This window comes from Pseudochaenichthys georgianus, chromosome 13, assembly GCF_902827115.2.
Source record: "Pseudochaenichthys georgianus chromosome 13, fPseGeo1.2, whole genome shotgun sequence".
Lineage (NCBI taxonomy): Eukaryota > Metazoa > Chordata > Actinopteri > Perciformes > Channichthyidae > Pseudochaenichthys > Pseudochaenichthys georgianus.
In genome coordinates this window covers 37,291,365-37,363,453 of record NC_047515.1, presented here as the reverse complement: position 1 = coordinate 37,363,453, position 72,089 = coordinate 37,291,365, and the positions used below count along the sequence as shown (strand labels likewise).

Sequence of the window (72,089 nt, the reverse complement as noted above, 5' to 3'; positions counted from 1 at the left end):
ACCAGATGGGCTATGATCAAAATGAGCCCCTCCCTCCCTCTCTCATTCTTTGTTATTGTCTCTCCATCCTTTGCTCTGGTTATCGCATGCCCGTTGTGAAAAATGATAAACAGAAAAACTCAAATGGATGGAGAGATGGATGCCCACACAGAAATCAATAAATAATATGGATTCCCATTTGGGTCTGTTGGCCACGGTGCAGCAGGCAGAAAGAAAGTGTGTGCACACTGTACATCTGTTTGAATGCGACTACCGAGGAGGTTTGTCTGTACATGGCCGTGGAAAGGCCACCCTCACATAATACCAGGGGGTGTATTGTTCACAGCCATCTACTGGCCTCAATGAGACATTCCAGAAATGACTGGAGAGCAACACACAGAGAGAGAGAGAGAGCACAGAGAGCGAGAGAGAGCACAGAGAGAGAGCACACAGAGAGAGAGAGAGAGAGAGAGAGCACAGAGAGAGAGAGAGAGAGAGAGAGAGAGAGAGAGCACAGAGAGAGAGAGAGCACAGAGAGAGAGAGAGAGCACAGAGAGAGAGCACACAGAGAGAGAGAGAGAGCACAGAGAGAGAGAGAGCACAGAAAGAGAGCACACAGAGAGAGAGAGAGGGAGAGAGAGCCCAGAGAGAGAGAGAGAGAGCACACAGAGAGAGAGAGAGAGCACAGAGAGCGAGAGAGAGCACACAGAGAGAGAGAGAGCACAGAGAGAGAGAGAGAGCACACAGAGAGAGAGAGAGAGCACACAGAGAGAGAGAGCGCGCAGACGGAGAGAGAGAGAGAGCGCGCACACAGAGAGAGAGAGCGCAGACGGAGAGAGAGAGCACAGAGAGAGCACAGAGAGAGAGAGAGAGAGAGCGCACACACAGAGAGAGAGAGCGCAGACGGAGAGAGAGAGAGCACAGACGGAGAGAGAGAGAGAGAGAGTGCACAGAGAGAGAGAGAGAGAGAGAGAGAGAGAGCGCACACAGAGAGAGAGAGAGCACAGAGAGAGACAGAGAGAGAGAGAGAGAGTGCACAGAGAGAGAGAGAGAGAGAGCGCAGACGGAGAGAGAGAGAGCACAGAGAGAGACAGAGAGAGAGAGTGCACAGAGAGAGACAGAGAGAGAGAGAGCGCACAGAGAGAGAGAGAGAAAGAGAGAGAGAGTGCACAGAGAGAGAGAGAGAGCACAGAGAGAGAGAGAGAGAGAGAGTGCACAGAGAGAGAGAGAGAGAGAGAGAGAGAGTGCACAGAGAGAGAGAGAGAGAGAGAGCGCAGACGGAGAGAGAGAGAGCGCAGACGGAGAGAGAGAGAGTGCAGACGGAGCCGCCCCATAGAGTGCTTATGAGCTGGTATATTAAATCACTCAGAATAGACGAACGTAACGAGGGAGTAATGGATAACAGGATAACATAATCAGGATATGTAAAAGGAAACTGTATTCGCAAAAAATTGCATAAAAAAGACATAATCAGATTACTGCTATATTTCTAAAGTGTTGGGATCACAATACACACAATAGATTTTAAAATAAAGACATGTACCGGTAACCATCTACTGTATGTTTGAACTCAAACGGAGCATTTTGTTTTGCTAAGATTTTATTTTTGCCCTTTTGAACTTTACTTCCTGACTACTTTGTGAATATGCTGAATGAGAGAGCAGGTTCTCTAAAACACTTAGCAGAACACATTTCGTTGTGCTTGTACTTTGGCCATTCAATTGAACACCAAAGTGGAAAGCCTTTTTAAAAGCACTTTAAGAGTTTAGCTCATGCTGCTATGGTCTGCAGCGAACGCAAACGGAAGTGGGACGATCAAACAGGCTGTAAACAAGCCAACTGTATCATCATGATGAATGTCATAAACGAGTCATATTATGATCTCAATGATTTCGCAACATGGTGACTTATTTACTTATCAGCTGCAATTACTTAGCGTCATCTTGAAAGTAAGAGTCGTTTAACTCTGGAAAGCCTTATGTTTGTAGATAATCATTTCCTTTGATAAACGGAGAACACGCTGCTCGAACTGGTAGAGACTGTGTGCTAAAGGAAGATATTCCCTGCTCATTTATATTCATACCATATGGCATATCATATGGTAATATGTAACTGCCACCTGACATTGACGAGGAAATAAAGCAACACGCCATCATCGCCGTGGTGCTTCCTAAGTGCTTTATGTTAAAACAGATGGAATATTATAGAGGCATTGTTCCATTTCTTATTCTGGTCATATTGATGACTGCAGCATAAGGAGAGAGAGAAGCATTAACATTTACCAGGATGGGTTGTGAAAAAAAGTGGCATATGTTGTGTCAATATGGTGTTTCATTAACATGCAGCTTTGAAAGGTAACATGGTCGCAAGCAGAATGCATACAAAATGATTTGATGTATGTTCCCCTGAGAGGGTGTTCAGATTTAACTTCAAATAGAAAACCTGTAAGGTACCCGCCTGGTTTTCAGGAAGATGATTTCTGAATCACTGCCTACCTTTTTTATCCCTTCAGGCAGCGGGTAGATGGGAGGACAGTGAAGGACCAGCTTCACTTCCTCCTCCCCCCCCTGCTGCTCCGCCTCCGTAGATCTCTCCTCGTCTCCTGGAAACAAGAGAAGAGTAGAAATAGCTATACTGTATGACATCCATTTGGTGCTGCAACTAATCATTAGTTTCAATACTAATTCATCTTTCCAATTAAAGAGGATAGCAGCTTCAAGAAATACAACTTAAGTTTGTTATAATTGTCAAAATTAGGAACAAAAAACAAAGTATTTCAACAAGCCTCCTGGAACATTGTGTTCTACTCAGTGTTACCCAAGAACAAAAAGGTACTGTTTTCAGGATAAAAGTGGGGGGTACTTTTAAACTGGTGAATAGCACTTATCCTCTGAGGTTAATGTAAGGGCAAATCCCTTAGCGTGATGTCCACCATATTAAACCCATTTACGGTACACTCCATTCAATAGATGAATCAGTGAAGCTTATGGCATTAAGCCTTTAGACTACGGCATTTCACGGCTGAGGGTATTTTGACTGCAGCCATACATTAGCCTGTCCTCCACCGCAGGGGCAACATAAAGTTTAACAAGGACTCATTCAACCTTCCCAATTGTGGGTAATATGAGAAAAGAAAAGACGTGGTCTTTGTGTGTGTTCCAATTAGGTGTACCAGAGGCCACAGAGGAACAGGCCGTATTGTGTTCATGAGATCAGGAGAGAAGTGCAAGCCTGACGCTGCCTCTGTCTGTCAGTCAGTGTGTGAAAGCTCTCAGGGCATGTATCTATTAGTCCACCGCTAGTGAGGGGAAACTATCACGCCAACTAAACACTTGACCTCAGATTAAATATCTCTGGGTAACTCAGGGCCATGGGTCACTCCTATCAGATGGTTCCCTGCGCCCGGCTGCATGCCAGACATCAAATGCCCTTGCAGACCATCAGAGGGAAATAGAGTGAGAGGACACGCAGGACAATGCACGGCACAAACACACACGGATTTGGCCACAAGCACAATGAACACATCCAAATACAAACTATCTCATGCAAAGACAGGCAGGTTTCACTCGATACACACACGACAATGTCGAACATGTAAACAAGTAGCGTGTACACAGCCTCGGCCTCTCACACACACAGAAGAGCAAACCCAGTCCAATAGCAGGCTTCATGCTCATGCACGCTAATAGCCTGATTTCCCCCCTACTGTCTCTAGGCTCTGTATTTAGAAGCAGCAGAGGATCCTCAATCACTGGCTTACACAAGGCAGATACATTGACAGCATTAAGCAGGCCTATCCTTGTAATGGCCAACATACAAAGGGCTGATTTTGCATGACAACTGTCCCCCCGTGACATTTTGTCCGTTTTAGCCCTGATTGAACTATTAATCAGTCTAATGTGAGGGAGGCAAGCTGTTCATAAACTCATCTATTCTGCATGGACGCATGCCTAAGTCGTGAGAGGGAACATACACACGAACGTGTCGTGTAAACTCATGAGGGGGGTCAATTCGGAACGGGTAAGAAGACAAGTAAAAGTAAAAAGCATGTGGCTAAGCATGTGGCTAAGACATTTCCCCAACGCATCTTATCCTTTTTAAATATTCCAAAAGTCCAGCCTACCAGGAAAGACTTTATTATTCTTTTTTCATTCTATTTATTCTTTTTTTATTATGTGTTTCTTACTTTTCCTGAGTGTGTTATCTGTTGTGAACTTTTGTATTATTTATTCTCTTCCCTATTTTACCTCCTTGGACTCTGTGATATCATATCATGCACATAATCTGCATTTGTGCTAAAAGTTTTAAGCTAGCTGAAGTGAATTTCTTGCCATATTGTTAAATAACTCTAAACTGCATCCTATGTATGAAAAGTGCCATACAAATAATGCTTTACTATTATTATTTTCTATCATGAAAAAAGCAGATTGATTTGAAATAAACAAATTAATCTGACTATAAGATCATTGTTTATTTAATGAGCAGGACGTTTTATCATAGTGGCAGTTAGTACTTTTGCTCACGGGTACCTCGGCAGTACCAGTACCCAGACAGTGAACTGGCCTCCCTCTAGCCACCAGCCACACTCTACTGGTTCAGTTCTGGACTTCAACCGGCCTAGTTCCCTAACAAAGTCCCATAAGAGTGAGCTACTGCCTCCCACAGCCTCTTCCTGGCCAAAAAGCAGTGGTGGAAGAAGTATTCAGATCCTTTACTGGAGTAAAAGTACTAATACTAGCCTGTAAAAATACAAAATGGCTGCCAATTTATTCTTATTTTAACCCACTGATTGTTTTAGTTACTTAAGTATAATGTTGGATGGTTTAATCTATACCAAAGAATCATATTTTAAACGTTTTACCAAATAATTGTATGTCAAAATCCTCATTAACAAAGTAACCACTAAATAAATCTGTAAAGAAAAAATTGTGGACTAAAAATACAACATTTGCAGCAAAAATGAAAATACTTGAGTAAAGTAGAAGTACCTGTAAAGTGTCCTAAGTACAATACTTGAATGAATGTTCTTGGTTACTTTCCACCACTGCTAATTATTATCAATGACTGATATATTTCTAGGCAAGTCCCAAGATAGTGTCCAAAATGCAGTTTAGTTTAGATGCAAGCAAAGTAACGTTAGACATTATACACTCTACATTGCTGTACGTAATTATTTATAAAAGGAGAGGCCACCACTTTGTGAACAAATGAACAAAAGAGTCGATGAGCCTGTAAGATATGACTTAAAAACGGGTGTTAGGTTAGCTAAATAAGCTAACGTTAACCTGTAAACAAATCAGTGCTGTCTGTCCTCTAACGTTACCGCTGCAGTCTTGCAAGAGTGAAGCTTTTACATTTAAATACACTCGACTTGTAAACGGAAGACGTGTTCACTTACCCATAATCACCAGTCTCTTGTGAATTAAAGTCGAAAATTATCATAAAATGCTAAAAAGTTTGACTGATTTGTTCCTGTCAGCCATGCTCTGGCTGTTGCTATGGCTACGACGTAACGTTGGCACGTAACCACGCAGGAAACGTCCGTTGGTCACGTGCAAGTTAGCCAGAGTTAGTGCAGGAAGCTATATTGCCTATAAAAATAAAAGCATTATAAATATATATGTAATGAGCGTCATTGATAAACAACCTCATGCAATTAAAAAAACATGTGCTATTTAAAGATGCAGATTAATAATACAAAGGAACAAATAAGTGATTATGTATTATTAAAATCAACTTTATTGATCCCTTGGTTACTTGATTACTGAAATGGAGAATTAGTAGTTTTTTTACCAAGATCCTTTAATTAATTAAAAGCAGAAATACTCTGGTCTTAAAATACTCCCAAATAACAGTCCTATTGAAAATGTTAAGAAGTATTATCAGTAAAATGTCATTATCTTAGAAATCCTTTATAGTCCCGTAGCGGGGAAATGTACATTGTTACAGCAAAAGTGACACACCAGATAAAATACAAACAATCCTACAAAGTAAGCTAACATTACAAATAGATAAAAGCACATGTCAGTAGTAGAATACAATCAAACAGAAATAAGTACACATCCATGGCTAAAAATAAGTAGAAGCACTTTAAACAAATAGGTGTTGCACAAAACAGTGAGTATTGCACATTAGATTTACAAAGAAATGTGAATATTGCACATTGCAAATAGCAGGTTTTATGCACAAGATTGTAGCAGTCTGTACTGTGTTGGGGGTCTACCAGGGGCCGTGGGGGTTTTACAGCCTGACCTCTGCAGGAAGGAAGGACCTGCTCCGTGAAACACCGGCCTGAAGCAGCCTGTCGCTATAAGAGCTGCACAGCAGACAGGGTGTCCTGGGGGGGGGGACATGTTGTCCAGCAGGGAGGACAGCTTGTCCATCGTTCTCCTGTCCCCCACCTCCTTCACAGTGTCCAGAAGGCTCCCCAGGACAGAGATGGCCTTCTTTACCAGTCTGTATAGTCGATTCATTTTGACAACAAAGTCATACAAGGTCTGCAGTAGTGCCCCCTGCTCTCCAAAAGACCACAGTCTCTTAATCTGAGAGTCTGCTCTGCTCTGTCCCTTCCCGTACAGAGCATGCAGATATCAGTCCAGTTTAGAGTTGAACACCCAGGCAAAATGTAAGTGCTCACTCACTATGCAGAATGGCTCTTTTTTTATATTGATAGAAAAATATTATTCTGTTTTTACCACTAACAGATTCATTTAAAAGTTGTACGGTATTTCCTCAACGTGGAACTTTTAAAAATACTAACGATGTTTATTTGAAATAACATTACTGCATCCAATCATGTGTTTGTATACAGTAGGTAACAATGAGTGTTAAAGTGGAATAATAAGTACAATATTTGCCTCAAAAAGTTATAGTATGAAAACACTCAAGTAAAGAATGTCAAAATAGTAATACATGAGATAATATACTTAGTGACTATCCACCACTGCTATTTCTTAAGTACAAGATCTGGGTATTTGACCACCTGTGCGTATTTGAATTGAATATAGCTCCTAGTCTGAAATGCCTGGTATTCCCTAACAAGGCCACCTTAACCCCTGGAACGCCTTCTTATTTTAACCTCTCGAGCAAGTTGACCCTTTACCACAACCCATTTAACCACCGTCAGTCTCAGGGGAGGAAACAGGAAGGGCCCTGACTGACTTCATGATTGACACGAACAGGCTAGTGGCATTCCTGTGGCAGCAACAGAGTTAAAGATGAGATTAAATGAGTCGCTAAGATACAGGAAGATGAACCTGATGACACTCTAATGTATTGTAGCGATTAAACTCCCAATAAAATCAAGCTGCTAAGAGGCCAAACGTGGCTTATCTCTGTGATGCGTTACAAAATAAAAGACCATGCAACCTTTCATGATGTTTAGTAAAGGATTCAAACAAAACAAATACTAAAGGAAGACCATACGGTGAACAGAACATATCTGAACCTAGCTCAACCTCTTTGTCTTTCCACAACCCACAACAGGTGCACTAAATACATAGACCGCACCTCCATTGGACTCCTTTGTTTACTTCGTCAACAAAGTGACATCATTATACCACTCACGCTTCTATTGGCTAGTGCTCCATTATATTGAACGTGATAGGCTAGGGGGTGGGACATCTTTAAGCGGTTGACCAATCACAACAGAGCTGGCCAGCTAACCAATCAGAGCAGACTGGGCTCTGGTTTCAGACAGAGGGTGAAAAGAGGTGCTACAGCACAGGCAGTTTGAGAAAAATAAAGAGCCTTTTGAACATTAAAGCATGGAGACATGTCACAGCAGAGGCTGTGACATATAAATATGAACCAAACATTTGCATAATTAGGGTGCCTTTAGAGTCGATTTAGATGAAATCTCCCTGCTTGCATAGGTCGCACCCCATGCTCTGTTTGGGTTGTGTGCGTTTAATTCATTGCCTCAGAAGTAATTTGAAATAACGGCCAGACATTCCCGCAGGGGCTTTTACAGGACCAATCTTTTCATGGTTATATTAGTTTACAAATGTCTTCAGACAGAATTTTTTTAATGTGATATTTCACAACGGCTGACCAAAACAAATTTAGAGTTATTGTGGATTAATGTCCCCCACCGTAATACAGGAGGAGATCGTGCAGACCCAGTCGCTCTGATGCAAATTGCACCCGCCCACTCCAGTCTAGTCTACCTTCCTCTCGTGCTTGTTTATCTGCCTCCACTGCAGAAAGAAAATGATTAACGTGACAAGGGGGGTGGGATCTTGTACTCAGGCAGAGACCATAATCAAACCGTGCACACTATTGTGCCAAAGAGGGGAGAGGTAAAACAAACCATCTCTCTGAGTCTGTGCCTATGTTTAATGAACAATTAATAGCTCCAAATGGTTTATCAGAGCTCCCTTTGGGGTATATGAAATAACAAATGTTTTGAAAAAGTCTAAATACATATTCAACAATAACTCTTTGTTCGTCTTGGTTATCATAATTGTAATGGGTCTCATACATATTTCACTTCAGCTATAGTCTGGTTATTAAACCCAGTCAGGACACCAAAAAAAAGTATCAGTCATAATTGTTTGTGCAACCACTAGACGGTATTTTAGGCAGTCTCCGTGGCAAAGGCAAATTAACCTAATTTGGGAAGGTGCAGTGTTTTAGGGGCATTGAGCCTGCAGGGACCGGGAGCTTGGCCTCTCTTGAGTCTGTTTCCGGCACGCTATGTTGTGTGTATAATGAAGCATGCTGAGTGTGTGCTTGCGTGAGAGGGAGGGTAAGGAGAAGGGGGGAGGGGCGCCAGGCGAAAGTGTGTGCGTGTGTTTGTGAATGTCCAAATTTTAAGAGGGGGAAGAGGAGGAGGGCTGCATATGACCCACTATTCTTTTTTTGGCATGAAATGACTAATATTGTCACGCTTGACATATTTGGGCTAGGCTGTGCGGGACAAATCCGATGGCCAACCATGCAGGTTTAACTCACCACAATCCTGCAGGACCAGCACTCTGCAGAAATGTCTGACAATGACAGAGGAGCTTTATGAAACTGCACTCAGGACACACACACACTTTGAAGTTCTTTATTCTGTAGTAGAATGTTACTTTTTTTACATAAGCTATTCTACATTCACTCACCCAGTTGTCCCAAATAGCCCACCCTTTGTTTTCACTGTGCTCTTCCTATGTTAGCTTAATTTCTTGGTATTTCTTTGAGTTCTCTTGTGCACGAAACGTCCACCTGTTATGTTGTGTGTCACTGGGACTCCTTTGTCAGCAAAAATATTAAAAAACTTTGCATAACACTGATTTGATATAACGTAACAATGGCCGACACGGGCAAACGCACTACAACGGCCCAAAAAAAAGAAGTGGCAAAACACATGAAATGAAGAAACCACTTCACCGACTTTACAACACGTGCGTGGCGTTTACTAAAAGCACTGCTAGAAACAAAACGCTGAAGGAATCATGTGATCACATAACTCATTTACCCGTATCAAGGGTAGAGCTCCTCAGAGCAACACAGAAACTATAACTAACAACAAGAAAAACAAAACTTAAAATCCTAATTATTGCACACCACACAAAGAATAGGAGCCAATGACTGAAAAGTCTCAAAACACGTTCCCATAAAATCAATAATGTTAGTTTGAGTTCACATGAGTTAAGATGATCGGATAAGTATTGTTACAAATGGAAAAATAACTCGCTTTTTCGATGGGACCCTGTAGAGGGCAGTGTGTTAAGGAAATGTTTGCTAAATTGAATGAATGTAGCAACTCTGTAAGTAAGAAACTGTCTGTCTGTCTGTCTGTCTGTCTGTCTGTCTGTCTGTCTGTCTGTCGTCCACTGGTTTCCTTTCCTACTTCTCTCTGCATGTTTCTCTGTCTCTCTCAGTCTTTTTGCTTATCTGCAGGACTATTAGGTGGTGTGTGTGTGTGTGTGTGTGTGTGTGTGTGTGTGTGTGTGTGTGTGTGTGTGTGTGTGTGTGTGTGTGTGTGTGTGTGTGTGTGTGTGTGTGCTGAATGGATTTGCATGAGAGCCAGTGGGGTGACCCTGCACTCTCACGCCAAGGCTTCTGTGGAACAAATAGGACTAGTCGGATGTCGTGACAGCGCTCGCATCAGTTTAAATAAGAGTGCTGTGGTGCAGCCGTGTGTGTACGTCTGTGCGTGAGTGTGTGTGAGTGAGTGTGTGTTTAAGCAAGCAGCCAGGCACGCATTTAGTCAGAAAAGCTTTACGGGGCTTTGTGTGTGTGTGAGTGTTTGTGTGTGCAGTGCTGTGTGTTTCATCTATTGAGCATGCAATATCTTGTGAGGTTTTAGGTTTTTTTCTTGAAGAGGAAGACAGAAATATTAACAGTTTAATGAGCTCAGAGGGGTTCACACACACACACACACACACACACACACACACACACACACACACACACACACACACACACACACACACACACACACACACACACACACACACACACACACACACACACACACACACACACACACACACACACACACACACACACACACACACACACACACACACACACACACACACACACACACACACACACACACACACACACACACACACACACACCAAATGCTCCAAAACGTTCCTCTGAAGAGAAACAGTTTGTCCTGTTTGTCCTGTAAGCCCGACCAGCCTTCTGAATAAATAAATGTTGTCACAGGGTTAAATAGAGTTCACGTCAACATACATCATTGAAACATTAATGAATAACTCTTCATTATGTTGCCTGAGTTTTTAAAGATGAGTTATTTTGGAAGACAATTAATTGTTAGATCACATTATGTTCATTATTTGTAGATGTTTACCTAAAGAAGGGTTTATTTTATGTTTTGTCGTCTGCATGCTCCAATTCTGTCATATTAATGATATCACTTTTCATTTCCTTGTTCAATCATGTCACATAGCTACTGTATATTTCATCTGTGAGAAGAAAACTATACCATGCTCACTGCTGTCAGTTAAAAATATATTTTACAAACTTTCATGTAAAGACAATAACATCAAAAAGGCGACATGTTTTTGTTTTCTGGAGGAGACTTATTTTCTACTTACAATGAGCTTCTATTAGCTTGCACTCCAACACATTGTACGTGATAGGCTAAGGGACAGGACATCTTTAAGCGGTTGACCAATCACAACAGAGCCAGCTAACCAATCAGAGCAGACGAGGCTCTGGTTTCAGACAGAGGGTGAAAAGAGGTGCTGCAGCACAGGCAGTATGATAAAAATAAAGAGCTTTTTGAACATTAAAGCATGGAGACATGTGACAGTATAAAGAAACAAAATACAAATATGACCCTGACAATGAGCAGAATATGGGGTTAATGTGTGCTATAGCTGTTGTTTTCTTTGCCTAGCAACTGTTTGAAAACATTTTAGCTTCGTGTATAATTTGTACTTGTGGTAATGAAACTACATGTTTTAGTTTTAGAGTTATTGCACTATGAAACATGTTTGTTTTTGTAGCAAAACCAAAGATAAACAGTTGGTCAAATGTCCTTTTTTATGCAGAGAGAGATGGAAATTGCCGGCTCAGCTGTAAATGTAGTTTTTCTTTTTTATTATGATGAACATTTTTCACTATGATGCAAATCACTCGAAGATAATGTGACAGTGAAATTAGTGATTCACAGTAGGAAACAGTGAGAAAGAAAGCCAAAGGAAATATACAATAAATACAACATACAGTATTTAACAGTTATTATAAGTTTTACTGACTATTGACAAAAGGAATTAATGAGAGAAGGCAACATTACAAGTTCAACGGGGCAAGAAAGTGATGCAGTTAAACTATTTATATCAAGCCAACAATTGAGCAAGATTACACAAAGATGGATGTTAACAGCTGGACAATAATTCCCAGTCTGCTCTGATTGGTTAGCTGTTGTGATCCAAAACCTATATAACACACTACAGGAAACGGAAACCCCCCCAAAAAACAACATAATAGTGCCTCTTTAAAGTGGACCTATCATGCTATATTTGAATAATATATTGTAGTGCCATACCTATATAAAACATGTCTGTGTAGTTTTATTTTCAAAATACCAAACAGATCATGCATTTTAGCCATGCCTCATTTCGCTCTATTTGCTCTTTTCCAGCCCTGTTTTTACAAGGGCTGATTCTGTGGCAAATGAGCTGCAGCTGACCACGGCCCCTGCAAAGTAGGGGGGCGAGGCACGAGCGTCATGTTACCATGCTGTTACCATGCTGTTACCATGCTGTTACCATGCCACGGCAACTCCCCATTCCCCTGATAGGTGGAGAGTTGCCCATATAGGCGTAGCTCCTTGTTTCTGACGTCAGAGATATTTCAAATCTGTGTCAGTCTGTATCAGATCCGTTGCAGCCCCGTTTTTAGAGATTTGGGTATGGAGGAAAAGAGAGAGGGTTGTGTTTTCTGACACTTGATGAGTTCCCTGACCGGGGACACATATTCATGTATAAAAGACGTACAAAAGTGCATTTTGCATGATAGGTCCCCTTAAAAGTGATTTCTGTACAAACTGTGAACTCCACTGAGACAAATGTAACATTTGTGATATTGACAGAAAGTAATTGTTACTTTTAAATTATGATACTCAGATTAATCAACTGATTATATTTGTTCACAGGTTACATATTTAAAGTAACCCTGCACACACATAAACACACACACACACACACACACACACACACACACACACACACACACACACACACACACACACACACACACACACACACACACACACACACACACACACACACACACACACACACACACACACACACACACACACACACACACACACACACACACACACACACACACACACACACACACCCACACACACACACACACACACACACACACACACACACACACACACACACACACACACACACACACACACACACACACACACACACACACACACACACACACACACACACAGCTATCCATCCTGAGGCAATCACGACTTTGTTCTGAGAAAAAGGGAGGAAATAGAGGGAAAGAGACAGAGTCGATGAATGTGTGTGACTGAGTGAGACATAATTACTGAGTGAGACATAATTACCGCAGATTAGTGAAGCCACACTGAGAACCTGAGTTGGAGCCGTCTGAACCGATAGACAGTGACCTCTGGCACACACTCTCTCACACAACGCCAGGCTGGGGAGTAATGGATTACATGAAACAGGATAACATATGAGGATAGAAGAAAAGGTATTCCCTTACTATTACATTTCATAAAAGCTGTACTGTTCTGTAGGCTAATACTTTATGTATTAAAGGGCCCATGTCATGGCCATTTCCACTGATCATAATTCCATTGTTGAGGTCTACTAAAATAGATTTCTATTGTTTTCCAAACTCACATTGGTTTCTCATACAGCATCTCTGTAACGTATGTGTAGTCACTCTCTGTCCTAAATGGCTTGTTGGAGCTCCTGCCCCCCCTCCCTGTGAGCCCAGTGTGCTCTGATTGGTCGTGACGTTGAGAGGCTCGTTGCTGCGATCTGCTGCGAGGAGCGGACAGGCTTCCGGGTCGGTGATACAGCGAGAACAAGTGAAACTCATCCTGAGCACACACAAACACTCACAGCCGAAGTAAAAACAATAAGTGTGGCTTGATATTGAGTAAGAAAAAGGTTTATAACGCTGTGAGAATGGGTCTGCGGAGAGCATTTCTCCGCGATCCCAACTTAGCAGCCCGAAAAACGTTTACCCATTTAAACAGTCGTGGTAGATACCTTGTTTGTTTTAAACATCAAAAATACACAAACAACAATGAATACTTACAGGTTGTGTACCCGAATCTTCCGCTGGTCCAAACAAAGTAGGAACAGCATCGTTCTTCATTGCCCTACGCTGTACATATGTTTAGTGAAATTCTGACAGAGGGTGTGGCCTCTGGGTATTCTCACTTCACAGTACCCAGGAAGTAAACAATGGAAAATGAGAAATCTCCAACGAGGCGTTTTGGGGCAGCAGAGACTGTGTTCGAGTACAAGGGGATGGGTAATAACCGGAAAAGCATGATATGGGACCTTTAAACTAAAACAGAGCATTTTCTGTCTGCTCAGATTTGATTTCTGCTTTTTTAAACTGTAGTGTGTGCTCATGTGTTTCCTTGTTGGTGTATAGGCTACAGCCTGAATATGCTTCATGAAAGGCATGTTTTCCTTTAAATAAAATAATACACACACACACACACACACACACACACACACACACACACACACACACACACACACACACACACACACACACACACACACACACACACACACACACACACACACACACACACACACACACACACACACCACACACACACACACACACACACACACACACACACACACACACACACACACACACACACACACACACACACACACACACACACACACACACACACACACACACACACACACACACACACACACACACACACACACACAAACAGATCCTCACGGAGAAGAGTTCAGTGGGAACAATTGGACACGTTTATCCCCTGCTCATAATTTTCAATCTGAGCTGTGCTTTTTTTAGTCTGTCAGCAGGATCAGCAGTTCATGAATCCCTGAGGTATCGCAAACATGAATAACATCAGTGAAGCAATAAAGACACATTAGGCCACTGTGATGAATCATCACACATGATCTGTCATCCGCAGACACACATGGGGCAAGGCTTCTTCTCTGCTGTGAGCTGTGGTTTCTGAGACATCAAGGGTAAATGTGGAATGACAGTTGCTTTGCTGATGCAACCTCAAATAAGCCAATTGAAGTTGAGATATGACATCAAGGAGTTGTTATATTTGAACATCTGCAGCATGGTTCACCAAAAAAACTGTCTACACACTGATCGCACAGTTTTTCAATCTTTATCATTTGTTTGGGCTTTACTGTATTCAGACCAATTTATGTCATTGTATCCCAATATCCTTTAATACAGATGCCAGATTTAAAGGGTTCAGATCATCGTGTAAGAATAGAGAATTGAATGTCGTCAGCATAGCAGTCGAAACAGATGCTTTATGAAGTATATGGATGAAAATATGAGAGCCCTTGGGGCCCACAACTAGAAATATACAATACTATACGGTACGACACGATAAGGTACGATACGGTACAATATGACACAGCACAAACAACCCAATATGACAGGAAATTAAACAATCAATACGATACAATACCAAATAACACGATATGACACGATACATCCCAAAATTGGGAAATAATTGTGTTATTAATGTGGTGACATTTCCAGTGTAGAAGATGGTCTATCCTCCAACACTGTAATACTGAAACAAAGTCTCAATCTGTTAGGTAAGAACCAAACCAGTAGCCGCTTTCACACCAAGTACTTTGCCGTACTTAGTGCCCAGCACTTAGTACCCCCATGGAACAACTAAGTACAGATCGCGTTCACACCGGAATAAGTTCCCTGAGGGAAGAAGTGGTACGTTTAAAAATAATTCAAAGTGCCTTACAAAGAACATTAAAAGCATTAGGACATGGTGTAACAGAAACACATTAGGCGCTTTCACGTACTTTTCCCAGGAATAGTTCCTGGACATTTTATTTCCCCGGAACTATCTAGTAAATCGCGTTCACAACGGAATAAATCCCTGAGGGAGGATTACGGTACGTCCACACAGCAGCTTTTGACAAATCTTCCACCGCTTCCAACGCTTCTCTGTCCATTAACTTTGAATGGGGATGACGTCACTTTGCCTCGCTTTTCGCCGAACAGCATTGTGGGGGAGCGAAGCGAAGATTTCCAGGATTTTCAGGATTCAAAAGTTGAGCAATGTTCAACTTTTGAATCTGAGCTGGAAGCGTCAGCCAATCAAACACGTTTATGCAAATCTGCCAGTAGAAGCGCTAGCCAATCAAACCGCGTGTATGCTGGGAGAGCCAGACCGCAGTTCATTTCCTCATATTCCAAACGAGAAATTACGGTAGCAAATCACCCGGTTCTTTAAGACCAGACTATTTACCGGGATACAAACCGGAGGAACCAGGCATGGAGGGAGGTGGCAGAGACAGTGGGTGAAACTGGTAGGTTTTCGCCTGTTTGGGGAGTTTATATATATATATTGCTCGCATAAAATCCCCGGGGTTTTTTGCTTTGTATGTCGGGAGCGGGAGATTCATGTGATTGGTTGTTGGTCGCATTGCTCGCAAAAAAGTTGTCAGACACGCCCAGCTCCAAGATTTTCAAGATTTTTGAAAAGCTGCTGTGTGGACGTACCGTTACGCAAATGAAGCCGCTTACGTCACTTCTTCTTCTTCTGCTTTGGGTTTACTGGCAGGCCGCAAACCACTTCACTGCGTATACTGACACCCGAAGTCCCCGGCCGGAAGTCCCCGGAGTTGGGGACTGGCTTCAGTAGAAGCTGCTGGGACTCCCAGCTTTCAGAGTAAATCGCCAGAATGCCGACACCTCTTCATCACTCCACCGCTCCCATGTTTTTTTTTGTGTTGCCATAAGTTATTCTCTCTCCGTTGGTGCGCGGGGCTAATGCTAATGCTAATAATGCTAATGCCAGCAAATACAATGACGGCTTCAAAAAACGTTTCAGAGTTTTACGGGCGTGGTTTGCAATTCGCCCAGCCAATAGAAATTGGTACTTTTTTCTCCCCAGGATAGTCCCACCTCAGGCAGGCACTAAAAATGGGGGTAAAAGTTCTCGGAACTACTGTAAGCAATCTTTTTGGTGTGAACGCAAAATTCCAGGCACTATCGGAACTAAACGGGAAAAGTACGGGGGAAAGTACGGGTAAAAGTACTCCGGTGTGAACATGCCTTGTGTACCAGCGAGCCCTTTACATAACTGCTCCTATCTACTCTCAGAGGTAAAAACAGCCACCAGTACAACATGAAGAAAAACACGCTTTTGTTTCTTTCTAAGATAAGGGATAAGCAGCTGTAAAAGATACACTGGGGATAAGCAAATGAGATATTTGGGAGCGCAATGAAACGGTATATCCTGTGAGCACTCGTGTTGCAGCTTTACTAGACAGTTCTGGGAAGTTGACGTGTTTGTTTGACAGAACAAAGGACTTCCAGCCTTCTGTTTTCACTCACTTCTTCTTCTCCTCCTCCTGCGAAAGACAAACAACAAAGAATGCTGATTTGTTCTTTTCTTTTTCTTCAGAATGCCTTTTTAATTTCCTCCTCATTACCGTGTGTGTGTGTGTGTGTGTGTGTGTGTGTGTGTGTGTGTGTGTGTGTGTGTGTGTGTGTGTGTGTGTGTGTGTGTGTGTGTGTGTTTCTGGGCAGCTCTCCAGTCTGTCATCTCAATCTGATCTCTATCACCCACGGCTGTCTGGCTGGGGTTATCTACGTGGAGGACCACCCCTGCTGAAGGGAAGAGGAGTGAAACACAGGAGCACCACTTGTCCGATACCAACATAACTACATCCTCTTTCTCACGTCCTTCTTTACTTCTCCTCTTTCACTCTTGGATCACTCACACCTGCCAAATTCTCTTCCTGTATTTATATTCTCACTAGTGCTTTCAATTAGTTGAACTATTGGGTGAGATAAAATCCTCACCTTGACTCCTTTTCTATTCATACCCTTTTTTCTTCCTGACATCTAAATGGTTTCGCTCCATTCAATATATGAGAAAAATAAAGACCTTTTTGAACATTTAAGAATGGAAACATGTCACAGTTGAGGCACCAAATACTAATAAGAAACAGAATATTGGCTAAATAATGTCCTCTTTAATGTTTTTGTTTGTTGCTCAGAAAATTGGTTAGCAGATTCACGACTGCTTTGACTCCATGTCGTATTGCCTAGTGTCAATACAAAAAACAAAACAATTATATCTGGATAGCCAGTGGCGGCTGGTGGAAAATATTTTTGGTGGGGCTGTTGATATAGTGAGTAAAACATTTTTTTTGGGGAGAAATTACCCCTTAAATTAGGACTTCTGGTGATGTAATGGCGCGTTTTCAGTGCAGCGCGGAGCTCGCTTTAAGCGTGCCGAGCCGTGCGGCGCCCGTTTTTGGTTGCGTTTCCACTTGGCCTAGTACCGGCTAGCGGGTCCTAATTCACAGTTTTTCTGGCCCCATAAAATCGTGGTTCTAGGGCCAGGAACAACCAGGCTGAGTCGGGCTGAGTATGCTAAACTAGAGAGAGAACCGCTGGCAAGGGGGCTACAACTACAACAAGATGAACATATTTGACCGTGATTTAATTGTAATGCACGTTTCAAAATGATGCCGAAGTAACAACATACTGATGCCGGTTAGTAAAAACCATGAATTAACGCTTTGACAAGTCTGCAGATAGACGGCAGGCGAAAAACCCTTTTAAAATGTGTGTTTTCTAAATGGAGCTTGGCTAAGCTAACGTTATGCTCCGACCGTCCACACTCACAACAACGGCCTACAGACCTGTTTGCATCCAGCTAGCCATGCCTTTCTGGTGTACCAGCTACGTGAGAAGCCTCGTTGAGACGTTTTGTCTTTTTCACGAGCTTGCAGCGATATATAGAAATCGGGTTGGTCCGGTCCAAGGTCTTTAAGCAGTTTATCTCCCAAACTTCTCCTTTCGAAAGGATTGGAGTGTAGCTCTTGCACGGAATTGTGTGCGGACCGAGGTCCGGCGACTCCACCTGCACACGAAGCCATTCGCATCCAACTACTGCGTCACCATGGTCACTCACGAGTCTAAAAAACAACTCACGTCAACGCACGTAAGCAACGTGGGCGCAAACGTGGGCGCAAACGTGGGCGCAAACGTGAGCGCCCTCGTGACCAAAATATTTGACGGCGCTGATTGGCTGAAATTATGTTTCGGCGGCACAGTTTACTATTGAGACTTTTGCAACGTGCCGGTTGCTGCTGTTTGGCTCGGGGGCTCCTTGCACGGCGCCCGGTAATGATAAACTAATGTCACGGGCAAGGCCAGGCAGGAAACATGTGACTTATCAGTAACTTTAGACATCGTAAACGAGATTTTATTGTAGATTATACATTTTACTGATACCAATTGTATGATATTTATCTTGTTCATTAAAAATAAAAATATAAAATATATATATTTAAAAAAATTAAAAAAATTGTATGTGGGAAGAGGTGGGGCGGCGCCCCTAGCGCCCCTATGGGCCGGCCGCCACTGCGGATAGCCGATGGAATAAGTGCAACTGCAAAAACCAAAACATGACGGACGCAGGCGGCCCACCCTTTGTGTCAGCGTTGATGGTTCCTTCCTCACTTCCTCGCTGCGAGATAAGGAGTTGGTCCGACCCTTTGGAGAGGTGTGTGTCTTGATCAAGATGTCTCTCTGCAGAAACACAAGCAGAATGAACTAATTAGACTTGGCCAGTGGCCAGTGGGGAGTTTATTAGGATTGGGATCTTGGACGGCATACATGGAATTGGCTGCCTTCTTGTATACAAAGTTATCGGTTTTAATTTCATATTGTTTTGTCTGTTGTTGACTCTGGTGGGGCTGCCAACATTCAGGCGTAGCATTTCCTTTGTTCAGGCAGTAACAGAGAAGAGGGGGGAGGAAGAAGACAAATGGCTTTCCTTATGAGCAAATGGGCTCATTTCATCCTTCAGTTTCTCCGTATTTGCCTTTTACCAGCCTAATCCATTCTTAGTAGTTCAATCTAACAAATGAATCCTTAATTCATCACAGGCTGTGATCCAACATCAGATTAAGGTCCTTTGATCATTACATTTTCCGGCAAAAGCTGAACTTGACAGTGTCAGTCTGATCTTTTGCCTGGTTGAACAAGGTGTTTGCATTTGAGCGGTTCCAGATCCGTTTTCCCCTCCGGTAATGCTGGCTGCATATCATACTTATTAAACATATACCGCTATAGACACACATAAGAAAAAGAGCCGACATGCGCACACAACACAGATGTGCGCACGCCGCACTAACTTTCACACCAGTGGAGTAAAGTACATTCACTAAAGTACTTTACTTAGTTTGAGGTATTTGTAATTGACTTGAGCACTTTCATTTAATGCTTTATACTTTTACTCCACTACTTTACTCTGACAACAAGTTACTAGTCACGGGTTGCTTTGCAGGTTAATACAAGTGATAACAATATAAATCAATAAATAGATTATTATGTGCTGTTATGAATTAATATACCCAGCATTAGTTGATTTACACATTAATGAATCACTAATTATAAGCCATTCATATAATGTATTATTTTGAAAATGGCCTTTCTGCAATAAGGAGTACTTTAAAGAGGCCCTAGTCTGCTAATTTTCAGGTTCATATTTGTATTTTGTGTCTCTACTGGGACATGTCCATCCATCCATCCATCCATCCATCTTCTCCCGCTTATCCGTGGTCGGGTCGCGGGGGTAGCAGTTCCAGCAGAGAGCCCCAAACTTTCTTTTCCCTGGCGACATCAACCAGCTCTGACTGGGGGATCCCAAGGCGCTCCCAGGCCAGCGAAGAGATATAATCCCTCCACCTGGTCCTAGGTCTACCCCTTGGTCTCTTCCCAGCTGGACGTGCCTGGAACACCTCCCTAGGGAGGCGCCCAGGTGGCATCCTAACTAGGTGCCCGAACCACCTCAACTGGCTTCTTTCGACGCGAAGGAGGAGCGGCTCAACTCCGAGTCCCTCCCTGATGACCGAACTTCTCACCTTATTTCTAAGGGAGACACCAGCCACCCGGCGGAGGAAACCCATCTCGGCCGCTTGTATCCGCGATCTCGTTCTTTCGGTCATGACCCATCCTTCATGACCATAGGTGAGGGTAGGAACGAAAATGGCCCGGTAGACAGAGAGCTTTGCCTTCCGGCTCAGCTCCCTTTTCGTCACAACGGTGCGGTAAAGCGACTGCAATACCGCTCCCGCTGCTCCGATTCTCCGGCCCATCTCACGCTCCATTGATCCCTCACTCGAGAACAAGACCCCGAGATACTTGAACTCCTTCACTTGGGGTAAGGACTCATTCCCTACTTGGAGTGGACAGTCCATCGGTTTCCTGCTGAGAACCATGGCCTCAGATTTGGAGGTGCTGATCCTCATCCCAGCCGCTTCACACTCGGTTGCGAACCGATCCAGTGAGTGCTGAAGGTCGCAGACCGATGAAGCCATCAGAACCACATCATCTGCAAAAAGCAGTGGTGCAATCCTTAGTCCACCGAACTGCAGACCCCCCCCCCCACGACTACGCCTCGAAATCCGATCCATGTATATTACAAACAGGATTGGTGACAAAGCGCAGCCCTGGCGGAGGCCAACCCTCACCGGAAATGGGTCCGACTTACTGCCGAGGACCCGGACACAGCTCTCGCTTTGGGAGTACAGAGATTGGATGGCCCTGAGTAGAGACCCCCTCACCCCATACTCCCGCAGCACCTCCCACAGTAACTCCCTGGGAACCCGGTCATACGCCTTCTCCAAGTCTACAAAACACATGTAGACCGGATAAGCGTACTCCCAGGCCCCCTCCAGGATCCTTGCGAGAGTAAAAAGCTGATCCGTCGTTCCACGACCAGGACGGAATCCGCATTGTTCCTCCTCAATCTGAGGTTCGACAATCGGCCTGACCCTCCTTTCGAGTACCTTGGAGTAAACTTTCCCGGGGAGGCTAAGTAGTGTGATGCCTCTGTAATTGGCACACACCCTCTGATCCCCCTTTTTGAAAAGGGGGACCACCACCCTGGTCTGCCACTCCTTCGGTACCGTTTCCGACTTCCACGCAACGTTGATGAGACGTGTCAACCATGACAGTCCCTCAACACCCAGAGCCTTCAGCATTTCCGGGCGGATCTCATCCACCCCCGGGGCTTTGCCACTGTGGAGTTGTTTGACGACCTCAGTGACCTCCCCCCGGGAGATTGGCGTTGATCCCCCGTCATACTCCAGCTCTGCCTCTAACATAGAGGGCGGAGTTGTCGGGTTCAGGAGTTCCTCAAAGTGTTCCTTCCAACGTCCCAACACTCCATCAGTTGAGGTCAACAACGTCCCATCCTTACTGTACACAGCTTGGATGGTTCCCTGCTTCCCCCTCCTGAGGTGTCGGACAGTTTTCCAGAACAACTTTGGTGCCGCCCGAAAGTCCTTCTCCATGTCTTCTCCGAACTTCTCCCACACCCGCTGCTTTGCCTCGGCCACGGATGAGGCTGCTGCCCTTCGGGCCTGTCGGTACCTTGCAACTGCTTCGGGAGTCCCCCGGGATAACAAATCCCTGAAGGCCTCCTTCTTCAGTCGGACGGCTTCCCTGACCACCGGTGTCCACCAGGAGGTTCGAGGGTTACCGCCCCTTGAGGCACCTAGGACCTTGAGACCACAGCTCCCCGCCGCGGCTTCGGCAATAGAGGCTTTGAACACCGACCACTCTGGTTCAATGTCCCCAACCTCCACAGGAAAGCCCGAAAAGCTCCGCCGGAGGTGTGAGTTGAAGGCCTCCTGAACTTGGGCCTCCTCCAGACGTTCCCAGTTCACCCGAACTACACGTTTGGGCTTACCAGGTCTATCCAGAGGCTTCCCCCGCCACTCGACCCAACTCACCACCAGATGGTGATCAGTTGACAACTCCGCCCCTCTCTTTACCCGAGTGTCCAAAACATACGGCCTCAGGTCCGATGATACGATAACGAAATCGATCATGGACCTTCTGCCTAGGGTGCTCTGGTACCACGTACACTTATGAGCATCCTTATGTTCGAACATGGTGTTTGTTATGGCCAATCCATGACTAGCACAGAAGTCCAGTAACAAACCACCACTCCGGTTCAGATCAGGGGGGCCGTTCCTCCCATGGGACATGTCTCCATGCTTTAATGTTCAAAAGGTTCTTTATTTTTCTCATACTGCCTGTGCTGCAGCACCTCTTTTCACCCTCTGTCTGAAACCAGAGCCCAGTCAGCTCTGATTGGTTAGCTGGTCGGCTCTGTTGTGATTGGTCAACCGCTTAGATGTTGTCCCACCCTTTAGCCTATCATGTACAATGTGTTGGAGTGCTAGCCAATAGAAAAGTGAATGTTACATATTGATGTCACTTTGTGCCAGAACTTAGGGATGTTAGCCTTTTCAGACCATTTACATGCACAAAAGCCTATATAACACACCCCAAAAGCATCATAGGGCCTCTTTAAGTAATTCTTCCAACACTGTCTCACACACACAACCCCCCCCCCCCTTACCCAGCCATGAATGCTTTCTCAGTAAGTTCACATTAAAACAGCTTTAAAAAATTGAAATTGATATCCCTCTCCCCAGTCCGCTTCTCAAAACTGATTGCTATATTGGCTGTGGCTCTATTTAAATCCCAAGCTACTAATTAGCTATTTGTTTTGAATCTGTCTCGTTGATTTTGCCTGGTTGTTACATTTTTCCCACATTTCCATGTAGAGCGTGGGCACGCCCAGCCATTAAAACTATCTCAGGCTCTCGGCGGGAAAGAGATGAATGACAAAAAAATGTGAGGTTAAGAGGGGGAGCAACACCATGACAGATCTTGGGTAGTGTAAGCATAGTCAGTCAGTATCATATACACCAACAATGAAACACATGAGCACATACAGTAAACATCTCAGATCTAGCAACAACTGAAAATGCTTATTTTTAGTTTAATACATACAGCTAAGCTCACACACACTAATGTATGAACATATAAGCTCACATACTGAATTAAAAAAGAACAAATGTAACAGTAATCTGTCTTTTTCATGTAACTGTAAGGAAATACAGTTTCCTTTCTTTTGTATCCTGATTGTGTTACATGCAGTTTGTTTCTCCCCAAGCCGGATGGCAACAAGCCACATCAATATGATCTCAATATAACTTCAAGGGTGTTCTGGTACATCATTTCCAAAGTCTTTGTTAAAGTAGGACACTAGCTGTGAGGCTAAAGATCTGTTTAAATAAAGATTGTGACATGCTGCCAACTTCAGAATCCCACTCATCCCACTATGAAGTCGTGAAAGGTTCCTCAGCTCCAGCCTACAAACACTCACGCTGCAAACGGTGACGTATTCCTTACAAACTACATACATCACCTTGTGTGTAGGTGTGTGTGCGTGTCTCCCGTGTTGCCTTGACAACCTGTTTCTTTTTTTGTTTGCCCTTGGAGCCGGTAGCAGACTCACACCAACGCAGGAACAGAAAATGGGAACAGAGGATGGAGGATCTCACCGCTCGAGTGAACGACACCCACGACTCTCCCACCTGCTTCCACCTGTCCAGCAGCGGATGGAGGCTGATCGTGCCGACATATCAGCAGGGAGGAAAGAGAGAATGTGTATCATACGTCAGCTTTAAGTTCCAATAGCTTGTTAGTCCAACATATAAGGAGGGATGTGTCACTGAAGATTGCAACTCTGGTTCATATCTTTTTGACACATTCGGATAAACCTACGCAAGGGCCTTCTTCCTTTTAATCGGCATTCAACACAATACAAGCGGACATCTTGGTGTCAGAAATAGTCAAGAGGGAACTGAGTACCTAATTTATTGGTACGCCGCTTTTCTCACCAACACGAGTCCAGCTAGTGAAGGTGAACAAAACCCAGTCATCTGCCATCACAACTAATGTAGGCTCTGCTTTTGACTTTCTACCGACACACCAAATCAATAAATACTGAATAGTTATTCTGAAGATAAAGTGCTAATATCCATTTTAAACATGTCCTATTATGCTTCTTTCCTGTAGTGTGTTATGTAGGTAAATTGTGTGCAAAGGCTAAAATTCCAAAGTTCCGGAACATAGTGACATAACTATGACACACTCACGCTCCTATTGGCTAGGAGTCCAACACATTTGACATGATAGACATCTCTAAGCGGTTGACCAATCACAACAGAGCCGACCAGCCATCCAATCAGAGCAGACTGGGCTCTGGTTTCAGACAGAGGGTGAAAAGAGGTGCTGCAGCACAGGCAGTATGAGGAACATAAAGAGCTTTTTGAACATTAAAGCATGGAGACGTGTCACAATAAAGGCACATGTTCCCTAGCAGCTGTGTTTGGCAGTAAACATCAGTTAGCTTACAGTCAGTACAAACAGCTCAAGACTGAGTCAGTGAAAGTGACCTGTAACAAACACACACACACACACACACACACACACACACACACACACACACACACACACACACACACACACACACACACACACACACACACACACACACACACACACACACACACACACACACACACACACACACACACACACACACACACACACACACACACACACACACACACACACACACACACACACACACACACACACACACACACACACACACCACACACACACACACACACACACACACACACACACACACACACACACACAACACACACACACACACACACACACACACACACACACACAGGAAATGCTCAGAGTTTGGAATAGAAACAGAGCAGGTAACATTGTCCCCTGAGAAAACACGGATCTGTTCCTCCAGGTCTGGACTTTCTCTCTCTCCATCCCCCTTGTTTTAGGGTGTGTGTGGGATACTTCCCAGAGAACCAGACCCTGGAGTCCTGACCCACCAATATCCTGGAACCCCCCTTCAGCACCTTTTCAAACTACAGTGTTCGTGTGTGTGCGTATGCGTGTTTTAAACCTTGACAGTAAGGCAAGGCCATTTTATTAATGTGGTACGTTTAAAAATCATTCAAAGTGCCTTACAAAGAACATTAAAAGCATTAGGACATGGTGTAACAGAAACACATTAGGCGCTTTCACGTACTGTTCCCAGGAATAGTTCCCGGAACTCTTATTTCCCCGGAACTATCTAGTAAACCGCGCTCACAACGGAATAAATCCCTGAGGGAGGATTACGCAAATGAAGCCGCTGACGCTGACGCTTCTTCTTCTTCTTCTTCTTCTTCTTCTTCTTCTTCTTCTTCTTCTTCTTCTTCTTCTTCTTCTTCTTCTTCTTCTTCTTCTTCTTCTTCTTCTTCTTCTTCTTCTTCTTCTTCTTCTTCTTCTTGTCTACTGGCAGGCCGCAAACAACTTCACGGCGTATACTGCCACCCAAAGTCCCGGAGCCCCCCGGAGTCCGGGACTTTGGGTGGTAGTAAATCGCCAGAAGCGCCGAAACCTCCTCATCACTCCACCGATCCCACGTTTTATTTTGTGTTGCCATAAGTAGTCTATCTACATTGGTGCGCTGGGCTAATGCTAATGGTAATAATGCTAATGCGAGGAAATAAAATGGTGGCTTCACAAAAACTTTTCAGAGTTTTACGTGGCGTGGTTTGCAATTCGCCCAGCCAATCAGAAATTGGAACCTTTTTCTCCCCAGGAAAGTCCCTGCTCTGGGGACTCAGGGACTAAAAAGGGGTGAAAAGGTTCCCGAACAAAAATATATTTTTGGTGTGAACGCAACATCCCAGGAACTATCGGAACTATTTCTGGGAAAAGTACTCCGGTGTGAAAGCGCCTATTGTAAAATGATATTTGAACATTTCCCAGAGAGCCTCGTGTGTGTGTGTGTGACATTGTGACTGCCAAAACAATATTAGATGATTAGGGACCATGACGCCCCGAAGGCTTGTTGTCAAGGTATTGCAAGAAAAGAAAAAACAACATTTACTCAACGACAGCTTAGAGACATGCCAGAAACAGACTGGAGGAGCATTACTAGAATAATTCTGGTAACAGTAACAATCTCTTGTTTTCAGATCAAATTGTATTATGCTAGATATTAAAGGGGCCCTATTCTGCTCATTTCAGGTTAAAATGTGTAATCTGTGCTTCTACTGACATGTTGCTTTATTGTTCAAAAAGGTCTTTGTTTTTCTCATACTGCCTGTGCTGCAGAACCTCTTTTCACCCTCTGTCTAAAACCTGAGCCCAGTCTGAACACAGGGAACAGAGGGATTTTAGCCTTTGCAGACCATTAACACGGAAAAGGGAAAACCCCAAAAACATAATAATCTCATTACTGATTCATCTGTTGATCATTTTCTCAATGAATCCATTGTTTGGTCTATTAATGCCATACAAAGAAACTCAATTGTGTGTCAGACTAACTGTCCAAAACCTAAAAATACTCAGTTTATTGTCTTAGTGTCATATCACAGGGATAGAGAGCATGTTTTTTTTAGCTCAACCCAAGAAGTTGGCATCGCACTGGCTCCCCAGACAAAAAGCCAATCGGATTTTTACATGTGTTTTTCTGTGGATAAAATAAGCTGACATGTACAGAAAGGCATTTACCAGACGCAATAAAAAAAAGAGGTATGAATAGCAAAAACCGAGCTCTATTAAAATAAAGCTGGTTAAAAAAAAAAATGAATTTAAGGGGGGCAGGCAAGGTGTAACATAACTAAAGAAGACTGCAAAACAAAACGGGAAACCAAGAACTACGACAAGCCAAATTACATGGGGAAACATTGACGACAAAGCGACAGAGAACACAAGGGAAGATAGGCATATATACTCACAGGACTAATTACACTGATAGGACACAGCTGGAGTAAATGTCCCCTCTGTGGGACTAATAAAGGTATTTTGATTCTGAGAGAGAAGGCAAAACACAAGGGCGGCAGGTGATTACACACAGGTGGATCAGGGTGGGGCACCCAACCACTAACCGTGGGAAAGCACAGGAAGTAAAACAATACAAGACACAAGGAGAAAATACATTTCAAAATAAAACAGGAAACAGAATAACACCAGGATCATGACACACACATTGATGCCTTTTTTGTTAATATAGAGAAAAAACCCACACTTTTATCCTATTTTCTAGCTATTACATACAAGAGAGTAGGAGAACTCTACGAACATAATGTTGATATTTTTAGACCTCTTTTGATTCATGTCTGAGGTCTGACATGAATCATGCAGTTTAAAAAAATCAGCCATCTGTGCAGATTCTTTCCTCCTGTCTGCATGTGAACAACGAGGGACACCCTTCACACTGCGTCTGAGGAACAAGCCTTTCATGAGTCACAGTGAGTCACAATGGAGACGCAGTCATTGTTTACAGAAGCCGACATTTCCACAACTTTTATCTTCTTCTCTGGGTAAATATATATTAATATGGATTTTAAATCTCAGTAAACTACTTTTCTTTGTCTTCTATACATGATAGCAACCAATCCAGGTTCCCTATATGTCAAGGTCCCGCCTGTTATTGGGTGAAAATATACCAGTCATTTGACTGGAAGTAAATACAGATTCGGAGGTCTTCACCAAATCAGATGACAAATGTATAACACTGTGCATTTTGTATACATGGAGCCATCCAATGATAACGCTGTCCGTCCTCTCTGTGGATGTCCTGAAGACACACATATTTTCTTTGACATGATGAAACTATTATTTTCCCATGTAGCGCAAATTCTATTTTTTCAGCGGAAAGGAAGTGGGGCTTTTATACAAGGCAGTGCTGTTCTCATCTAGACATTGCTGGCTGCTGCATCGTACAGTAATGGAGGGAGTAAGCTTCCAATGATGCCTGATTATGACTAAAATAGCTATTTTCAAGAATGTTCTGCTATTCATGTGTTTACAGGGTATCAATATGTATTTTTCAGACAACACTCAAAGCTATTACAAACATAAAACAATGATCGCTTAACCCTTGAATCATCTCCTTTTTCTATTCTGATGTTCTGTATGTCAGTGTCATTGAGCTAAGAATGCAACGATTCGTCTCATTACACCGTTGGAGGGATCCATGAAAGGTGAGTCACTTTAGCTTAAAATGGCAAAGTATGGTACATGGTTTGCACGCTGACTGCAGAAGGCAGGAATGCAGGCCTGCTGTGGCTAGTTAGCCAGCAGGAGCTAAGCAGCATGCAGTGCAGTAAATAAAGTGCAGTCTGTGCTGATCTGCTACACGGGCTGTTCTGTTCTGGTCTCTGCGTAATCAGGACGAATGGAGAGCAGCTGTTTTTGGGGGGCATTGAGGAAAGAGGGGAGGGGGAGGGGTGCGAGAGGGAGAGAGAAATGGAAAAAGAAGAGCTACATGGGAAAAGAATGTGGGTGAAATGAATAGGAAGGGAACATGCCCAAGGCTAATTGTAAAAGGAAAAAAAAAGTTAAGATCTATCCTGATGCATAACAGGGAGGTATAGGAAGTGGGAACACAAGTGCAAGGTAAACGTGAGTTTTCCAATTTGCGGAGATTCTGCGGTGTATGCAGGAAGGAAAGGAAAAGGTCACCACGACAACCCTATAAGTCGTGATCAGCAGGCTGTAGTCGCCCGCAGGACTCCCCTGAGCTCCCTGTGACTCATACAGCAACGATGTGACGTAGCCTATAGCACGAAACTTTAAGCCTTGAGTCACTGCAGGGGGGTTCGAGGGCACGTAGTGATAATGGGATCGTGTCCTGTTCACTCTCCACCTCTATCCATCACCCCCCTTCAAAGACAATCTCTCTATGACCTTTTCTTTTTTTTAAATGCCCCAGATCTCAAAAGCTTTTTCTTTCCCCTGTGCCCAGAGGTGGGAGAAGTACTCAGATCTTACAGCTAAGTACAAGTAGAAATACAACAGTGTAGGAATAGGGTACATTTCCTGTCTTCAAAATGTTACTTAATTAAAAGTAAAAAAGTATTAGCATCAAAATATACTTAAAGTACCAAAAGTAAAAGTACTCCTTGTGCAAATTGCCCCATTTTAGAATGATATATATTATATGTTTTTATTATAATTATTGGAAGTGTTGTCAAAGCTGCAGCTAGTTTGAACAACTTTGTATACTGAAGGGTAGTTTGTAGATTTTACTCTAGGGGGGCAGAAAGTGGTGCAGAGGAGGGAGGGATGAGTTTCACAGACGTGCCACCAGGCTGTACAAATTCCTGAAGGGCTGTGCATCCTGTCCCCACCTCTCGCACACCGCAGCACGTACGCATGCCTAACACACTCTCAAACACAATCCCCCCCCCCCCCAGTGGGAGGCTGCCACAATGGTGCCCACTCTTCCTCCAGCATACTCCCTATACGACAGGAAATGTGACTTTTTCTTTCTTTCTTTCCATTATTATTTTCCTCTGCACACTGCTTCCTGCACCAACAGTATTTTTCTCTGACAGGGAGAGCTAATACCACGCCGGCCTGGATGATGAGGAACAAGATGTTTTGGAGAATAAGAGTTTGCTCTGACCCTCCTGCTTGATTAGTGAATTATCATCAAAACCACCTCCAGCCTTCTACCAGTCATACTACCCCATTGACACACACAATCTTTATTTATATAGAGATCGACAACAACATCTAGCACTTGAGGGTTTGCAAGTTATGTAGTTCAGAATTTAAGAATTTCTAGTTATTATGCTTTTCTTGTTCAACACCACAACTAAATAAGCACCTAAATAACTGACTAACTAACAAGCTTAGTGTGTATGTAAGTAACTAAATAACTAACAGAATAACTAAATGACGAAGAAACAATTCACTAATTGTCTGACCAACCAAACGACTGACCGACCGACATACTAGCTAACTTACTTACTTAAGTAACTAACTAAAGGGCTAAGTAAATAACTAAATGACTAATAATAACTCCATAAATGAATAACTGAACAACTAAATTACTAACTAACTAAGTAACTGTGTTAACTACTAATGAACTAACTGACTAACCAACTGAATAATCGACCGACCAACTTATTAACTAACCAATCAACTAATTCACTAACTAATCAATAACTAACTAAATAACCAACCAACTGACTAACTATATTCTTCTCAATGTAAAAGGTGCCAATAAGTGCTCTCTCAAACATTTAAATACTTTAATTAAACTGTAATTTTAATATGATTATTGACAGTAACCAGCAGTTGAACCGTTTCTTGGTTGGTGAATTGAGACCATAGATTGAGACATAACAACTTGACACCATTTCAAACCAAAGAATACTGGGTGACGTAATAATTGTATGAATAAAATAGCCGGTGTGGACACGATGGTTCGCAGCAGAGCAGCTTCTGTTCACCGGGGACCAGAATAGGCTCCGACACATTTAGCCTCACAGCAGACTGGGATGGATGAACACGACAGGAAAGTTCATTTATCACGTCGGAGCAGCCGGACGCATTCTGACTCCCAGCCCATCATATTAAGAAGCACTGCAGTGCGGAGCGGGAAAATAGGATGATTCATAGCCAGCCCTTATTTTGCAAGAATTGAGTCACCCCCTAAAGTCTAATTGTTTAATAACGCCCGAGTGAACAAGGAGTGGTGAGGATTTATAATGCTCTGGGTGTGAGAGATGCAAAACCAAGTGTCTGTGCAAACTAGATTGCCCATGTATGAGCATCTGAGAGCGACTGAGTAACGATAAGACGTGCAAGACCGAGCGAGTATTTGTGAAAAGCCTGTGTGTGCTCGAGCTATAATCCTCCAGGCCTTAGGGAGGTGTACACACATTCAGTCTTTTCCTGTTGCTTCCCATTAATTCCACCTGTATACACTGGGAATGAGCCCCTGCTGGCCCTCACCCTTCCTGCCTGACTCTAAATCCCCAGATGTAGGCTTACCGAACACCCAGAGAGACCGCGCTGCTCTCTGCTCTGTTGCATGCTGGTCCTCTCTGCACACGGTGTTCTCAGACACAGCTCCACACATTACAATTTAAATGGATGGGATGAGCTTTTTCATTAAATCCCCATTTGAATGGCCATTTTGCTGGAACACGTAGGACAGCTGCCACATGGCTGCTGAACTTTTGATAATGTTGCCATGGGAATGAGCCCTGGCACTGAGGTGTTGCCAGCTGTGCTGAACATTTGCATTGTGTGTGTGTGTGTGTGTGTGTGTGTGTGTGTGGCCTAGCATTACCATCCTTGTGGGGACCTACATCTTTTTACACAGTCATGTGTGGGGACTCACCTCCCTTATGGGGACATAATGGAGGTCCCCATAAGGGGGATCATTAATTTTAGGGTGAAGACTTGGTTAGGGTAAGGGTTAGGCATGTGTTGGTTATGGTTATGGTTAAGGTTAGGATAAGTATGGTATGTGTGTGTGTGTGTGTGTGTGTGTGTGTGTGTGTGTGTGTGTGTGTGTGTGTGTGTGTGTGTGTGTGTGTGTGTGTGTGTGTGTGTGTGTGTGTGTGTGTGTGTGTGTGTTACAGGTCACTTTCACTGACTCAGTCTTAAGCTGTTTGTACTATAAGCTAACTGATGTTGTTTACACTGCACACACAACAACACTTAGGGGAACAGCAGAACATGATGCTCTTTTTAAATGACAACTAAGGTTGGGTAGGTCCCTTTAAAAATACTTACAGTCTCAGTTACATAATTATAATTAGTGACACAATCCAACTTGCCCTGGAGTCATATCTATGCAAAAATGTAATGGCATATTGAAACTGTATTTCGAAGGCTTTACTTGTCCTATGCACAAAGCTACAGAAAAAAATCTGAAAGTCTCTTGGCGGCGGTCGCCTTTTCAAAATGATTAGTTTATTTGCACACATTTTAGCACAGGTATTTGTTTACATAAATACTTTTCTGTGAGTTACCGTGGTCGTTGGGGGAGCCGTGTTCTTCCATGTGAAAGGGGGGATTTGGGTTTAGTGTCCTTTTGTATTCTGTTCATCTTGATTACCCCTTGTTGTCTATTTGCTTTGGCCAAGCCACTATATATGTTCCATTGAGTTATTGTCTGTTGACCTCTTTTATAGGCCTTGATATTTAAGATTCTTGGTTTATATTGTCTTTTTTAATTTAGGGCAAATAAAGAACCCAGTTTCTTTTGTCCTGTTGCCTCACTGCTTGGTCCCTAACATATGATATTTTCTGATATATTGTATATGATTTTCTTTATTGCTTCTCTTGACCTATTTTGTATCTCATTATCTAAGGTTCACTTGATGGCAATTAAGCACAAAGTGAATCTGAGAAAGCAACATGTGAATCACATTTCTTGTTTTTAAATGTAATGAATTTATTCTAAAGCGTATTCCTTCACAGGAAAGACGGTGAGTATCTTCCACTTTCAAATGGGGCGTGACACAAAATGCCTGATAAATTCAGCCTCGACCCTTCTAAGTAATGTCAATCCGTGAGTACAAAACACCCAATACCTGCACATTGTGTTCTCCGACATATAAAGCGGATACTGCTGCCTAATATGGTCGTGCCCCTAAAAGAACAGGTAGGGAATTAAAATAATAACTTTGGCATTTCTTGTAATAATCCTCTTGAATCTCAGGCTCGCTCTGCAGGTTTACTGTTTAATAGACAGCACGGGAATGAGTGTTGGGTTTATATTGCAGATAATAAAAGTTGTGATTTGAAAGTGATATCAGTTGGCCTCGAGAAATATCACACCTTCCCTGTGAGAGATGTGGGGTGGATTGATGGTCTTTTCTTCACCAGTGACTAATACATGAGTGGGCAGGTGTGTTTATACTACTGTGCTTTACAACCTTCTAATGTTTTTTTTTACCCAGAAACCCCAGTACTTCACCTTATGTAGCCCCACGCCTTTTCCCACTTCCTGTTCAAAAGATTTGTCTTTGTTCTTTTGATTTAGCACTAACAGCGTTGGAAACAGTGAATATTATTCAAGATCAGTCACATCTGATTGGATGGTTTTATTTCACCACATCCATCCTCTGTTAGTGACTGCAGCGACGTGTGACAATGACCCAAATGTTACATGAGGACATATCTTTTATAACTCTGTGGTGTCTTGTTGTGTAGATGGCTCTGCTAGGAGGAGCTACGAAAATTGCCAAAACACATCAGACGGTCTGACTGCACACTAAAGCTCATGTGGAAAGTTCCTGATCATTCTAACTGCCAGAAGGGTGGATACAGGTTCAGAGTGACATTTATAAAAAACAAGCTAACCTAGAGACCAAACTCAATCAACCTGTGGGTATGCTATTAAGCTAGCAAACGTTAGATATCTATCTGTAAATCAAGCTAAGTAACGTTCACTATTTACCTATTAAACTAGCTTACCTTAACTACCCAGCTAACAAGCTAGCTGCCAAACATAACCTACCTAGCTATTGCCAAATTGTAATTTAAATAAGAGTTTATATTTAACACCCTATGGTTAGACTTCCAGTGTCGCCCTGTGTCTATCGTTCAGGCAGTGAGAGTAAAAACATTGTTGACAAGTATTTTTTAAAGCTGACCGGGGACACTCATACAGCAGCTCCTCACAGCTGTTGTACATTTTCAAATGTAAAAAAATTACATTTACATTTAAGGTAATCACATCGAAATATTTACTTTATCGCCTGAAAAGCTGATAATTGAAAATCTTTAAAACGGTTTCTTTGGCTATTAAAGGTGGATAAAGCTGGTGACATTTGAAAGTATTAGCAATTATGCTTTAACCGGAAGTACCAAGACATTAAACAGCAATTTGGAAGTGCCCTAGAGCAGGCAAAGCATAAGGTGAATAACGGCTAAATGAAAGCCTGAAGGTGAAGGGGATTGGGTTCACATTGGGCACATTAACCGGTGAATAATTGCTTTTGGACGACCGAGCTATTTATGCTGCTTTCATGTCAGACTGCAAGAAGGGATCATGATGTTTTAACATGTGCTTGTAAAGCCTCAATTATTAAGACAGCCCTGTGGCACGACTAACCTTTTGAACCCAGCGCAGACAAGCTGGGTTTGCATGCATGCTGGCATACATGCGCCTGCACGCACGCACGCACGCACGCACGCACGCACGCACGCACGCTCCATATGGCACAATTCACCTTTTGAACTCCAAACAGACACACAGTCAGATGGATGCACATGAACATTCATAGATGCACACATACAAATGTGAATCCTGAGACTCTAACACGCAACCCTGTGTGCGTTGAAGGATCCTGAATAAGTCCTTGATTAGAAGCCATCCTTTCTGTCTTTCCTTGAAAGGCCACATTATGCACGGGTCGACTGGTGTGAGCAGCAGCCACCTGACTCTCATGCATTTGAATGTTTTGCTAGAGAGAGTAAGGAATGCTGATTTTTTTGGGGAGTGGCTATATTTTCTATGCATTTAATTGCCTTTTCAAATATATGTCAAATAGGATGAGGATTCAGACCCTTTCATCGCATATGTGAGTTAAACATCACGGCAGATTTAAGACCTTCCTTTTTGATAAAGCTTATAGTTAGGGCTGATTAGATTCAGCCCGTAGTTTTGCTGATAGAGGCTTAGTTTGTCGGGGGACATCTTACTTCTTCCTTCTCTCTGTCTGTCTATACCTGTGTACTCTCATGTTCCGATTAACCCAGCTTCCCCAAATGTCTTTCTTTTTGGTGTCTATATACGCTGGGATCCGGAGTCATGGATGATCCTGCGGTCCTGTGTCCTGGATCGCGAGCCCTGGATCTTGAGTCGTGGCTGTGGTCCTGGATCATCGGTCCTGGATGGATATCCTCGTGGATTCATCTTCCTATTATACACACATGCATTTCCAAACATCTGGACTACCTATGCTGTAAAATGTATTATCTCTTCGATTTACACACGGCATCTATTGCACGTCTGTCCGTCCTGGGAGAGGGATCCCTCCTCTGTTGCTCTCCCTGAGGTTTCTCCCATGTTCCCTTTAAACTGTGGGTTTTCTCCGGAAGTTTTTCCTTGTCCGATGTGAGGGTCTAAGGACAGAGGGTGTCGTATTGTCATACTGATACTCTGTACAAACTGTGAAGTCCACTGAGACAAATGTAACATTTGTGATATTGGGCTATATAAATAAACATTGATTGATTGAATGAAATAAGGTCTATGATTAACAGAAGCTGAAGAGATTTTAACCTGTTGTTCTACGACATAAACGTGGTGTTAATATGTGGAGATTATCTTGCTGAACAAAACGTGTAAGTATCATAAACGTTTGTCTGCCATAGATTTTATTTTCTGCAATAATGATCCAATCCAAAATCCAATTAAATAATACCATGGCTTTTTGTCGAGGTAGCCCTTTGAGATGCTAACTACAAAAACACATAATCCCTGCACCACCAGGAAACATAAAGATATCAATATTATCAGTTAGATGCAGGTTGCAGCTGGAGGGAATTTATTTCCATTTACAGTTCTGTTTCCTAAATCGTTTACAGCATTAAGGGGAAGCAATAAAATGTCAGAGCGAAAAGGAGAACACAAAAACATATGCTGGAGATAATTATTACGCCATAAACCAAGGTCGCAGTGAAAGGAGCAACTAAACGATCAGGAATATTCCGTGAAGTCACAGGTCATGAACTCTTTCTCTCGGACTGCGTGCACACACACATCTTTCTGTGGGCATGCAAAACGGAGCCTAAAGCCCAGCCTCAGGCAGGGTCTTAAAGGTCACGATCTCCACGCCACTTTAGAAGGTCACGCAAAGTTCATGACACAAGCCTGACCATATTTGGCTGCTGGCTCTCTTAAAGGCTCAGAGCTGAAATTTGAAATGATGGAGAGGGAGGGAGGGAGAAAAAACAGTAACTGGAATGTTCATTGGTTGCAGCTGTGCATCGTTGGAGCAATATGGAACTGGGCTTAATGCAGGAAGTGTGTGTGTGTCTGTGTGCATACACATGTGCATGCATGTCAGTGTGTTTATCCGTGCATGCGTGTGAGGGAAGAGGAACGAGATATTGTGTTAATATGGACCAAAAGCGCAGACTTTTCCAGATACATGTGTCTGTGCAGAGTGTGAGTCTGAAAAATAAACACCTGCATGCATGCCGGCATGTGTGTGACTGACGGAGATATTAGAGCAATATGAAAAAGCTTAAGCCGGAAGCATGGGGCTAGAGGATGAAACCAGTGTGTGCGGACCAGAGAGGCGTTTCAAACTACAGAAGGGATCACAACTTTTAAAAATGAACCTAGAAATAGTTAAGAAATAGATTCTGAAAAGCATATAGCGTCACTTTCTGTGGAAAGTTAAGTGTCACTAACTCAGACAAAGTGACATTTAAGATGATATCCTTTGCAGTTTTTAAATACTTAATGATTCACTTCAGGTTGTTTAAAATACTGACATGTAGAGGCACATCGCAACCCAGTAACACAACCGTTTCTCATGTGCAAAAATAATGTTTCCACAGTGTGAAAGAGATTGTAAGAAGTGAAAATAACACAGACGTCTGTTAGAAACCTTGATTGAAAAATGATCAGAAAAAGGCAATTTTGTAGATCATTGCAAAGCTGCGTGTTCCTCAGTTTGGGAGTGTTTTGACTACCTAATTTATCTACAAAGAAAATCCCCTTTTGGCAGAAGGAACAATTCAGATTGGGAAGATTTAATTGAGGTGTGTTTGTGTGAGTGGGTGCACATTTGGACTTTAAGAGACCCAAATGAATAATACATTATGTTGAATCTGTTTGAGAAGCCTCATATTCATTCCAAGTCTTTTTTCTTCATGTGTTTTGGCACATTTGTGTTTTTATATTTGCATCGTTTCTAAAACTGCAGCACGTTTCTCATAATGGAAGTGTTTTGGGCCGTTGTTGCGCGTTTGCACCTGTCGGCTACCGTAACTTTAGCTTAAAAACGCACATACACACAAATAGTCTTTTTGTGAATGCAACGAACATCACACATAATAATCTTATCCTTCGATTATAATTCAAAGTTCTGTTGTCGCTCGTTTTGACGCTATACCTCTGTCTGTATCTATATATCTAGCGCACATCCTTATCTCTGCAACCTCCTCCCCTTGTCTTTCTCCCCTCTCCTCCATCCTTCTCCTGCTCTCCTAACCCCTAACCCTCCTCCTCATCGAACCCCAGCCAGCAGGTCTACAGAGTAAAGCTTCGCTGTGTGCCAGCAGCCATTCCTGGAGGGCAGTCAGGCAAACGGACCCAGCCAGTGCCCGCTGCTTGACTCACAGACAGAGAGGGGGAGGGGGTAGAAACATTAAGATGAGAGGGCAAAATATTTTTAAGCTGCTAAGAGCTGATGAGAGGGGGCAGGTTGGAAAAAGTGGAGAGGCTGTAAGAAAGATTAAGAGGGGGATAGAAGAGAGAGAGTGGGAGATAGAGAGGGATGGGGGCAAATGGAGGGCAACCTGCGCGATGTTTGCATGCACACAGAGGAGCAGACAGGCACACGGCTCAGAGCAGAGGCACGAAGAGAGCAAAATAACTCCCCCTCCTCCTCCCTCTATCTCCCTGTTAAAAACTCAGCAGGCCAGTCCTGCAAGACACAACGACCGAGCAGAGAGCAACGAGAGGCGGGATACAGAACGGAGTTGGGAGTAAAGGGAGAGATGAGTGGTCACACACACGTACACAGCACACACAGTGAAGCTTAAAGAGGACACGTTCAAATCATCTTTCAGGTTCATATTTTGTATCGTGTGCCTCTACTGGGACATGGTGCCATGCTTTAATGTTGGAAAAGGTCTTATTTTCTCATTCTAAATATTTGAGGTACTACTTTATACAGGGTTCATACACTTTTTCACAAATGCTTCTCCATGACAGTTACCTAATTTTCCATGACCAAAACATGACTCTTTCTCAGCGGTACCACTGAAAATGGTTTATTTGAACATGGAACAGGAAAATAAGGTCTGCATATGAAACATGTTGTGCCTATCTACAACAAATCAAATGATAGGCTTACTAGCTTCGACAGACTAAAGCAACTAAAATCTCTCACCAGCAAAATACCTCGACAGTTAAATGCCATTTTACGTTTAATTACTATACAGTATTTATTATTATAGTATTATTATTTCGGCGATTAGATACAATATAAATTATATTTGATGCAACTTTAGTTACATTTCCATGACTTTTCCAAAACTTTACACCACTACACTTTGTAGTCACATGTACTTTTTACTCCACTTATTTTACAGCTTAGGTTAAGCTACCGTTAAGTATATAAGGTTGTTCAAATAAACACCATCTTTTCAAATTCCCAACAAAAATTCACACAATGAATACTTTTACTTTTGGTACTTCAAGTATAATTTGATGCTAAACCTATTTTTTTGTATAATAGTATTTGTACTAAGTGAGTGAGGGTTTGAATACTCCACGATGAGCACTGTTTTACAAAATGTATTTTTTTCCCCCATAGAATTATTAAATATATATATAACCATTACTAAATAAATAAATTAGAGAAACATTGAGGGATAATAGTCCGGGTTTCATCACCTAATAATGCCACCCAAGCCAGTCTTGTTGTTACACTCAAGTTAAGCTCCTTTTATGATCAGAGCACTTCTTCAACTTGTGGACAGGAGGGAGAAATGTATGTGAGGAATGAGAAGTGAATGAGCTTCAGAGGAAGGAGGAGGAAGGAGGAGGAAGGAGGGAGGGGTGAGGAGGAAGGAGGGGTGAGGAGTGAGTCTGCTGTGCCCCATGTGTGAGTCTCTGGGCAGGGTAACACTGCTCCCTCGGCCTCCGTCCCTCTGGACCGCATTAGACATGGCGCTCAGATAATACACTGCTGGGGATGTGTGGGGGGGGGCAGACTGCGGAGGGGGGGGGGGCAGGGGGCTGAGCACGGGAAAATTCTTCCCCAACTTTAATACCACTGGACCAAGACAAGAACAAATAATCAGACTCTAAACCGCTGACTGCAAAACATCACGTAGCTCACATCCAGAGCAGCATGTGGCTCAGCCTCACAGTTATGGAACACACACACACACACACACACACACACACACACACACACACACACACACACACACACACACACACACACACACACACACACACACACACACACACACACACACACACACACACACACACACACACACACACACACACACACACACACACACACACACACACACACACACACACACACACACACACACACACACACACACACACACACATTTACTACTTCATATCAACTCTCAACGGTTGTCGTATCGGCCAGGAGTTCTTTGACATAAGTATCCCATATTTCGGTAAATACACTCATGACAAGGCTTATTCAATTTGGACCTTCTGTGGTTTGATATTTTTTGCTAGCGGACCGTTGCTAAGCAGGACGCTCTGGTCAATGTGCTGTCATATCAAGTAAACACTAAAGGAAACAGCAGAAGAAGACAGACAGACAGAAAGTAAAAACAGAAGGGAACAGCAGAAGAAGACAGATAGGACGTAAACACTAACAGGGGACAGCAGAAGAAGACAGACAGAAAGTAAACACTAAAGGGAACAGCAGAAGAAGACAGATAGGACGTAAACACTAACAGGGGACAGCAGAAGAAGACAGATAGGACGTAAACACTAACAGGGGACAGCAGAAGAAGACAGACAGGAAGTAAACACTAAAGGGAACAGCAGAAGAAGACAGATAGGACGTAAACACTAACAGGGGACAGCAGAAGAAGACAGACAGGAAGTAAACACTAAAGGGAACAGCAGAAGAAGACAGACAGGAAGTAAACACTAAAGGAAACAGCAGAAGAAGACAGACAGGAAGTAAACACTGAAGGGATTTTAAGTTGAGTTGCTGTTGGCAGAGGAACGGACTATTATTTCTTAGCGGAAGCAATACGAAAAATGTTAAATAAATATTGTGAATCATATCGTTGGTTTATTTATGTATAAAAAATATAGATGTGTAGCGTATTGTCCTTTCTGTTACTTAGACATTAGCCCCCCCAAAAATCTAATTGTTCCATCTAACTCTAAACAAACTTACAAATATAGCCGCGTTTATACATTAAATGTGATTGGACATGATCTGAAAAAAGCACAAAAACATTAAATCTTTTTTTCCTTTTAGATTCTTTATTAAATCAATGTTACATTAAACTAACATAAATAATTTTTTTATGAACAAAAGGCACACAGTTCAAATATAAACAAAGAGGACGTCTGTGCAGTTTCAATAAAACATGTCTACTGTCTCTGAGAGAGAGAGCGGTCCAAGAGAGATGAGTTCCGGGGGGGGGGGGGGGGGAACGGGTCACTCTTCAGCCCCCCCCGCCAGGAGCTGAAACGGAGGGCACAAAGGCATAAACGCTGACCAGGCACAGCACTGGTGTGGAACCTCTGCCGGGAGGTTTTCTTTTTCTACGGATGTGTAAAAGTCCCGCCGAAACTCACGTTCAATGTCCGACTGAAGAGGCCACGAGATCCGTTTCCACTAAATAAAAAAACACGCAGCACAAGAAAAGAAATGGTCCGGAGGCTGGGTTAACACTCACGATGATTTGTTGTAAGAGAATGACGGGGGGTTAATGTTGTGTTGCTGCTTCCTGGGGATAATACCGCCGGCTTCACAGTACTGGCAGGACGCTCCCTGTCCTGATGGGAGTTCAGTTACAGCCATACGACTTGCAGTCACATCACGGTACGACGACTCCGTTTGGTTTTTCCTGCTTCTGCACCGAAATAAGGAGGGAGATCAAATCCTGTGGTGATCACCGCTAAAATCCTGTAAAGCAAAGTCCAGTCCGGCGTGGTCGCCCACCTCTGAACACTGGATGGTGTCGTCCGTTTGTAGGTCCAGTTTTGTCCAGTCTGATCCGCTTCCTTACAGTCCAGTCTGATACAGATGTCATTTCCTCGACTGTCGGAGCGGCAGATGTTTGAAGCTCAGTCCGACAAAGAGATTCCAATAGAGTCCGTTTCAGCGACAGCTAAAAGTACTCTACTAAATATCACCTTGTTGAAAACGGTTCCTTTTGCATCTGAGGCGGGGAAACTCCGCCCGCCTGGCACCGTGACAGACTGCAAGGTGAGGGGTTTCCAGATTCAGACAGTCCCAGGTCTGACGCTCACACAGCGACGGTGCCCGGCACCTCCTCGTAGTGGATGATGAAGTACGGGTAGCTCTGGTCGTCGTTGAAGATGACGTAGATCTGCGGGTCCACCCAGTTGTCCACGCAGGAGTCGTAGAGGTCACTGGAGGGGTCGCGGAGGTTGATGGGTGGGGGTCGTCGCATGGAGGGATTTCCTACAGTAAACCTGCATAACATAGAAGAAGAGGAGAGTAAGTTCTCTTGTTTCCGTATGAGAAAAATAAAAGAGCTTTTTGAGCATGAAAGCATGGAGACATGTCACAGTAGAGACACTCACCACTAATATGAACCTGAAGACGAGCACAAAACGTCCCATTTAAATGATAACTGGTCAGCAATGGCTTTGGTATTTTAATGATATAACTACAAGTCTGAGAGTTACGTTACCTTATAAAAGGACTGGAATACATTTGCTGATTACAAGGCTGCTGCTCGTCTGTGAGCTTTAGGGCACCTTAAATAATATAAGCATAAGCCGTAAGTGCACGAAACAAATGTAGTATATGAACTGAGCCAGCGCATTGTAAACCAGATTGTTTTTCCCTCTCTTAAATATTAATGACAAACCCTAAAGACTTCCATAAATCTCTATCTTTGTTCCACTTTCCATGGGTCATACATAAATCATATTAGAATAAGAACATTCTAAGCTACAGACAGAGGAGGAGGAGGAGGGGGGGGGGGGGTTCAGTGCCAGATAGTGTTCCAGTTAACCCTCGCTGTGCAGATAACTTCTTGGTCTGGAGGGGGGGGGGGGGGGGGGGGCACTGCAGACTGAGCTGGGGGAGGTCTGATGGGTGCATCCAAATCAGCTGTTTTACATGTGTGGAGGAGATTTGACTTGCTTTAAGGGAGTAGCGTGGCCCATAGCGTGACTGAATGATGGTTTATGGAAAAGTAGCTCTGGATTTCCATGATCCAAATTAATAGCCATGTGTTCTGGACATGAATCCTGATAGCACATGTGTTAAAGGGAACTTATTTACATCAATACATAGAATTAGGGACACTAAAACACGTAACCCCTAATAAAAAGAAAATAAACTGTCAATAAATAATCTTTTACGGATTCTAATAAAATATCACTAATAATAAAAAAGCAGCGCATTTTCTAACTTAAGGGGCTAAAAAACAGCACTTTCTGCTATTGTTGTCTGAAAAATTACTCAAATATTTGAAATTTAAAATAAACTACTTGTTACAGTTATTATTTATTTTCATATAGATTCAAATAAAATGTCCATCCTTGTTTCTCAAAGATAAGCCGTTGTGTCCTTGGGCAAGACACTTCACCTGAACTTGCTTCTGTGGGTATTGTCCACAGTGACCATTGCATGTATAAAAATAAATATATGTGTAATGTGTAAAGCGCTTTGAGCACTGGAAAATAAATGCAAGGAATTATTATTATTATATGTCTTTAAAGGTCTTGTTTTCTCAGTCTGTAAAGTGAAAATAAAATAGAAAGTGGAAAATGTTCCTAATGTAGGGTACATTTTGCAAGAATAATAACCTCAAAAATACTGAACATATATTTTCCTCTTGCCAATTAAACTTATCTAAATAGGGATATGAAATTACTAATACAGTGATAAAACATTAATACCCTATCATCAACACCTTTTTTTGCAGTGACTAACGTGCAAAAGAGAAAAGAAAAATCCATAATCAGAGACTTCCTCCCCCCCTTTTAACTTGTCACACACACACACACACACACACACACACACACACACACACACACACACACACACACACACACACACACACACACACACACACACACACACACACACACACACACACACACACACACACACACACACACACACACCACACACACACACACACACACACACACACACACACACACACACACACACACACACACACACACACACACACACACACACACACACACACACACACACACACACCTTCCAGTGAGGACTTTGGCCAGGAACATGCAGTGGACTCCTTTGGGCGAGCGCTTGGAGAAGTTGTGAGAGTAGACAGCTTTGCGGGCGAAGTAGGACCCCTGCCCGAACATGGTGGCGTGTTTGCCGCACACCCGGGGGTCGAAGTTGTGTTTGCAGATCCCCTCCACCACGTCGGCCGAGGTGCCGTGGAATAGGTGCCGCTCGCTCAGCAGCCGGTCCATCTCAGACAGGCGCCGGGACATGTACTCCTTCTTCCTGTGGGCAGAGAGGGAGGATTGTTAAATATTATTATTATTCATTTTAACAAGACAACATTAGGGCCGTGTATCTGGCCATAAAACATGTATCATGACACCAGGGTTACGATATATCTTGAATTACATTGTATTTAATTTTTATAAATCACCCTTTTTTAGTCATTCACCTTATTTCACAAAATTCCCTTTTTCATGCAATTAAAAAAATCTGTATTTGCAATCGTTTAACTCTGTGCATGTAAAAAAACATTTTAATTCCACACAAATGTAATCACATTCATTCATCACAATGTTTTAAAAAGCAGAACATCTTCCTTATTGAAGAGACAAACAAATGTCCTGCGATTTTTGCTTGGAAGATTCTTTAGAAAAATAATCTCCAGTGTTTGGATATTAGACTCCGCCCCTTGACAATAAACATTAAAATGTCAAAACGTTCTGTACTCTTCTTCTTGATGAGACTCGGCTCACAGACAGACCGTCGCTCAGGTGATGAACTGCAGCTGCAGCCGTCAAACCCACAGCCTCGTTTACTATCGACTGGCTAAGAACATATGGCCTAATCTGTTTCTTAAGCCACACACACACCAACGGATCAATCCGCCATGTGGAGGTGAACGCGTGTCAGAGCAGAGAGGCTGTGACCCCGGCATGACCTCTTGTGACCCTGGAGGCTTTTTACCTGACACAGACACACACTGCAAATCATTAACACACACTTTCAATATCATATGATCCATTTTTGCATTGAAGCGGTTCAACTTCCTTTCTTTAAAAAAGCAAACACACTAGCAGTTACAGCTTCCCTTTCATGAGTGTGGGAAGAGGAAATCAACTGCACACACACACACACACACACACACACACACACACACACACACACACACACACACACACACACACACACACACACACACACACACACACACACACACACACACACACACACACACACACACACACACACACACACACACACACACACACACACACACACACACACACACACACACACACACACACACACACACAACACACACACACACACACACACACACACACACACACACACACACACACACACACACACACACACACACACACACACACACACACACACACACACACACACACACACACACACACACACACACACACACACAGAAAGCCTGTCACAGCTGATGGTGGCAGATCATTGTGACATCCTCATCAGGCACATCCTGTCCAAACATCTCCCTCTCTTCATGTGTTCCTTCACCACGGCCAACTCTTTCTCACACAGACACACACAGGCTCTCATTCGCCACATTCCTCTGCCCCCCCTCCTCAGTGTTCCTCATGCACCCCGTGTGTGTCGGCCACAGATGACGTTTCTTTCTGCGAGTCAATATGCAGCTGTGTTGGAAGTGTTTTGAGATCAACAGAAATCTGGATCAAAAGCTTAACAATCAAACCTAAATGTAACCACACCGCTCCGACATCTCGCTACAACTTTAGCACCACTTCGGGCAACAACAACAACATCCCATAAACATCAACATGACAAACATCTCTCTGTGCTGGCCCACCACTTATAATCATAGCATGCTCATAAGAGCTCCAGCAGTTAAGCAGAGTAACCTTTAATAAAACAGCCACAGATGCGTCAAAGGTCACACGCCACAGCTGCACGTACACATTGTAGAAGTGTGCACGCAAAAGCATTGACGGCACTAAGACCACAGTGAACTTTAAAGTGTTTTGAGATGCGGCCCCATCGGTTACGATTGATGGAAACGCTGCGTGACTCTGAGTTTAGATTAAGAGGCGATCAGTCAAATCTCCCGCCTCCAGCTCGATCAAAGCGCTGCTGCTAAGAATAACCACATCACAACAGTTCACGCTTCCTCACGCTGGCTACCTGAGAGGCCTTCCTCCGAGCTATTCATCAAACCTTTTTATTGCTTTATGTCCCTTGCCGCTACTGTCAGGGCTCTTAAACTTTAAGAAGACCTGCCTGAGGAGACCAGGGCTGCAAACACTCCAATAAAATAACACTTACAAAGAATTGCTTTCATGTGATTTTTATTTATCTTTTATTACTTATGTTTGTTTTACTCTCTGTGCTCTGAAGAGTGGGGCAGGAACGAGTCCTCAACACTCGGGAATTACTTAGCGTTGTGTTGCTAATAACAAGTGTCTGAATAAGACTAAACGCCAAACATTAGCCGCCTTTAGCTTAACGGACGTGAAGTCATGTGACCGTGCTGCAGTTCCTTTATGGCCTGATGTTGGCTTTTTACTTCAAAAACCATAAAGTGGTAATATGTGAAAAGTATCCTCCTGAACAATACTTCGTTTAAAATGTGTATTAATATAATGATAATTAAAAAAACATGGTAAGTATAAAAAGGTGCAAGGCTCCTGGACTCACCTCTTGTATTTCTCCCAGAGGAAGGGGTTCTGTACTCGCTGGATCTTGAGGATCCTGAACTTGGTCTCTGACACCGTTTTGTGGAACAGGCTGTAAACCGTCCGGTAGCTCCGGTCCTCGCGGGACACCGGCACCTGCAGGAAGTCCTGGCTCATCGTCATGGGCAACCACGTCTCCGGGAAAAGGCTAGGGGGGTTGGCGGTGGTCGGCGAGAGGGGGTGCGACACGGAGAGTTCCATTGACGAGGACGAGGAGGTGAGGGGAGATGAAGGGAGGGCACCCAAAGTCCTAAAGAGGCAGAGAGAGAAAGGGTGTTCAAATTAAACAATTGACACACTTTTTAAAAGCGATATATTGTCTTGCTTTTTTCCCTTAAAAGTGGAAACGTTTATTTTATTTCTCATTACATTTTGTTGCAATATAAAAAAATATATAAATGCCGTGCTAATGATGGGAAATGGAGACCCTTAAATGTTGAGTGCACGTACCATTATTTCATTTAAATAACAATCAAAAAGTCAACAGCTTGGTTTTACAATTTTTTTATATTTAATGTCAAGCAGTTCATTCCCGAGGATATTCTACCTCAAAATAACTACATAAGCCGCGGCGCAGGCAGTATGAGAACACATACAAACCTGTTTGAACATTAAGGCACGTAAACATGTCACAGGAGAGACACAACACACATCTGAACATGTGCACGGAACAGCACGTCCTCTTTAATCTCAATCTCTAAACGAGTCGTCAGTCTCATCCCAACACTCCTCTCTCCATTCCCACATGTTTCCAATCAGAGCTGCATTGCAACGTCAAACTAAACCGCCGTCTGCCGCAACACGTCCAAAATCGTGTTGCTCCAACTCTCAACAATGACATCACCGCTCCACAGCAGCCGCCACCGACCGCACGAAACGGCAGGGAATGAAACGAGACAGAACAGAATCAAAAAGCTAATTGCGGAGCCGTCATGAAAGTGACGAAAAAGCTGTTGTGGCAGTCGATAACAGTAGCCGTCACGTTATCGCTAAGTGTAGATGCTGTTGGCCCTTTCAGCCGTGTGTGTGTGTGTGTGTGTGTGTGTGTGTGTGTCGTCAGGAGACAGTCATCAGCGAATCTCCGAGACAGTTTTCTCATCTCTCTTTTATCTCATCTGTCCGACCTCGATCTCTCCCCCGAAATCGATGTCTCTATTCCCCCGTGAGAGAGATCACAGCACAGACTGCGGCAGAAAACAAGTGTGAAATGAGAAAGGGACAGATAACAAGAGACTGATGGAGAGAAAGGGAAAGAGTGAGAAAGTACGGTGCGGTGACCGGGGGAGGGAGAGATGGCTGAAAATAACATCGTCGGGGGGGGGGGGGGGGGGGAGAGATGACAGAAGGAGAGGGAGAGAGGTGGGGAGGGTGCCAATCAAGCTAATGACCTCAACGTCTAGCACACACTGTTCCTGATGCACACACACTTATTTTGGTCACTTGCGAGGACAGGACACCGCACTGGGAAACAACTTGAGCCGTCATTGCATGTTGTTGCTGAAGTGTTTGTGATCAGTTGAAAGCTAAATGATTAACACACTAAAACAACTAATGAAAGGTCCGGGAACAAACCGCTCGACATGTCACCGCTTCTCTCAGCAGCTCTCCACCCAGTCTGGAACCCATTTACCCCCCCTCTCTCCCTCCCTCCCTCTCTCTCTCTTTTCCTCTCGCTGTGCTCTCTATCCAACCGTCTCCATCTCCCGTTTCCACCGTGTCATTCTCTGCCTGCTTCTCTCCTGCTCTCCATTTTGTTCCTCTTCTCTCGCCCGTCACCGGCCCTGCGGGAACAGATCGCGCTCGGCCTGCAGCTGCCAGCTCGGACACACGGGAAGTGAAACACAAACGGGGTGAGGTGACGCCACTGGTTTCCAATCTGGTGTTTCAGGAATAAAGCAGCAGCTGAAAGAGGAAACTCGCAGAAACGTCCTCAAAGAAAGTGATCTGATCTTATTCGCAGACTTTCTGACTAGTTACGAGACAAAGGAGATGAAATATGAATCGGACATTAACTACTCTCCTCTCTCTGTGTAGCTCTGGTATTGCCTCATCATGTCAGTATTCAGGGTCAGCCTTCGCCCTGCACAGGACAGGTCTGCTCAATGCCCCAAACCTTTGTATAGCCGCATGAGAACAGATTAAAGGTGAACGCGGTGTTCAGACGGTGTATTCAGCCCTGAATGCGACATTAGCAATGTGTACCGACCAGAGTGTGCCTGCGTGTCTCCAAACAGCGAGTCGCAGGACACAGAGAGCCCCAGGGAGACAGTGTATCGCAAACTGAAGAGCTCACTGTGTGTGTGTGTGTGTGTGTGTGTGAGGCCAGTAACTAGATTCAAAGTCGAGGACTTTGTTGTAATGGGCGACTGTGGCTGCGAGGGAGTGCGGTCGTCTTTCAACCAGAAGGTTGTGGGTTCGATCCCAGCCCGTGCAGTCAACATGTCGATGGATCCTTGAGTTGCTCCCGATGGCACGGTGTGTGAATGTTAGGTCCTCGAGTAAGGCACACTGCTCTGTATGAATGCATGTAGTATGTAAAGCGCTTTGAGGGTCTTAGAGACTGGATAAAGCGCTATACAAGTACAGTCCATTTACCATTTAATGCTAAATGGGTTTCAAATCCAAAATACGGAACGTTCTCTTCCAAGGTGAACATCAGAGTGCTGAACGGCACTCTGCGAGGTTTGAACAGGAAATAATAGTTTCAAGTTCAATTTCTATGCTTCGTTTACTTGGAACAGATCCGCTGAAACCGTTTTAAATCCAGACTAAAGAGTTTTATTGTCGCCGCTGCTTTCGATGAAATCAACTCATATCTCACCCTGCTCTGTAACTTTAATTAGTTCATTTACCCCCGTCTTATTCTACATTAGCTTGTTTTAGATTTATTTTAGTCTATTGGCTTTTTATTGATTGTTTTTAATGTCATTTTATAATTTGTGCAGATGATTCTGATCGATCACAACTATAAAGAAAAAGGCAAAAAAACAACAACTCGGTAGCATCCAGGCTCGGCTGTTTATATAACCATGTCTTCTTATTTGAGGCAGTGGCTACAGCGATTAAATGTCTTCACTTACTGTAGGTGTGGCGTCAGCATCACAGAGGACATGAACATGGGCCTCTTCTTGATCTGCCGCCGGAACCCGAACACGGCGTTCTGCTGGAAGCCCTCCCTGATGTTGAGGATGTACTGGTTCTGTAGCGTAATGAAGCGCACCTCCTTGAGTCCCCTCGTACTCGCCTCCTCGATGAGCTTCACCACCGGCTGAAGAAGAGGAAGAAGAGATTAGACTCTTTTGTTCATCATGTTGACCATTGTGCATTTTCATTCAACCGTGGAAGGAGCGAGAGAGAGAAATGTCGTGTGATGCGTGGCGTGGCGATGTTCAGATAACAAAAAAGCTGATCTGATAACAACGTCGTCATGGGACATACCTAACTGATGGAAAACAGTCAATCTTTGCTTTGGTGAAATAAATATCTTCCAGGCCATAATGACATCACTATGTAACACTCTCTCTTTTATCGGCCAGCAAATTAATGTAGCTTAATTGTATCATGTAGAAGTGGTTCAATCTAAAGTGAGTTGGCAACATCTACGGTGTATATGCATGCGTATCTAAATCAATCCCATCACAGTGGCTAGACAATCAATCGGTGTCTGCCCTTGTGTTCATAAAGCGTACATATGAACACACACATCATTGCTTACCTCGGAGTATTCCCTCCAGCCAAAGTTGTCCCTGCAGTAGTACTTCCACACTGTGTGACAGCTGGGGGTGGGGTTGGGGTTTGTTGTGGGCGCGGCGTGAGGGCTGGCGGGAGTGGTGAGTCGTCGTACACGGTCAAATTCCAGGTCACACACACGCATCGCGCTAAAGTCTAGGGAAAACACACGACCCCTGGAACACACAAGTAAAAAAAAAAAGCATGGTTAAAAATTAAACAGAAAAGAACTCCTGCAGCCGGTCAGTGGGGAAAGCACGATGTACAATGACACTGTGGGCTCACATGTGGCCGTGTCATGGTGACCTTGTACTTGAATTCCACGAAACCTTAAATTTGACCCGAGTGCCCTGGAGCAAGACGACCAAAACCTCTAATTGCTCACTCGCTGTGAGTCACAAAGCATGACTGTATCAACCGCATGACTAACTCAAATGCAGAAAGTAGACGGAAGCACACGCACTAAAAAGGCATTAACATAATAATCTTAGTTTAATCTTACAGTAAGATAAGATACGAACATAAGAGATTCCGTCATTATTTATATCAGAAGGAAAACTGCCAAGTAATATGTCATTTCTGATGTTTTACTGTGAAGCATGATGGCTATAGGAATAGTTAAACATCTGTAGAAATATGTGAGAGGAGGAATGTCAGCAACACTTTAAAGGAATAGACTGACATTGGATATGCTCATTTAAGCTAAGAATTAGACGACAAGAGTCACAAGACTGATACTTTCCCCATGTAGTCTAAATATGAAGCAACCAGATATGAGCAAAGCTAACCGGCTGCTTATGGTAGCAGCCGGTTAGCTTATATTTTAACAATATAACATGTTTATATAAGAGAGATTTTTTAATTAGGGGAAGAGGGATCTTGCTGTTCCCTTGTGTTCGGCCTTTATGCTAAAGAAGCTAACATGCTGCTAACTGTAGCTTCACATTAGCTTGCAGACATGAGAGTGGTATCGTTCTTCTCATCCATCTCAGCAAAAAGAGCATTTTTCCAAACATGTCGTGATATGCCTTCACATGTTTCCCTCTTATTTTGTGATACTGACAGTGGTTTTCCTGAGAGCCATGATAAGCTAAAGAGCAATGTGTTTGCCAAATGCTAAAGTGTTAGCATCCCTCTTAGCAAGTATATAAATGGTGGAAACAAAAATATGTTATCATGTGGGTACAACCTCCCTTAACCCCTCTCCGTCTCAAAAAGCATGAGTCATAGCCCCGTTGGGTCTGTATGTTCTGCATGTGTGTGCATCAGTCTCTCTACATTAGCTCACCATAGGGCCTGTGGCAAATCCTTTCTGGGTCAGACGTACCACTCACGTAAATGTGGGCATCTCAGACTGGCACGCTATGCCATAGACATCAGCCAGACAGCGAGGCAGACACAAACACACACACCTTAAAACACACATGCATCCACACCACATAGCCACAGACACATGCAAACTTTACCACACACACACACACACACACACACACACACACACACACACACACACACACACACACACACACACACACACACACACACACACACACACACACACACACACACACACACACACACACACACACACACACACACACACACACACACACACACACACACACACACACACACACACACACACACACACACACACACACACACACACACACACACACACACACACACACACACACACACACACACACACACACACACACACACACACACACACACACACACACACACACACACAGTGTTAATGGGCTCATTGATCTTTGCTGGGAAACTAATTGGATGTAAGTCAAAGGTTAGACATTGGGGAGTGTGGGTCCGTCTGGAAATGTGTGTGTGGGAGTTTCGTTCCCGTGGTGTGTGTGTGCCGTTCGGTTTGTTCCAGAAAAAGCATGTAAATGAAGTGAACGATAATACTCAAAAAAGCTGAGTGCGTGTGTGTGGACTTGCTGAGTAATATATTTCAATGGCCTGAAGAAGTGAAACCTCATATCATAATGGAACAGTGATATAAATATTCAGTTTCATCTCCTGCAAGTGCAATTACTGGTCCCCGAGGTCCCATCAGTTTCGGTCCCTTTTCTGATAATGAGGCGTGCCGAGTCCAAAAACTGATATGAATACTAATTATATACAAAGTTTTACGACTCAGTGTTTCTGCCAAGTTACACTGTGGCTGCGTCTCGTGAAGAGGAAGTGAAATGAGATTTTCTCCACCAAGCAAATGAAGAAACAAAACAGTAACTGCATGGGGAGTGAGTCAGAGGACCAGAAAGACCAGGCAGATGCAGAACGCAGATATCCTGGAGATATCTTTCTAAACTGCACTCAAGCATTTAAAAAAAATAAGAATCCATGTTTTCGGTTTCATGCGGAGCGAGAACGGAGACATAGAAGAGAAAGAGCCGTGGAAAGGGTCACCAAGAAACTGAAAATGTGGCAGGAACAAATAAAGTGTGAAAAAAGAACATCCTTTTCAGCACGCCTGGTCAGCCTGTTCTCGGCTGCTCACTTTGTTCTCTCTTTGCCATCGGTTTGCCCTGTTCCCCGGTTCACAGCGTCTCTGTGTACTCTGTGCTGAAAAGGAAAAATGCACCTGCTTCTCTCTTTTCCTCCGTCTCACAGGATAGAACAGTTTGTGACTGGGACGCTGTGTTATGTGTGTGTGTGTGTGTGTGTGTAAAACCTAGTCACTGTCTCACAGACAGAGACAGACGAAGACAGGTCTCTACAGAGGTCAGTCAAGCCTTTCACAGCGTCCTTTCCCCCCCGCTCGCTCCCAGACTAGTTTCTAAAAATAAAATTCCGGCGGTTAAATTAAGTGCACTGAGATTCGGTGTTTTCAAAGCCGAAGGCCAATCACACACTTGGATAGGGACACGGAGAGGCACTCCCACTCTGGCATGGCTGACACTTTCAAGACCACGCTTGAAAAAAAGTCGGCCATTTGAATTGTGTGCACACACACGAAAGTCAACAGAAAAGGCGACTCGTCCGAGGAGGTTTACAGGTGAGCGCCGTGCGAATGGAAAACCCTGACTAGGGAGCGGTGCTTGTGTGCTAAAGGAGAAAGAAAAAGGCCACGAAGGCTAACTTGTTCTAATCATACTGCCTGTGTTGGAGCACCTCTTTTCACCATCTTTCTGAAAACTCGCTCTGGGGGGGAACACCAGGGATTTTAGCCTTTGCCGACCATTTACATGCACACAAACCTGTATAGCACACAACAGGAAAGGGACGATTCCAAAACGCATAATAGGGCCTCTTTAAAATAACTCACTGGCTGTTGATTCCCCCACACACACACACTTGAACTTTCTCACGGCTACACACACACGGACCCGCATACCAGCATCAGTCATGCTATTGTGAACGTCTCAGGCTAGGGAAAAAAAAATAACACGAGAACTCAGTCACTCGCACATTCTTTCGACAGATTCATGTACACACGCGCAAACTTCACCCCGTCACGCCTTGATCAGTCAACCCAATCTGCTGACGACGGCTTGCTTCTCTCACACACACACACACACACACACACACACACACACACACACACACACACACACACACACACACACACACACACACACACACACACACACACACACACACACACACACACACACACACACACACACACACACACACACACACACACACACACACACACACACACACACACACAGCTTGATGCCGTGGCTTGGTGTTACTTCCTCATGTCAGAGCCATCTCAGTTATCTGTTCAAATATGGCTCATTTGATTTTGTTCACACAAAGAGAACAGGAATAAATGTCTCCTGCGTGGCCCGGGTCGTCTCGTTTGTAATGTGTGTGTGTTTCTTTTTAGACCCAAAGTTCACAGTGTCCTTCCCATTTCAAACCTCCCATTAAATGTTCCGTTCACGGTGCAAATCGTGAAAAAATGTGCCGTCAGATCGGAAGATAACCGAGTTTGACCTTAAAAATAACACTTCGTGACACTTGAAAAAGAGATGAGTGCTGAGGCAAATCACACACACACACACACACACACACACACACACACACACACACACACACACACACACACACACACACACACACACACACACACACACACACACACACACACACACACACACACACACACACACACACACACACACACACACACACACACACACACACACACACACACACACACACACCTCTCGAGGCCCGCGAGGGATCAAAAAAGGGAGATACAAAGACGGAGAGGGGAGTAAAAGAGGGGGAGGAGATGTGCAGGAGGAAATATCCATAAAGGAGGAAAAATGAAGGCAGACTGAGTAATAGGAGCAGAGCGACCCAGACCTCGCCCGACTGATTCATGACATGGGCTGTCTGACACGACACACACACACACACACACACACACACACACACACACACACACACACTGTCTGATTATCTTGCCACCGCCCCTTTCACACACGCACAATCACCACCGGCACACAAGCTTCTCGTAGACACAACCATCCTTGATTTTCTTTGAATCGTTATACAATGAGGTGACATGGAATCCCCCTGCGATATAAACACACACACCCACGCAATCACACACACCTTGGTGTCAGGTCGCTCTGCCCTTGGTACTCGGTGACTCTTTATGTCAGTTAATGACAAGCAAGGCTTTTTATCACCCAGCCGACAAAAGAGGCTCTCAATTGCTCACATGTAAAAAAAACGGGTACAAATCATTTTTTCAAATCCTCCTTACAAATATATTACACAAGATTGCTGTGATTATAGGAGATTTGGTGCTGAATGTGTTTTCCTGTAACAGCGGCGCGGATCACACACACACACACACACACACACACACACACACACACACACACACACACACACACACACACACACACACACACTGGAAGACTATCAAGGTACAACTTTAAGAAGCGATGACTGCGACATTCCCCCTAACGGCTGAGTTCATGACGAAGGAGGATTAGCCGGACCTGCTCATCATATGGATGGGATTAACCTGCGCTATGGATCACACACACATGGGAACAGCTCAGCGCAGAACACACACACACACACACACTGAGCCGGACAGGACATATAATCAGATGCAGACACATACACTAAAAACCACTCGCTCTGAACCGAACACAAACACACGGGGCAGATGGCAAAACAGGTCTGTGTTGCCATACCGACAGTAGGGCTTGTTAAGTAATCTGCTGCTCTTTAGATCGCTAACGATGTTATCATTTGGCTGTGGTAACCACGGTGATATTCACCCTGTGTGTGTGTGCAGTTGCCTGCATGAGAAGATAGGCTGGGTTGCGTTTCTAAAGAGCTCGCACACACACACCCAGGAAAACACAAAGCACAGAGGAAATGTGTGTGTGCCGCACATTTTACCAGACCTTTAACCAATACTGACTTCACTCAAAGAACTTGCTTTAGAGATTTTAGCCGTGGCAAACTATTCACATACACAAAAACCTATAGTACACACGACAGGAAAGAGAAAACGCCAACAAGTATAATAGAGCCTCTTTAAGATTGCAACAAAAGGAAGCACCGGCCCTTAAAACACGTGTGTGTGTTGGTGTGAGTCGTTGGGTGGGAGGTAGAGCGGTGTGTTATGACGACAACTGTTTCCATCAACTGAATTCGTTTAAAAAAAATTCTGTGTTATATAATACATCACCCCAACACACCATTTAAATAACACTCACGTCCACCCGAGGCAGCACCTATTTAAAGTCCTAGCCTGTGGTGTGAATATACACAGGTCACGAGGAGTTCAACACTTTGAAACAAACACTACCCAGTCAGGGACTAGCTAGTGTACACACACACACACACACACACACACACACACACACACACACACACACACACACACACACACACGGATTAACACCACCAGGTGCTTATCCTGTTTGTGAAGCAAACTGCACTTTGCATCGAGTTTCAGTTAAAAAAAAAAAAGGGAGTCAACAAATCAGACATACAAATCTTACGCAAACGTGTGTGTGTGTGTGTGTGTGTGTGTGTGTGTAGTGTCAACACCGGCATAACCAGAAGACAAACGCACACTCAAAGGGCTTGGTTCATAAGGCCAGGCGACACCTGGACGATTGTTCCCATGCACTTTGATCCATTTCCTTTTCAAGAGAAATATATTTTCTAACACTTGGACTGAATATGATGTGAAAGTATTATATTTTGTAGGTTTCTTCAATTTTTTCGCATTCATTTTGTAGTTTATTTGGGACTTCTCCTGCGAGGGTCTAAGGACAGATGTTGATGAATGCTGTACACCGTATAAGGCAACCTGAAACAAATGTGCGATGTGTGATTCCGGGTTATATCAATTCCATTTATTGATTTGATCGTTGAAAGACGTGTATGATAGTTTGAGGGAATAGCGGGATAACGCCGTGTCATTGTTACTTTACACGACTCGGAGGATAATGTCACTATGACGGGGTTACATCTGTTCTGGCCTACAGGTGCAAACGTGCTGCAACGACGAAAAACACTTCCATTAGGATGCATTTAGAAAAACGATCTAAATAAAGTACATTCGAGATCATACTTGAAATCATCAAGATGGACAACTTAAAGCCGTGCCTGCTACACTTTAATCAAACAACACGTAACTGCCTGAAGCAGACAACTCAAGTTGATCATGGGTTACCTCAAAGTCCTTTTTTCAAAACAAAACATGCTCTCGTTTGTGGGATAGGGAACTGATGTTTTTTTTGTTTTGTTTAAACTACAAAAACTAATTCTTATTATGTATGTATGTATTTATAGAAGGACCATGCATACAAATACACTAATCTCAGCAAAGAGAAGAGATGCCAGATTATAGCCAATGGCTCATTTCCAGCTGTGGTCCTCCTCACAGAGCTAAGCCCAACGATATCTGTATGTTCAACCTCTTTCCGTAATAACTATTGAAACAGGAAACACTACGAACAACAGCCTGAAACAGTGAGATGATTCGTTTTTAAAAGGATTCATCAAAATAATATTTTTAAAAACATGCCCATGCTCTGTGGAGGACTTTCTTGTTTTGAATGAGATAGTACAGTGCCATGTTTCTGAGTTGGTTGCACTACTTTCACCGAGAAGATTGTGAATAAACCAAAAGCTACAACCTAAAAAATAAATCCAGAAAATATTCAGAATATTAATTGTTAATGAAAGTGATCCTTGATGTCCATGGAAATAGTCACATGACATCATGGTTAACGATTTATTACAGTAACATTTATTATAAGCAGAATAAACGATGAAGCAGCCAGGGTTCATAACAAGGTGCTCCATGTTGTGCGAGTGTGTGAATGTGCCCGCCTGCAGTACAGTGTCACAGGAAGTGGTGCATGCTCCTTTATGTCACCCCACGGAGGCTTTCAATCGCATGCGTGTGTGTGTGTCTATGTGGGTGTGTGTGAGAGTGAAAGAGAGTTTTATCTCTGTCTGCTAAAAGGCGTGCGTGTGAGCACTGCAAGCCACTGAGCTCCACTTCGTGTGAGCTTCTGCGTGACAAGCAGTGTGTGTGTGTGTGTGTGTGTGTGTGTGTGTGTGTGTACACATTGGCGTGCATGTCTATGACCGAGGGAAGGGGAGAAGCTGCCAACTGCGTCTGTGTCAGTGACCGCACAAGGCAACAAGGGGGTCATGGAAGTTCACAGCTTCTCTGCCATGAGTGGCGCAAAGTCTCGGCCAATCACAGGGGGAGCAGGGAGATACAGGAAGTAGATAAGTGTTGGACCGAGTACTCAGATCCTTTGCTGAAGTAAAAGTACAAAAACACTAAGGTTTTTAAAATAGGACATTCCAGGTAAAAGTACGGATTTTAAAATGTTACTTGAAGAGGCAATATTGTGCTTTTTGGGGTATGCACATGATAAAGCGTGTAAACGTCACGGTAGACACAAAACTAAACGTACTACAAGCATCAAAAGTAAGAGTACTCATGCAGAATTGATCTTTTCATAGTATTATATGATTATTTAATATAATTTAAGAGCCCTTTAGCATCGTAGTTTCTCAGTGTGGACACATTTAGATACTTTTAATAGTGTGGTTATTAGTAGTACAGTACTGCATTATACCGTATCATCATAGCATATGCAAAAAGTAAAATGTTTGCCTCTTAAATGTAGTTGACAAGTATAAAGTAGCTTTAAATGGAAGTACTCAAGTAAAGTACAAAAATGTCAAGAAAGAACTTGAATAAATGTACATAAGTTACTTTTCACCACTGGTAAATATGCAGAGATGGAGTGGCGTGACAACACAGTAAAAATGTATGTCAGTTAAACATTAACTACAAGAAAGCCAAAAAACACACACGCAAGGGAGATTAATAGACCAACACACACATTTACGGCAAGTGTGACACGAGACACAGGTTTGCAGAACAGCTGGGAGGTTAGTGGCGTTGGTGAAACCAAAGAGGAAGCCGGCCGAGGTCTACTGTTTCCAACAACCAGAAGTGCTTATCACTCAGCTTACTGCTCCATTGTTGCCGTGTCACAAGTGTCAAATATTTGTTAATTTATGGGTACTTGTGACACGGCAACAATGTCCCTATATCAATTTACAACACCGTAGCCTTCTCAGTGGGATTTACCATTGATGGAAAGTATATTCACTTCACATATTCATTTGACATATTTGTACTTTAGAATATAATTTTAAACTGCAAATATTGTACTTTTTACTCCACTACATTTATCTTAAGGTCCGTTTGTAAATCTAAAAGCACATGCTGACAAACAACTATACTAAAAGGCTATTGCATGTATAAAAAAAACGAGTAAATACACGATTTTGTAAGATATCGGAAAGCTATTCTGTTTTGTACACAAAATGAAACAACCTTTACCAGCTGTGATGAACGCAATCCAGTCATTTCGTAAATATGACTCTGAAATAGGGCTGCTCTATAAGTACTTTCTATTTTTGTACTTCAAGCATATTGTGATGCCAAAACGTTTGTGCTAGTAATATGTAGAAACACTACTTTGATTTAAGTGAAATGACTGAGTAGTTCTTCCACCTCTGATTTCAGTTCCCATTTTGAGATGATTGAATTGAAAGTGAATGAACCCCGTGCCCACAGGTACAGACAGCAAAGATCTGATATCTAAACATAGATAACCACAATGGAGTGAGGGATACAGGTTTCAATGAAGCGGGGCACTTACTGAAACTTGAGCCTGACTTGCTCATTGTCCGGGTTGCAGTACAGCCTCTCCAGCTGTTCCTGGGACTCGTCCGCCATGCTCTGCCACGTCTGGGTGCAGGTCCTGCGGATCTGCCAGTAGTACGGCAGCACGGTGTGGTGGTGGGCACAGTCATTACCGTACACACACAGTCCTTGGAGGAAATCCACACAGATGTCCACAGAGTCCGACTGGTGTGTGTGATACTGGAGCTGAGTGAGCAGCTCGAACACCAGGTCCAGGGAGGCCTCTTCACTCTTATCCTCAAATAGGATGCCTTTGTCAGGCAGCAGAAGGAGGGCCCGGGGGCCCTGGGTGCAGGCTTTGACCGAAACGGTTTTCGGCCCAGAGGTTAAGAGGTCATTGCTTTTGATGCTCCCCTCCTGGTGGGAAACCTGGGCTGCAACTGAGGGGCGTATATCCCTGCCGGGGGACGGTATTGTCACTGAGCTCCCCGCTGCCCTGAGCCCAAGTTTTGGCTGAAAGCAGGGGCTGGGGGGGATGGGATCCGGGATCTTGGGTCGCTCCGCCCGCCGCTCTGTCTCCTCCAGCTCTGCAGTAGTATCGGCTATTTCCACATCACCGTCCCGGGTCAATAACCCAGCCCCAGAGGTGGCGTCCACAGCGGCTCCGGGGGACTTGAGACATACCTGGGCCATGCAGGTCTGCTTCACCACGGCCGCTGCACACAGGCTTCCGGGAGTCCGACTCGGATGGTTCCGGGGAACAAAGACCCCGTCCCCGGAGACCAGCACGTCCGTGCTCAGTAATGTGGTCAGGATGGGATCCTCCAGGGCACGGTGGAGGCATTTGGCGTCCAATTTCCTCTGCTTCTTCTTGAAATAAGGTTTCACCAGAGGTATTTTGTCCGGGAGCCCCACGATCTGCTGTTCCGTAAAGCCTTCCCCTGTGTCCATGTTTAAACTCATATCCAGGGAGATCCCAGCCGGTAGTACACCGTCTGCAGATTTCTGGAGAATGTGCAAAGTTGTATCCATGTTGCCCTCTTTAAACCCTGACCGTCCTGAAGGAAAGAGAAAGAAAAGGAGAGGTGGTCATAAAAAGACACATCTTAGTTTCCAAGGTGAAATCACCTCAGTGCATAAAGCGGTGATTAATAGCTTGTTGGTCTGCTGTAAAAATAAATGTGAACACTCATCTTTCCTTTCCTGGAAAGGAAAACAGTATCTATGTTGAAACGAAACCAGTTCCACCCCTCAGAGCACAACACACACTCATCGCCAGTGGTGGGAAGTGACTAAGTACATTAACACCAAGTATTTTTTTTTGACATATTTGTACTTTTGAGTATTTCTATTTCATATACTTTTACTCCACTAGATTTCAGAGGCGAATATGGTAATTTTTACTCCACTAGATTTCAGAGGCGAATATAGTATTTTTTACTCCACCTCATTTATTTAACACTCACAGTTACTATATATTAAAAACACATGATATGCTGATCTAATATAATGCAGTAGTAGTCTACACAGTCTATCAAGTGTCTTGGTCCACAGCGAGAAAACCATCATGCTATTACATGTATAAAAACAGAGTAAAATAATACTATTATAAAAAGATCAATGTTGCATAACGAGTAAACTAGATGATAATATGTATGTCCTTTTAATTATTCTGAAATGGGACATTGTGGACGATGAGTAGGCCTACTATTGTACTTTAAGTCCATTTTGTTGCCGATACATTTTTACTTTAACAGGAGTATCATTTTGAAATCAGGACTTTTACTCGTAGTGGAGTATTTTAATAGCATAGTATTTTTAGTTTTACTAAAGTGAAGGATCTGAATACTTCTCCATCAGGCTTAGCCCGTAATGACCCGCGATTCATTAATATCAGCCACATTAAAGACACATCAGGATATCCTAGTGTATCAGAGTCCTGGAGAGGAGCGGGTTCATGAAGCTACTTGCAGCCGGTAATTGAAGCGGAATAAATATGACCTAATCCTGCTGTAGGGAATTTGAGACCAGAGTCACCAGTTTCAGATTAAAAAAATTGGAATATTTGATGGGACCGAGTCTTTCGCTGCTACTCTCTCTGGTGTGTGTTTGGTCTCTCTAACGTCATGCCTGTAATTACAGCTGCGCCTCCGAGCGAGCGATAAAATCATCGCTGTAACAAACCCCCCCCCCTCTCCGGGGACCATATATTTTGATCACGGGAGTCCGATACGCGGGCCCTGCCGTCTACGTGCCGCTTACAAAGCGCTGCCCGAGCAAGTTTGCACGTAGGCTACAGTCTTCCCCCCCCCCCCACACACACAGACACCAGGCACTGCGGCGGAGCAGCGACAAAAGATAAACGGGGCACCCCGGAGCTTTATTTCAATACAATAGCTAACAAACACTTCTTTAGCCAATCTGTACGGAGTTTAAACGCATTAAAACCCGCATAGAGAAGCCCCGCAGTACGCAGAGCGATTTTTTTAAAGCGCAGTTCTTCCACCGGACCCCTTTTCGACATTTCTCAGACACAACGAGACGAAAAATAACCTACCTGCGCAACAAAGTCCGCCCCTCTCCCCCTGCTCTCGACACTCTTCTCTGCGTTAAATCCAGTGCGTACATCGGCGGAGCTCCGTATCCAGTCTGGAGATTAAAGTATCCGTGTCTGGACTCTGCTAGTCCGGTAATGCTTCCTCGTGTTGCTCGCTCACATGTCCCTCTCTTTGTATCCTTGTCCCGGATAGAAAGGCGCAGGAGAGGAGCGCAGACCGACAAAGAGCGAGGCACAGCTGTGTGGAGAGTCGCTCCGCTTCCCCGGCTCCGCAGCGCCAGGCCCCGCCCCGTAACCTGCTCTCAGGCGGGGCTTCAGAGCGAGGGAGGCGGCTTGGGAGAGGAAGAGCCGCTGGGGGGATGGGGTGGAGACTTATTATACATCCATGGGTGGAGATCCCATGGTGGAGATCCTCGGAGTATAAAAACCGAACTGAACGAGAGGACAACACCATTTATTAAACAGATGATAATATAAAATCAAATGGAGAACATCAACAACACTGAATTAAAAATAATTATTTGATTAGGCCTATATTGGCAAAAATCACATTCACATATTTATTTTTCTCAAAATCTCTCCCGTATTTATTGGATTCTTTAATTAAATGACTTTGGCAAACCATTTACATACACTATTAACGGCACTAATGAAAAGTGAATTACATTTTTTTAAAATCAATTTTATTTGTTAAACTTTGTAAAGCGTCTTTAAGCATAATCCTTTGTGACCACTTGTGTTTTTTAATTCAATGTATTTATTTTTATTTATGTACATATATTTTTGTTATTGCATTTTCATTTATTTAATTATTTATCTGTTATATTTATTTATTTAATTACTTATTTTTATTTTTTATATAATACGCCTCAGTACATGGATGGGATCTTTTTCTGATGTTGTTGTGGACACTGTTGTTAAATTAAGTAAAAACACACATGTTTACATGCAACAAAGTAGATGGAATATATACAGATGTTGTATTTTTGGGGGAAATTTCAAAGTCACACCCCCACATATGTCATATGTTTGAAAAGCCCAGGATGTCCTCTGTGGAATACACTTGGACTTAATGCTGTGGCATGTATAACCTCAAAGTAATGGACCAAAACCTAATGTGCTCCACAGAGGACAACAATGAATGGGTGGGTCTCTGGAGGTTATAGAGATGAGTTAGGCACAATTTGACCTAGAATCAAAGCAATATGGCCTCATTATTAAAAAAATAAGTACTGAGAATCCAACCAAAACCACATTTGTATTTGACAAATATTTCTATTTTAATATTACCTTGTGTTTTTTGTTTTTAACTTGGAGCTAATTGGAGTTGCCTTATGTGCATCTTTTTTTAATCAAGTACATCTTAATCTAACAGCTGTCAGATACATGTGGAGAAAATAGTACAATATGTATCTCTTAACTGTAGTGAACAAATAAAGCAGCATACAAGTAAATACTCATCTGAAGTAAAAGGACTTGACCCTGTAGATATGTAATGCAAATGAGGACATTTTACTGTGAAACATTGTGTAATAATCTGTCTCAAACATTGCACAATCTTTACATTTTAATATGTGTTGACTAAGTTCTTGTAAAAGGGTGAAACTACTTTGGAAACACTCTGATATCTTATCAGCAAATTGTTTCACGTGAGAACAGGAAAAACAAAAAGCAGAAATAAAAGAGAATGAGTCATCTATTTGATGCTGAATGTATTGCTCTCTAAATGCATGTACTCCATGAAAGCTATGCTGCTGATCAGTCACATTTTCCATAGAGGAGTGAGGTGTTTACCGACAGTGGGTACTGAGTCAGCTTTGTGCTCCCTATTTTACCAGAAGCAGTTTTTCAGCAAACTGGCTGCGCTGCACTGCCTTCGGCGTCAGTTTCGCTGTGTGCAGACAAGCCTGCTCAACCTAACAGTTTCTAAAGAGAGGATCTCTCTTAAGGGCTGGGACGATATGCAAACCTGCCACATAGTTACATACGTCAGAATATAAGTGAAACAATACAGGGATTCTTTATTACCTCCTAATGCTTCATAACCTTTTTACGCTGCTACGTATTTCTTACTACCTCTGTGTTAAATGTTTTATTTTTGCCTTTTATCTGCACTGTAAGACTCTAGATATGAGGGTCCGTTAGGGACATTATTCAGAAACACCACTCTCCTATTAGCATGTAGCATGTGAATAGCGAAATGGGAAAAATTCAAAGAGATTCTCACAAATGTTTGTAAATTATTTTGGTTTCAGTTGTGTTTGTGAGAGTGTTTCATACGATATTTACTAACGGCCACTCCTAGTAAATGTCTCCACTTTAGGTAGGACAAAGGGTTTTCTGATTTTTTCTACAGTATATTAAGTAGTTTTAAAGGGGTCCTATGTTGTGCCTCTATTGTGACATGTCTCCATGCTTTAATGTTCTTTTTTTCTCACACTGCCTGTGCTGCCTGGCCTCTGTTTGAAACTAGAGCCCAGTCTGCTCTCATTGGTTAGCTGGCTGGCTCTGTTGTGATTGGTTAACTGTTAAGAGACGTTTGCCCCTAAGCCAATCACGTGCAATGTATTGGAGCGCTAGCAAGTGTTACGATGTGATGTCACTATTTTCCAGAACAGGGATTTTAGCCTTTGCAAACCATTTACATTCACAAAAAACACTACACTACAGGAAAGGGAAAACCCCAAAAAGCACAATAGGGCCTCTTTAATCAATCTGTGTCCATCTGTGACATCAAAAGAGCCTGCTATAGTTATACTAGTTTACGCTATAATTCCTATCATAGAGACAGACTTTCTAGAACTAGTTAAGGGAACTTGTAGTTTGAGGAAGTTAAATACCAGGACATTAAAGTCCCCCTCATTTCCCACGCAGGATCCCTGTGGGAGCCACTATGGATGACACACCAAATTTAACATTTTATTCATGACATCAATTATCCATTAATCACCCGCTTAATGTTTTGTTAGCATCTTTTAACCATCATTAACCCCCCAAGCTTTTTGCATTAAAATAGATCTCTGAAAAGTTTCTAAATCATTATTTTTTTTCTTGTTAAGAGGTTTGTGGTTCAAGAGGCCAGAGATGAACAGAAATGTGTTACCAATGCCATCAAAGCAGTTTCAATGAGGGTTAGTAATTGGGAAATTACAGGTTTGCTGCCGAAGACACGCTCGAGCTGACGTATATGAGAGTAATTGCCCTGGTTCACATACCGGCAGATCTCCAGCATTCCTCCTCGGCTGACATGCATAACGACGAACCATTGTTCAAGTTTTGACTTGTCTAGGAGGACGCCCTATAAAAAAGATACCTGCCTGCCAACTGCAGCTTACTTGTTGTCTCACAGAAAGTCAGTGAGTGAACTCAACACATGAAACAACAAGTTCTCCTTTCATACAAAAGAGACGGAGTGCTAACAAGTGTAAAAGGCTGAAAGAGAAATGACAGAAGTACTAAACTCTGGAAGGTTATACTAATGTTCCTGAGAGTGTTCAGTATCTGTGCTGGGACTATTTATTTAGCACACCTAAAATAATCTCACAAATACAGGATCATGCTTAGACTTGTGAAAATAAGGTCGAAGAAGCAGAGTATATGCAGGAACTTAAACCGAGGTGTGTTTTTCAACGCCTGACCCCGACAGTAAACCAATTTACGAAACCAGAAAGCATATGAAAGGACATTTGGGGCTGGTCTTTAAAAAGTGTCAGGGTAAAAGGTGCCGCGTTTCAGCCCCCACCCCCCTCTGAATCTTATCTGTTCACATGCCTGCACATAACACAATTAACTGGAGGCAGATCAGTTAACGCTTCAGCCGGCTGTGTTATGCACAAAATGGTTTCACGGCGTGGAAACATAAAAATACTTTTTATTGAGGTAATTGCTGTAGGATTGCCGGTGTGCCACAAACAAAGATTAAAGTCTTACTGTATGATTTCTGTCCGTCTCTTTCATGCTAAATAACGGATAGTTTTCAGAATTGTACCCACTTATGTCTAATGTTTAAAGGGTACATTCGGCATACATACTTTAAATACATTTTCCTGCTAATTTCCTTACCCTTTACACAAGTAACCTTTTCAAATGCAGGTAATTAAGTATGTGTTCTTAAGTAAATACATATTGAGAATACTTCATACTGGAAAGCCTCACTGATATAACAGACAGCAGTTTGATTAACCTGAGACAATTGACTTGTTATGACTAAAGTTCGAGATAGGTTTAACCTCCAATGCCCATAACAGGTGCTTCATTTTGTTAATGAGCGTGGGCTTGTTCCATTCTTCCAGATTTAAACTGGTTCTGAGTGCGTCTTATACCAACTTTGAGCTGTGCCAAGACCTTTTTTTATATGACTAATTGTTTTGTGCAAGAGGTGGAACACCATGGAAATAAAGGCGTGCATGGGCTGTATAAAAATAGGCACATAAGTTATTGGGAAATCCTGTCAATAATGTTACTAAAGTAAGGTTAGCCCTGCTGAAAAAATCAGTGTAACCAGGGTGTTGACAATTTTCATTCATTCAGCATGGTAGCATGCTAATTCTACCTAGCTATAAGGGAAATGCTCTACCTCACAACGTTAATGTTATTTATGTTAAACTGACAGTGCTATAACAACATAATGTTAAGCAAGACCTGCTTTGAGCTAAATGCTACCTTGAGCATGCTGACGTGACGACATCAGATCTATAAAAATAGCCACATGAGTAACTGAAGAACTCCTTGTAATAATGCTAAAAAATAGCTAGTTAATGAATTATTATGTTCATACCATAGGTTCATACACATCCTCAGTGTGACCCTTGGAGCTTACATGACACTTAAAAATGTCATTTTGGAGAAACCAGCTCGAGTGCGCTAGAATTCGAAAGTACACAACCGGAAAAAATCTGCCACTTCCTCACAGAGCCCCTCCTCCAACACACACGAACGCGCACATGACCAATGAGGGCACGAGATAAATTTGTGCACGAGATGGAAGGCTGACAGGCAGGTAGGCCATCCAGTTACTTTAGCCGGGCCGGCTCAGATGATTGGTCGGCTTCCACAGATTAAATGTTTTTATGTATTTATTGTCAAAGCATTTCATATATTCATTGCTATCGGGATGTTAAGAGCATTCCATGGAATATAACAAAAAGTGTTTCTGAAATAAATTACACCCTCGTGATTTGGGTCAGTTCTAAAATATCTATTTTCTAAAAATGTCAGTTTTTCAGTTTTAAGCTAGCTCTGCATTTGTCTTATACCACTACGAAGTAGTAGTAGTAGTAGTAGTAGTAGTAGTAGTAGTAGTAGTAGTAGTGGTAGTGGTAGTGGTAGCGGTAGCGGTGGCAGTAGCAGTGGCAGTGGCAGTGGCAGTGGCAGGGGCAGTGGCAGTGGCAGCGGTAGCGGTAGCAGTATTAGTAGTAGTAGTAGTGGTAGTGGTAGTGGTGGCGGTGGCGGTGGCGGTGGCAGTGGTAGTGGTAGTGGTAGTAGTAGTAGTAGTAGTAGTAGTAGTAGTAGTAGTGGTAGTGGTAGTGGTAGTGGTAGCGGTAGCGGTAGCAGTAGCAGTAGTAGTCGTAGTAGCAGTAGCAGTAGTCGTAGTCGTAGTAGCAGTAGGAAAAAACAATTAATAATGCTAAAAGTAGTTAAGGAATAATTATGTTTAGATATATCTTTTGTGTGACCCTCAGAGCCACTCACTTTAAATATATTGATCAATGTTACCAAATGCTGCGGTGATTAGGCTATATATTATTTAGGATTTTGTTTCCCAACCTTTTATTCCAGCCAAGGACATACATGGCATTAAGACAGAATACAATGGGGGTAATAAGAACTTTGAAACACAAAAGAACACTTATGTCACAGTTGGCTTCAGATCGGAAAAAAAAGGGTGTCCAGGTCATTGCTTCAATGCACGGAATACCAAATACCCGCTTGATATTTTGTGCAGTGTGATAAGTATCTGCATCTTCACAGTCAACAAACTGTCAAACAATCTGAGTGAATGAGTCTTAAACGCAACAGCCTTTACAGAGAGCTACCTGCAGCTTGCATGTACCCAGATAAACCTGATATACAATATGAGTCTCTCCCAATGAATGTTTATTTGTAGCCGCACAATTTTCCTCCAATTATAAAAGAAAGCCGAGTTTGTGCAGGGTAGCTTTGAAATGGGAACACACCCTGAGGTATATGAGGCGATCGGTGACTAAAATAGTTGAAATGGTTTGGTGTCTCCTCTGTGTTCATTGTGCTCTAATTGCACACCTGCATTTAAAAAACAAGACAACCAGAGAGAAAGATATCGTCAGTTAGAGACACATTTGAGCTTTTTAAGAGAAAATGTAATTGGTCAAAAGCACATAGGCACATTTTTGAAAAAAGCAATGATGATGGAACCAGGTGAATAAAATGGTTGAATGAGATGTTAATGGCTGCAGCGCCGGAGGGAACACTCTGTAGTGGTGCTAACCCAATTCAAGTCTCCCTTTCTGCTGTGGTATAAAGTGGCACAATGAATTTCTCACATCTATTGAACCTGTCCTCAACACAGCTCAGAGTCTGCAAACCGCAGTCTCCCTATTTTATTTACAAAACTCTTTTCATCCCGTCACTGAAATACACACAGGCATCATTCTCTGTGTGATCTAACCAGTCAGGCTACCTGTAAATGTGTCTCTCACTTCGACTACACCGTGTAACCTGAAATGGCTACAGCTATGAACATGGGCGTAGGAAGCATCCTGAATGTGGGGGGGACATTTTTAATGGGGGGTGTGGGGGTCCTCCCCCACGAAAAAAAATAGATTTCCTGTATTCTGGTGCATTTTAACAGGTGGTTTGATTTTTATGTGGCTATACTAGCATGAGGAAAATGATGGGTACATTTTGTACTTTCATCCAGTAGTAAATAAAGGAAACATATTTGATTATTAATTCAGAGCCGTCTTTGAATTAATAAAAAGCAGTTTAAATGCCAATTATAACTTATAACGGCATTCAAACACATCCCCAGTGAGACTCGTGGAGCCACTTGGTTTCAGATATATAAGAAAAAATAGTACTCTTACAGTGCGTTAGAAACATCAGGTCAAGCAAGATGGTGCTTTTCGCTATGCTAACGTCAGCATGCCTTTGGATAATGACAACATGCTGATGTTTAGCAGGTAGGCTATACTGTTGACTAGGATCACCGTTAACCTACCATGTTAGCATGCTATCATTTGCTAACTTGAAGAAAAGGTCATAGATCAACCAATGCCAAACATAGCAAGCATGTCTGTCTTGCAATGTTTTATGAAAGTGAAACACAATGTCTATGCGCCTCATGATTTGGCTCTGCTTCAAATGACTTCTCGGTCTATGCTAGAACCTCTCCCTCCAAGTTTAATGAAAAATGTGCGAGAAGTATTTTCACAACCGTGCCTAAAGACAGAGAAACAGAGAAACAGACAAACGGAAAACAGACCATCCTTAAAAGCAATACAAAGGGGTAAACAAAAAGTAGCCTAGCTAAATGTTAGTTTTGCAGGGACTATAATCAAAGTATTGGACAAATAAAAAGCTTGACTTGACGATGTTGCTATAATAAAAAGTAATTAGGATTCTTCCTCGGACCACCATGAACCTCTGTAATCCATGTAATGGACCAAAAGTGGTTGAGCTATCAGACAGACAGTTAGCATCGCTGACGCCACGCCGCTAGTGCTAACCATCATGCCTATAGTTTATCCACCTTCTCCACCAACATGTCACTGAGTATGAATGCATGCCGCCTTCTCCTAAGACTTTATAAGGTCCTGGCCCTACCTTTAGAAAGAACCGTCTCAGTGTCACGTCCACTGTCACAGTGGACCCCTAAAGGTAAGAATGACCTACTCGCACACAGGGTCAAAGCTCGGTATCAGGGCTCTCTGCTGTTATGGCAACAAAACAGGAATGCATATGTGTGTGTGTGTGTGTGTGTGTGTGTGTGTGTGTGTGTGTGTGTGTGTGTGTGTGTGTGTGTGTGTGTGTGTGTGTGTGTGTGTGTGTGTGTGTGTGTGTGTGTGTGTGTGTGTGTGTGAGTATGAGTATGAGTATAGGTATGAGCTTTGGTGGTCTCTTTGATGATCAATTCCAAGAGTTTGGCATTAGTGTATGTTTGAGGTTCAAGTAGCGAGGGAGAAAAGGTCAAGAAGAAAGAAAGAGGGGGAGGCGGGGGGAGGAGGGGAGGTTGAGGGTCAGCTAAACAAAAGGCTCTTTGGCCGTGCTTCCCCTGGTCAGGGCTTAGAGGGCAGGGAGTAGCGCAACAATATCCGGCACTTCAGGTTAGGACCTCCCACCAAACCTCTGTCTCTTTGCCTCTGCCTCTCTCTCTCTCTGCCTCTCTCTCTCTCTCTCTCTCTCTCTCTCTCACACACACACACACACACACACACACACACACACACACACACACACACACACACACACACACACACACACACACACACACACACACACACACACACACACACACACACACACACACACACACACACACACACACACACACACACCACACACACACACACACACACACACACACACACACACACACACACACACACACACACACACACACACACACACACACACACACACACACACACACAGGTCACCCAGTGTGCCTTGACAATGTATTTTGATCAAAGGCAAGCACTGGCTCCTGGGGGGGGGGGGGGTTGTAGGAGATTAGCCCAGGAGGGAGTGTGTGAGCTTGTGTGTGTGCTGTGGGTCAGCAGGTCTTGTGTGCCTGTTATGCGTGAATGAGCTGTGGGAAGTTTATAGTTGGGGACATTGGGGGTCAGAGGATTTTAAAATGGTCTGCAAAATAAACAATTTTAGGCAATGTTAGTGGGGGATCAGTTTGAGTATATAAAAACACAGACAATACAAAAGAAACCATGTTAAGTAAAGTTACTGATCGGGATATGCATGATTTCGGCATGCGGATGAATTAATTCCATATTTACATTGCATTTTATGGTTTCTTATTGTGCGAATGAACAACCTGAAAGTCTTTGTATTTGCTATTATCAATTGTTGTTCCAAGCAACTTCAAAAATCAGGCTTTTCAAAAAGTGTCCCCGGTTTAAATGAACCCCATGACCTTAAGCCGTCACAGATGGTTTTAGTAGTTGATGCTGACAGACAATGTGATTGGTTACCATTTCAAAAATACTTTTAAAGGGGCCCTTTTATGCTCATTTTCAGGTCCATATTAGTTTTTGTTTACTCTACTGTGACATGATTACAACTTCAATGTTACAAAAGCTCTTTATTTTTCTCATACTGCCTGTGCTGTCGCACCTCTTTTCACCCTCTGTCTGAAACCAGAGCCCAGTCTGCTCTGATTAGTTGGGTGCTGCTCCGTGTGATTGGTCAAACACTAAGAGATGTCCCGCCCCTTAGCCTATCACTAACAATGTGTTGGCACACTAGCCAATAGTAACACGAGTGTTACAAAGTGTTGTCACTATGTTCCAGAAGTAAACAAAGGAGTCCAATTGAGTCGATTCAGGCAGGTGGGGGCAGTCTGTGTGAAAGAAAGTTCCTCTGGTGGGGTCTTTAGGATTTAGCCTTTGCATAATAGGGACCCTTTAAGTAATCTGAGTACTTCTTCCTCCTCTTCTTCTCTTGCAGAGCCAGGAGAGTTTTCTTAGTATTTGTTGTTGTGTTGGTGTTGTTGTTGTTGTCTCTGTTGTGTAGGTGACATTTGGGAGTTGGGTTGCCTTAACATAGGTCATGGCTGTTGTTGTTGTGGTTGCAGTTGTTGGCAGGGGATAGTTAAGCAAGTGATAAGGAGTCGGGTCAGGTGTGACATTTACTTTGTTTGCCTCGAGAACAACAATTTGAGCAGAAGTGAAAATCCAGAGATTAGTGCCTGACATACTTCAGTGGAGATACAACGAGTGGAGGAGGAGGAGTTGTAGAGAAGGGGAATGAAAGAAGACAAATATGAGGTATGACCGTCTAGATCTGTACATATGTATTACTTCTGTATCCAGGCTTGAGGAGTAATCGATTCGTTTTTAAAACTACCCTCCCAACCCTGCATATAGAGGGGATACAGGGAAGTCAACTGGAAAGTACAACTGGTGGAGAAATGTGTCTTCCTCAGTCAGTGTGCTCTGCAGCCTGGAGATAACGCAGGAGGGAGAGGGAAGATGGAGGAGAGGCCGAGCAGGTGGAGATAAGCCAACATGTCACTCAGGGCAGGAATTGTGGTTTCGGAGAGGAGACATGAGGAGAGGAAAAGAGGA

The 72,089-nt window shown here is 43.3% G+C and overlaps 2 protein-coding genes across 2 annotated transcripts in view; both read right to left on the bottom strand.

Annotated features, from left to right (window-relative positions):
* lekr1 (Leucine-, glutamate- and lysine-rich protein 1) overlaps nucleotides 1–5,474 on the bottom strand; it is a 97,944-nt gene extending 92,470 nt beyond the window's left edge. Inside the window, exons 1-2 of the mRNA XM_034096958.2 lie at nucleotides 5,378–5,474; nucleotides 2,475–2,581 (exon numbers count right to left, since the gene is read on the bottom strand). Of these exons, the coding sequence (XP_033952849.1) occupies nucleotides 2,475–2,581; nucleotides 5,378–5,381 (111 nt within the window). The 5' untranslated portion in view covers nucleotides 5,382–5,474. The remainder of the gene's footprint in view (nucleotides 1–2,474; nucleotides 2,582–5,377) is intronic.
* Nucleotides 5,475–40,689: 35,215 nt separating this feature from the next.
* tiparp (TCDD-inducible poly(ADP-ribose) polymerase) lies at nucleotides 40,690–62,114 on the bottom strand. The gene is made up of 7 exons (XM_034097338.2): nucleotides 61,810–62,114; nucleotides 59,269–60,310; nucleotides 50,034–50,223; nucleotides 49,399–49,586; nucleotides 46,281–46,568; nucleotides 43,608–43,865; nucleotides 40,690–41,836 (listed from the first exon to the last, which is right to left on the bottom strand). Exons 2-7 carry the CDS (start codon nucleotides 60,282–60,284, stop codon nucleotides 41,647–41,649), a joined length of 2,130 nt encoding a protein of 709 aa, XP_033953229.1. The 5' UTR covers nucleotides 60,285–60,310; nucleotides 61,810–62,114; the 3' UTR covers nucleotides 40,690–41,646.
* Nucleotides 62,115–72,089: the final 9,975 nt, after the last annotated feature.

Bases quoted from the DNA above. Each gene is read 5' to 3' on its own strand.
- tiparp (XM_034097338.2), bottom strand. From the start codon at position 60,284: ATGGATACAACTTTGCACATTCTCCAGAAATCTGCAGACGGTGTACTA. The intron at 50,224-59,268 runs GTAAGTGCCCCG...TGTGTGTTCCAG, and splicing joins CAAGTCAGGCTCAAGTTTCA to GGGTCGTGTGTTTTCCCTAG. The intron at 41,837-43,607 runs GTGTGTGTGTGT...TATGTTATGCAG, and splicing joins GCCAAAGTCCTCACTGGAAG to GTTTACTGTAGGAAATCCCT.